At 38.7% G+C, this 72089-nt stretch overlaps 4 protein-coding genes across 5 annotated transcripts; 2 read left to right on the forward strand and 2 right to left on the reverse strand.

Moving 5' to 3' along the window:
* The first annotated feature begins 11960 nt into the window (after window positions 1-11960).
* LOC140165741 (YEATS domain-containing protein 2-like) lies at window positions 11961-37084 on the forward strand. Its single transcript, XM_072189059.1, has 16 exons — window positions 11961-12028; window positions 16877-17040; window positions 18596-18693; window positions 19579-19680; window positions 19941-20294; window positions 22296-22414; window positions 23613-23774; window positions 24669-24780; window positions 25208-25252; window positions 26844-29961; window positions 31289-31507; window positions 32063-32179; window positions 33052-33293; window positions 33737-33811; window positions 35255-35328; window positions 36265-37084. The coding sequence occupies exons 2-16, from the start codon at window positions 16926-16928 to the stop codon at window positions 36392-36394; spliced, it is 5082 nt and encodes a 1693-aa protein (XP_072045160.1). The 5' UTR covers window positions 11961-12028; window positions 16877-16925; the 3' UTR covers window positions 36395-37084.
* A 3745-nt stretch (window positions 37085-40829) lies between these two features.
* Window positions 40830-47870, reverse strand: LOC140165742 (uncharacterized). The gene is made up of 3 exons (XM_072189060.1): window positions 47727-47870; window positions 45101-45764; window positions 40830-43375 (listed from the first exon to the last, which is right to left on the reverse strand). Exons 2-3 carry the CDS (start codon window positions 45756-45758, stop codon window positions 43068-43070), a joined length of 966 nt encoding a protein of 321 aa, XP_072045161.1. The 5' UTR covers window positions 45759-45764; window positions 47727-47870; the 3' UTR covers window positions 40830-43067.
* A 3917-nt stretch (window positions 47871-51787) lies between these two features.
* LOC140165597 (uncharacterized) lies at window positions 51788-53662 on the reverse strand. The gene has a single exon (XM_072188881.1). It carries the CDS (start codon window positions 53660-53662, stop codon window positions 51788-51790), a length of 1875 nt encoding a protein of 624 aa, XP_072044982.1.
* A 9263-nt stretch (window positions 53663-62925) lies between these two features.
* LOC140165743 (pyrophosphatase PpaX-like) lies at window positions 62926-71791 on the forward strand. Of its 2 annotated transcripts, none has more exons than XM_072189062.1 (4): window positions 62926-63205; window positions 67153-67372; window positions 70159-70512; window positions 71244-71791. In XM_072189062.1, exons 1-4 carry the CDS (start codon window positions 63163-63165, stop codon window positions 71278-71280), a joined length of 654 nt encoding a protein of 217 aa, XP_072045163.1. In that variant the 5' UTR covers window positions 62926-63162; the 3' UTR covers window positions 71281-71791. The 2 variants fall into 2 exon arrangements, with proteins under 2 accessions (XP_072045163.1, XP_072045162.1); XM_072189061.1 differs by having other exon boundaries at window positions 62928-63205; window positions 70159-70694.
* Window positions 71792-72089: the final 298 nt, after the last annotated feature.

Consider the following 72089-nt stretch of genomic DNA (forward strand, 5'->3'; position numbering starts at 1 on the left):
TCTCAACTATTAGCTCGTTGGCTGCAGTTTTAAAATAACCATTTTGTGTGTGTGGCAATGGGGACTTTGCCTTTAAAATTAGATTATATTGATCAAATTTCCCAATCATAGTGCATTGTAGGAATGCCTTTAAGCCTCCTCTGATTCAACTTGTTGTGTTGGGTCCTGGGATGACTTGTCAAATAACTGTGCATTACATGTCATGTTCACATTAAACTTTTCTCAAAAAGTTGAAGCCTGGTTGTCAGAATGTCTGATTTCTTACAGTGTGTAGTACATTATCATGTGACCCGCTACCACTAATTGAGTTGCAAGTTGGTAGTTTTGAGACATCCTGGCTGCTGAGTTGATGTTCTTTGTTTGCCGCGCAACCTGTACAAGCCAATAGTATGTCCTTCATGAATGGCCTGTTGAGCTGCCATTCATGAAGGACATTATTGGCTTGAACATGTGCGTGTGAAACAAAGAACACCAATGCAGCAGCCAGGACATTTCGAAACAACCAAATTTTAACTTTACGCTCATTTTGTGGTAGCAGGTCACATTTAAACAAACCCATACATATCTTATATAAAGTCTGCACAAAAAGTAACTCAGCTGTTATAAATACGCCTATAGATTCAGAACTAATAATTGTTTTCACAATATTTTAACATGAAAAGAAGGATGATTTATTTACGCGCATTTTGATACCCCATTTGTCCACTTTTGTTCATTATTAACAATACAGCAGTGTTTTGAAAGAAAATACCCCAATTTAAAAGTTGCAGTTATTTGTATTGATTTGAAGTAAGCGCGAAGATAATGGCGGGCTTTACGTGTTTACAGTGCTGGCATTATAACCATTGATCGCTGTAAACTGCAACTTTTAAATTCGGGTATTTTTCTGTAAAAGCACTACTCTGTTGTTAATATTGAACGACATTTGACGAATGGGGTATCAAAATGCGTGTAAATAAATCATCCTTCTCGCTATGTTGAAATATTGTGAAAACAATTATTAGTTCTGAATCTATAGGCGTATTTATAACAGCTGAGTTACTTTTTGTGCAGACTTTATATCTCTATCTTGTATTGCAAAAATCAACCACATAAAATGCAATATACAAATTTGAGGAAAACAGGATGCGGTAATCACCAGATTAATATGCCATCGAGGAAAGATAAAATGAGTGTGCCTCTTCCAGACAATATTTGAGCCAATTGTTTGCACCAACACCGAGGTATTTTAGCAACCACTTTACACCGCCCGCTAAGAAAACCAAGCATTTTCAGCCCAAAAGCCCCCTTTTTGTGATTATAAACTCCTCAACAAAAGTTGGAAAGTTTTTTCAGGCATCTGTATCTCAAATTATTTGTGACATATTCATATCGTGTTGCATATCAATGGATAGCTACAATACTCCCCTTTACAATGACACCCCATTTGAAACAATCACCTTTTTCACAGCTGAGTACACGCCTTGTGAAGGTAGTGGGGTCTCAAACAGAATTTGCCAAATTGACCATTATTCTGTGCAGCAAGCTGCAATCCAATATCTTCACAATCTGGGACCTAATGCAATCCTTCAAGATGACACCGCTCGCCCCACAGAGCCACGGTAGTCAACGACTACCTTCAGAATATGGCCTGCCATCAGGCAGACCCGGGGGCCAGACCTCAACCCGGATTGAACACTTGTCACCCTGACTTGTGGGACTAGCTTGATCATGTTGTACGTAGCAGAGAAGCCCATTTGCAACCACATTGAATGACCTGCGACAAATCCTTGTTGAAGAATGGAATGCCATGCCACAGTAACGTGTAACCAGGTCGGTGAGCAGCATGAGGAGAAGGTGCCTGACTATTGTGGCTGTCTGTGGTTTTTCCACCAGTTATTGAGGTTAGTGGCTAGCGTTGATTGAGCACAGAATTGGGCAATTTCTATTTGAGACCCCACTACATTCACAAGGCGTGTACTCAGCCGTGAAAAATGTTATTGTTTCAAATGGGGTGTCATTGCAAAGGGGAGTATTGTACCTATCCATTGATATGCAACACGATATGAATATGTCACAAATAATTTGAGATACAGATGCTTGAAAAAACTTTCCAAACTTTTGTTGAGTTTAATTGCTCAAACTCAAAATAATGTTTTTGTGGAGGGAGTACAGGGTGTATCAAAATGATTGGTACCGGGCTGTGACATTTTCAAAAATATAAAAAAAATATAAAATTGCTAGTTAATATAGTTTTTGTACTATAAATAGAAAGGGGCATATGTTAACTTATTGCTCTATTAATCTGAAGTTGATAGGTTGATGCATCTGGGAGCTATTGTCATTTGTTTGTTTGTTTGTTTGTTTACCCAGGTTGGTCCGTGAGGAACACATGCTAATCCATGGAAAACCATGGACCGCTCCAAGCTCATACAAATGCACAAGCCTGGATAGCCAGTGTAGGCTAATATATGCATGCTGGCCTAGATAGCTTTGATAAACAAAGCAAGAAATGGAAGAAAATAGCTAGGAAAAAGAGAAAAGAGAGAAGGCCACTCCCAAACACAATTGTACAATTTTACTCTTAGCCCTTACTTCGTGAGAAAGGAAACTGGAATTCCAATCTCAGGCCCCGATGCAAAGGCTTGCCATTTAAACGAAGATCGACGTAATCATGGTTTGACATAAGATGAATATGTTCACCGCTTGAACCATCTATTGCATACATACTCTTCAATATCTCACCTCAGTATACATAACATAAAATTGCTTTACACATGCATTTAGAAAGATAGTTCCTGAAGTCCATGCCTTACGACTCTGGCAGTGTGAGGTGAAGCTCTATCTTGAAAGAACTTAACAACTGGGATGGGTCCATTCTGTAACTGCCCATATCAAATTTTGAAGCATTGCAAGTTATAGCATGTTTACATGGGATACGCCTTTCTCTTAGAAACTGTCTCCTAAATCTTCTCTGCACTTCTCCTTATCTTTGTGTGATTCTTAACTATGAATGCACACTGAAGTGTGGAATACTGTAGAGCCATTCTAATAACTTTTACCAGGTCTAAACTAACCTATACTGTCTACAGTATATAGCCATTCTGCCACACCATCTACTTAGTAATCTCAAAACAAAAAAATTTACCGCCCTTGATGGTGTTGATACACAAACTTCTTTCACCCCACCTAAATTATTTAAGTCAATAACATGACTCTCAAGCAATCAATATTGATTATTACATTAATATATATTATGAATGAGGAAATAGGCAGGGAAAATATTTCCATGATTTTCAACATATCATCCTGATCCAGCGTTACGATGAAAAGTGTAAAAACACCTACTTTCCTTTAGAATCATGTAACTTCTGAATAGAATGTGCTATCTCTATGATCTAAAATTCTTAGAGAAGATAACACTACGATAATTACAAATATTTAAACAATTAACCCCAAACTGGCACAAACAATAGTAAAAAAATTCGGCAAAAAATGAGAAGTCTTCGGTACCAATCATTTTGATACACCCTGTACAAGGAGGCGATATTCTCAGTTGCAAAGTAATAGGTGTAGCAAGATTAGCACACACTAGTACGATAGTTGCAGTATTATGCTATCTGAAATTTTAATAAAATTGCACTATTAGCGCAAAATGCTGTTGTGTTCCAAGTAGTTCTAGCGCGATTAGCACACACTAGCACGATAGTCTCTCCCTCTCCTCTCTTTCTTCCTCGCCCCCTCCCACTCTCACTTGTTCAGTCTGTCTGTCTGTTACAGGGCCTCCAAGAATAACAGTGCTCTTACACTGAAGGAGCTACCCTGTATAAAGAAAGTTGAAATAAATAAATAAATAAATCAACCTCAAGTATCCCTCCTCCCCCTTTGCACAATTTTTCAGTATGATCCATGACTGACAAAAATCATTTCTGCAAAAATAAACATTTAAAATAAACTTAAATCTTGCATATAGGCCCAACCAATTATCAGATTAGCTTCCCATTGTTATGAATGTATAGAATAAATTATCTTAGCTTCGCGCCAATGCATTTCTTTTGTATTGCATTTCAATAATAAAACATGATTACCAAATCGCCACTTGCATACGCCTCATTGGGAGATATTTGGCTATTTCAGACGCTCGTTTCATCGCCTACTGTATTATTTGTAATAAACGCCCCGGGGGCGTTGCATTTTTCCAAAAGGGGGGCGTTTATTGGAAGTGAATTGTCAATGAAAAAAAAACTTTAAAATGTAAGTGCATCATCTAGCAAGAACCTGGTGAAATTCTACCATAATTAGGCAATGAAATGGATGAAAGTTTGAGTCATAATAGGTTTTGTCCATGCAATTTAGCGATCGTCACTGCAGGACTGACATGACTCATAAGCTTACTCACACGACATGACATGAAAATGTTTGCATTTTTGTCAATTTTTCACAGAAACATTGGAGGGGGCGTTTATTAGAGGGGGAGTGTTTATTACAAACAATACGGTATATGAAAGACTTGCTTATAACTTGGCAACATGGTTAGAATACATTTCAATGAAGCTATGCATGGATGGGATGCTAGGAATGGTTTGGGACATTAGGTATGGGTGTGATGCTAGGAATGGTTTGGGATAATTGGGAAGCTAGGTATGGATGGGATGCTAGAAATGGTTTGGGTGCTTGGAATGGTGGGAAGCTGGGTATGGATGGAATCCTAGGAATGGTTTGGGATACTAGGTATGGGTGAGATGCTAGGAATTGTTTGGGATAGTTATCACGCTATGGGATGATTGTGATGGTTAAGAAGCTAGGTATGGATGGGATGCTAGGAATAGTTGGGATGGTTTGGAAGCTAGGTATGGATGGGATGCTAGGGATGGTTTGGAAGCTAGGTATGGATGGGCTGCTAGGTATCATTGGGAAAATAGGATGTCAGGATGGTTTGGGACACTAGGTATGGGTGTGATGCTAGAAATGGTTTGTGATGGTTTGGAAGCTAGGTGTGGATGGGATGCTATGTATGGTTTGGGATGCTAGGATTGGTTTGGGTTGTTTGGGATAATTGGGAAGCTAGGTATGGATGAGATGCTAGGCATGGTTTGGGATACTGGGTATGGGTGTGATGCTAGGAATTGTTTGGGATGGTTATCAAGCTCTGTGATGATTGAGATGGTTTGGAAGCTAGGTATGGATGGGATGCTAGGAATGGTTTGTGATACTAGGTATGGATGGGATGCTAGGGATGGTTTGGAAGCTAGGTATGGATGGGATGCTAGGGATGGTTTGGAAGCTAGGTATGGATGGGATGCTAGGGATGGTTTGGAAAAAATGTATGGATGGGATGCTAGGGATGGTTTGGAAGCTAGGTATGGATGGGATGCTAGGTATCGTTGGGAAAAAATGTATGGATGGTATGCCAGGATGGTTTGGGAAGCTTTGGAAGCTAGGTATGGATGGGATGCTATGGATGTTTTGAGATGCTAGCGATGGTTGGAAAGCAAGGTATGAATTTGATGCTAGGAATTATTTGGGATGGTTGGGAAACTAGGTAGTGATGGGATGGTAGGGATTGTTTGGATGCTAGGGATGTTGGGATGGTTTGGAAGCTAGGTATGGAAGGGATGCTAGGAATAGTTTGGGCTGGTTTGGAAGTTATATATGGATGGGATGCTAGGTATCGTTTGGAAAATTGGTATGGATGGTATGCCAGGGTGGTTTGGGAAGCTAGGTATGAAGCTATGCATGGATGGGATGCTAGGAATGGTTTGGGATACTAGGTATGGATGTGATGCTATGAATTGTTTTGAATGGTTCGGAAGCTAGGTGTGGTTTGGGATATTAGGATTAGTTTGGGATGCTTGGGATGGTTAAGAAGCTAGGTATGGAAGGGATGCATGTACTGGTTTGGGATGCTAGGTATGGATGTGATGTTAGAAATGGTTTGGGATGCTTGAATGGTGGGAAGCTATGTATGGATGGCATGCTAGGAATGGTTTGGGTTGTTTGGAATAGTTGGGAAGCTAGGTATGGATGGGATGCTAGGCATGGTTTGGGATACTATGTATCGGTGTGATGCTAGGAATTGTTTGGTATGGTTATCAAGCTATGCATGGATGGGATGCTAGGAATGGTTTGTGATACTAGGTATGGATGTGATGCTAGGAACTGTTTGGGATGGTTTGGAAGCTAGGTATGGATGGGATGGTAGGGATGGTTTGGAAGCTAGCTTTGGATGGGGTGCTAGGAATGGTTTGGGATGGTTTGGAAACTAGGTATGGATGTGATGCTAGGAATTGAGTGGGATGGTTAGGAAGCTAGGTATGGATGGGATGCTAGGGATGGTTTTGGGATGGTTTGGAAGCTAGGTATGAATGGGATGATAGGAATGGTTTGTGATGCTGTTGACATATTTCTTTTTATACAAATCCAATAAAAAAAACTTACATCGGAGAAACCGGCCGTCCATTCGGCGTTCACCTCAAAGAACACCAAAAAGAGGTGGAGAAATTTGAAACTAAGCCTTACACACGAGCCAGCCGCAACTCATCTATTACAGACATTCACAAGTCAGCTATCACCGATCATGGTGCCTCTCTACAAATCATTCCATCAATTGGGGGGACTCAAAAGTCATCGATAGAGAAGCTGACAAGACCACCAGATGTCTGAAAGAAGCCATCTGGATACGCCGAAAAGGAAAAGACACTCTAAACAAGGACGAGGGGGCCCTACTCGCCCAACAACATCTTTGACCAACTCATTGCGCCCTCTAATAATAGTGGTTCGTTCCTGTTGCCTATAAAAAAGAAGCAGTCAGATGTGATGAGTTGCCAGTCTGAAGAAACCACTAGTGTAGTAGTGAAACGTCACTAAAATGTGAGTTTAACATCTTCATCTTTATTGGATTTGTATAAAAAGAAATATGTCAACAGTGAAATCTAACAATCCAAATGATCGAACTTGTTCAAAGATATGGTTTGGGATGGTTTGGAAGCTAGGTATGGATGTGATGCTTGGAATTGGTTGGAATGGTTGGGAAGCTAGGTATGGATGTGATGCTAGGAATTGGTTGGGTTTGGAAGCTAGGTATGGATGGGATGATCCCGATTGTTTGAGATGGTTAGGAAGCTAGGTATGGATGGGATGCTAGGTATCGTTGGGAAAATAGGTATGGATGGTATGCCAGGGTGGTTTGGGAAGCTAGTTATGGATGGGATGCTATGTATGGTTTGGGATGCTAGGGATTGTTGGGATGCTAGGAATGGTTGGAAAGCTAGGTATGAATTGGATGCTAGAAATGGTATGGGATGGTTGGGAAACTAGGTATGGATGGGATGATAGGGATGGTTTGGATGCTAGGGTTGTTGGGATGGTTTTAAAGCTAGGTATGGATGGGATGCTAGCTCCCCAACCATCCCAATCAATTCCAAGTATCACATCCATATAGCGCTTCCAAACCATCCCAAACCATTCCTAGGTATGGATGGTATGCTTGGGGTGGTTTGGAAGCTATGTATGGATGGGATGCTAGGGGGCTGTACAATAATTATGAGCCCTGGGGGAGGGTAAAATTGGGGGGGGGGGGCGGAAATTTTTGGCGAGCTGAAAGGGGGGGGGCAAGCAATTTTTGGCAAGCCGAGGGGGGGGAGCGATTTTTGGCCCACATTCACGGGGCGCCTTTTTAATAAAACGCTCTAAAAAGGCTTAAATATGCAAGTTTTCCTGCTCGCCTGCGCTCGCAACATACATATAGACCATTTAAAGTTTGCAAATTGGGATCCCAATAATTTGGCATGTTCAAAGGGGGGCAAAGATTTTTGGCGGGCCGAGAGGGGAAAGCGATTTTGCCGGGCAGAGAGGGCGGGGGCAAGCGATTTTTGGCGAGCCGTTTGGAAATTTTACCCCCCCGGGGGGGAAAATAATTATTGCACAGCCCCTAGGTATCGTTGGGAAAATAGGTATGGATGGGATGCTATGTATGGTTTGGAATGCTAGGGATGGTTGGGATGGTTGGAAAGCAAGGTATTCATGAATTGGATGCAGTGGCGTAACTAGGGTTGGTAGCGCCCGGGGCAAGAAACAAAATTTGCGCCCCTACACCCCCCAGACGCGGGCAATTCTTGAAAATTTTGGACAAAAAAGGCCTAGCACTAACTAATTTTGGTCACTAGAAGTTGAATATCGGTCTTAAAATGTTCTTTCAATTGATTTTGTGCTGAAATTCGCGCGAAGCGCGCGAAAATTTTACTTTCATCGCTTGGAGGGTCGCAGAATCGATACTGAATTGGTCAATTTGTCGCCCCCCTAAGGGTAGCGCCCGGGGCATGTTGCCCCCCTCTGCCCCCCGGTAGTTACGCCACTGATTGGATGCTAGAAATGGTATGGGTTGGTTGGGAAACTAGGTATGGATGGGATGATAGGGATGGTTTGGGATGGTTTGGATGCCATGTTGGGGTGGTTGGGAAGCTAGGTATGAATGGGGTGCTATGTACATGATGTATGGTTTGGGATGCTAGGGATGGTTGTATAAATGCTTGGGATGGTTGGGAAGCTAGGTGTGGATGTTATGCTAGGAATGGTTTCAGATGCTTGGAATGGTTGGGAAGCTAGGTAGGGATGGGATACTAGATATTATTGGGATGGTTGGGAAGCTAGGTATAGATGGGATACTATTTCTTTTTCATATTGAAACTAAACTGGTGAAATATGGTGCCAAAGTGGAACAAATGTGGATTATGTGCGCGCGAGCGAATACAGGCATCAACATTGAGGGATGACCATCCCCATATCAAAATATTGGGGTTTTATCTAGGCCCTATTTGAAATCGACTGGTTGTAACAAAATATCTCAAAAGGCTCCAAAAAGCCTCAAAACGAGCAGAGAAAATCGACAGTCGGCATTTTAACCCGTTCAATGGGACGATCATGGAGCTATTAAACATGGAGAGGTAATAGATTATGTAACGCATTGTTCACTTGTGCCGATTTGAAGTCTGACTAGCTATTCATTGAAAGGTACATTTTGTTCGGGACAAAGGGCTTCCGCCATTAAATCGGTATTTTAAGCTGACCCGACAGTGTATTAACGCTTTACCAAGCAGGCTACTGTCAATAAGTGATCAAACGAAAGTCGCGTGAAAGCGCTTACTGGAACGAAAAGTACCCTTTGTTACCATTAAACCCAAGGGTGTGATTGAGTAGCCGTAAGCACAAAAGGCACACATTAGCCGCTGATGTACAGTTCGTTGTAACCCAATTTACTTTATAGGTGCTCATGCTTCATTTACATAAATTGAATGCGCTTGCTGAATGATTACACATCAAGGCTGTCATGTCTGCATGTCTATAGTACTGTATAATGGTAATAGCTACGTATACATGTAACATATAATAAGTATACCGATATAGGCCTATATAAAAGTTGTTTCACACATTGACATTTTATTTTATTTTAAGAAGGAGAATGTCATAAACAGTGGCGTACTGTGAGAGGTCTTGGGAGGGGAGGAGGGAGGAAGAGGTGGATGAGGATCATGAGGGGATATGAAGAATGAGAGGGGACTGGAGAAAGAGAGAAAGAGGAAGAAATGAAGAGAAAAAATAAATGGAAGATGGGGATGAAGAAGGGAAGGGAGATAAGAAGAGGGAGTGATACTTTAGCAAGGAAAGAATAAGTACAGAGAAAGGAAAAGAAAGGAATGACAAATAAATGTAGGCCTTATAATAATTATTATAGAAACTAAACACAGCCCCCCCCCCCCCCATAGGCATAACTTGAAGGGAGCACACCTCTAAATCAATGCGCCATTTGTGCAACCCTACTGAGTTCCGGTAAAATACAGAAAGTTTTTGAGGTATTATGGGCTGCTCTTTGGACTAATAATCAGAAAGAGTGGTGAATTATAGCTTAAATAAAAGTGTAAAGCCTGTGCATGAATTTGAATCACTAAAAAAGTCGCATTTTTATAATTATCGAGAAAATAGGTCCGCGTATTAAAAAATGGGCCGAAACAGGTTTACAGTCTAGAGAGCATGTCAAAAACAGTGAGGGCGCTGTTTAGTGGCTCCTACCGCGAAAACGAGGTGGAAGACTACCCATACATTGAAACATATGTTAAACTTTCATCGATTTGCAATCGACTGGTTATCATTAAATTTCTCAGAAAGCGCCGAAAAGGCCTCAAAACGAGCAAAGAAAACCGGTGTTTTTACACGTATTTCAATGGGGCGATTATTTAGTGGTGTGCGCCCACCAACAGCACTAGCCTATAGGCAGCCATTCGATGATGTCAAGGGGGCGCAACACTAAATCACTACGCATTTTATGTAAGAACGAAATTCGGCTAATATAGTCCATAGTGAGTATGAGATTGTAGCGACCATATCTACCGACAGGTTCACTTTAAATCACTCAATATCAGCTCATATGAATTTGACAAGTGTCTTTAATGATAACATGCAGAAAAAACCGGACATTTTATCTCAAAAGCAATTCTCTGTGGCGGATGAAGACAACTTCCGATTTTGAAATGTGAGTGGTGAATCTTAATACTAATTACGGCGTGTCCGTCCGTCCGTCCGTCCGTCCGTCCTCTGTCCGCGCGCTATCGCGATCGCGTCCAGCTGCGTTTAGCGTTCACGCGGTGCACTATCATCGCGTGCTTTCGCGGTGCGCTATCGCGAGTATCAACGGGAGTGTGCGCGGAGTACAGTGCGCTATTCGGAAAAGCATTACAGTGTGACTAACAGGTGCATCTTATCGGACCAATAGGTTAAGCGTAACAGGTGCATCTCATCGGACCAATAGGCCTATTTTCAAGACAGGATTAACATAAAAATCATCAGTTATGGTATAACCCGTTTGCGTTGTATTTCGGGGTATTTTGGGGTCCTCAAAAGTGGTAGCAGGACAGGGTTTGAAAGAAGCGAACGATGGGTTTCAGATTATGGGTAGCCATCATTGCGCGACGCATATCGTAGTAGTTTGAAAGGTTAGGACAAGTATTATGGGTAACGGGTGTTGGGTAATTAGAGATAGGCCTATCACGAGACCCGCCGCGCCCAACCCGAGAACCGCGAAATCTAGTTTAGTATATTTTTAGGCCATATTTTTTGCACCGCTTGAAATAGCGAAAAAAGTCAACGGTCATCGATATCTGCGGACAAACGTTTTGGCATCTACAGAAACAGCCCTTTATTTTTATACCAAATTTATTTTGTCAAGTATTGCAGGGACGCCAGGAATGGCGCTCGAAGTAGGCCAAAATCACACGTTATCCTATGGGCCGCTTATTTAGTGTTGCGCCCCCTCAATGCCTTTATGCGTTACCCACCTTGGTCTGGGGCGGACATTTTAAAAATGAATTTAGGAGAGCAGCAACGACATCACTTGCATTACATTCCAGATGTTAAATCTACATCATATGCAAAATTTGAGGAAATTCGCACGAGTCCGTTTTATTTGAGGGCCAGTTGTCTATAACTGGTCTTTACATGTAGCCCTATGGAGAGAGTGCCCGTTGAGGGCGCTATAACCCCATTTTAGGAACAAAAATGTGATTTAAAAAAAACGGACTCGTGCGAATTTTCTAAAATTTTCAGAGTATGTAGTATGAACATGTAGAAATATAATCAAGTAGTTGCCTTATCTGCTCTCCTCCAAAAAAATAAAAAGTCCTATACCTCAATGATAATGAAACCTAGGTGTATACCGTACGTATTTAAAACGCTCAGTCAGATGTATTTTACACCTGCCAAGCACAAGTCACCCAATTTCGAAAATTGGACGTTGAATGTACACTCTCATGAATATTGATTGGCAACATTTTCCAATATGTCAGCGCTCAAATCGGACACAATAGAACAATAGACCATTCAGTGCGTTGGGGACGATTATTTTAGTGGTGTGCTTCCGTAACGAAACATAGTGCGTCAGCATGACGTCACTTCATTAATATTAATAACCTACTCTATGGTGGTGTCGGAAAGTGCTACTCATAAATTTGGAAAAAACCACATAATGATAATGTAAGGCGAAACAAGTCGAAATTCTACAGTAGGTAAACAAACTATGTTGTTGGTGTTAAAACTAAGCGTGAAGTTATGTATTGTTTTGTATATTTGTTTAATCTAAGGAATCTTTGACCAATGAAATTGGCCTGATTGACGCAGTTTTGTTTACCTTCGATTTCATGACTTCCGAATTCGACAGGCTTTACCATAATTACTTTGGGGCTATTTCATTATAAATGACAACATTGAGTCCCAAAAGGGGTCAAAATTCAAACTCATTTATTTCATGCAAATTCATTATCATTTCAAAGTTCAGATGGTGTGTCAATAATTCTCAAAATATTAGAGCGTCAAACCCTCAGGAACCATTAAAAAATTAAATTGAATTTTTGCTGTGTAAAACATAGCTGCCGTCTGGAGGGACATTTTTTAAACAATTTAATACACAACTTTGAAAGAGTATATGTAACCAACATTGGGTTCATACTTATTCATATTTAGTCTGTAATAATTGTTGTATGTTCCTTTACACTTCAGTGTCTTAAATATGCCAGTTTCAATATAAAACAATTAGTAAATTGATACTAATCCAGATAAATGGTGCAAAATTACTACATATTTTAAGGATAAACTTTATCTTCACATGAAAAATTCATGAAATAGTCATTTTGTCCTGCCCAATAGCTACACTGATGCATAAGTGAGTATTCTCGTCAATCTGTTGTACTAGTCATGGAAAACCTAAAATAAAAGACCCTCCTGTGTCATTTGTTCTGGATAGGACACATTTTTAACACATAATAAAGCATACTTTAACTTTAGAAATAGCTGCATCAATATTATTGCATCAATATTATTGCATAAAAGATCCCCAGCATTTAAAATCCACTACAAACAGGGTTAATATTCTGGTTAAATTAGGAATATTGCAATTTTTAGCTAACCGAAGTTCAATGCAGAATAATATCATATGTGTTCTCAACAACTGGACAATAATTTGAACACTAAAGTGGTTTGTAAGCATAATTTGCAATAAAATGCAAAAATTTCTTGTGGGTTTGGCTCTTTGAAATTTTTATTTTTTAGTTTGTTTACCAATTCATGGAAATGACATAATTGTGCTGGAGAGGACATTTGTTAAATTGCAAACAGAATCGTGGATACAGGCTTGCAAAAATGCAACAAATACCAAATCATGTGCCACCTTGGTAGAAGGAAGACCACTCTTCCTCTACAAATTTCACATTCTATGATATAATCCTTCTTATTTCAACAATTAGTAATTAACTTCAGTTCTGGAGAGGACAAATTTTTAACGCGGAACTGTGGTATCAAGAACAAGTGGTCTACTGTATGTAAAATAAATGAATTCCTCAATCAGTGCCCTGTCCCATCAATTGGTAATATAACACAGATTATACAGGTAGGGTAAGGGTTTATATTTCCTCTTTAATGTTAACAAAAATGGAGGCATGAATTGGAGAGGACACTCATTTTTTTATTTAGCATAAAATGCCAATTTTGCAAGAATCTCTGAATTTTAACATTTTTGCACCAATTTTCACCATTCAACTTGCATGATGTTCCACACATATCATATTTTCATTGCAACAAGCACATTGCCATAGAATGTACCTAATTTTTCAAAGAATTAATTCAGAATACATGGGCAAAATGAAATGGGACTCCAAAATTGGGTTAAAATGTACCTTTTGGCAATTTTTTATACAAAAATAGACAGAATTCTGTAAAATTGCTCATGTAGCTTGTAGTTTGTGGCATACTTAGAATTAAGTTAATAACACTGCATTATCACCCTAATTATATCAACCAGATATGATAAAAGCCATTTTTGTGAACGTGTCATTTATAATGAAATAGCCCTTTGATTGATCTCTTTCCTTGTTGGAAAGGTATAACCTTAGATTATTAATACACAGATTGGAATTTTTCATGCCTGTGCCTTCCTTCCTTCCTTCCTTCCTTAAAAGTGCAATGCTCACATGAGTGAGAACAGGCGCACTGCGTGGTGTGCATGGGCCGGAACAATAAACGTAGCATGAAACTGAAGACAGGTGCAAAATATATACAGATGTGCGAGTTTTCAGCTGACGCCGGTACAGCGTACAGACCTAGTACAAGGAACTTATACGATGTCCTCATTCACAAACTGATACTATCTGTTATTGGCGAGCGGTCCGAATTTTGAGCCATACAAGTTTACGTGGTGAACTAGTACAGACCTGGCGACCGCGACATCGCTTATCTTACTGCGTGAAGTTTCTTTTGTATACGCCGCGCTGTTTGCGCTATTTTGAGTTTGCTCACGCGGTACCTGACTTAGCGTCGATCCCCTGAGGCAACATGCCATGTTTCCGCAGTATGGGTATAACATTGACGAGATAGGAACATGTACCGAACATCCGGGACCTACTCTGCCGTGTTTGGCTGAGTAACGGTACATGAACATGGTCTTTTGTGCCTATGTAAATTAGTCATTGTGTAAAGCTGTGTTTATACCAGGCATAGGTTACTCATCATCAGACTGAATCATTGTCGTTAACTGCACAAGTTATGTGTGCAATTCTAGACTACGTGTCGCTTTTGAAAAACAACGATTCATGCGCATGCTCAGCAGGCAAATATGACGGTGATTTAGTACACTGATCATGCGTGCGATTCAGATTTCTGCAAAAGCGATCGAGTATAAATGCATCTATAGAAATGACTGCCGATAGTGTGTTCTCAAGTGGGTTTTATCATGTTAATTAGTGACCTGACACACATTTGTATTGGTTCGATCAAGCATTGATTTTTTGTACTGGATCGTTCAAGCATCTCCAACAAATTTTTCAATGTAAGTGCCTGCTCTGGCCCTAGTGGAAGTAAAAACGGATACTATGGCCAGAGTTCTAGGGCTATTGAGTACCGTAAACCTGGCCTGACACTGGGACCCGTAATGGGATGACTTTGGACACGCATGGGACAGGGTTGCTCGATTTAAATCACATGTTTTTTTTCAAAAAAATTATTGAAAGTCATGTGATTTTATTAGACTCGCTTGCCAGTCCTATGGCGCATTATAAATGCTTATTTATTAATATACGCCGTACCTATGTTTTAAGTATGCCAGGTGAATTCAAATTTGCCATCATACTGCATCATTTTATATATCAAATTAAAGCCCTTGAGTAAAGAAAGCCAACACTGAAAACCTTTTTGTCATAGCACTTTCCGTAGCAAAGAATACATCTAGTCAAAGATTGACTTTCATCAACATGTCAAAAAGATTCAGCTAGCAAAATTCCCCAAAAAAGCATTTCGGGGGTGTTTCTAGATCTTGGTCTCATGACGATAGCAGCTTTTTTAAATGGAACTGCTATCAAAATCCCTCTGAAATTCCATGTGCGAGTCTCTCATCACCAAAAAAATCATATATTTGGGTCAAGTGAAGTATAGACAACATATTTATGTAGGTTTCCTTGAGCAAGCGGTTCTTTTAAATTTCAATGTAAATTTGTATTGCCGTTTTAGGCCATTTTGGCTGACTAGCAAATGTGTTAACTGACGTTTCCCTCTCATACCTATATGTTTAGGACTGGCTTACGCCATTTTGGATGTCAATGGGAAATACACACTTAACGATTTGTGCCGGTAACTTCAGTAAGAAACTTTTTCTTAAAAATTTCATCAATGTTTATAAAAGTGGTACCAACCTAATATTGTGCTTGCTAATTTAAGACTTGGTTGAAACAAAATTAAGGATCGAATGCATTTTAGTGTCCCAAAAGGCAAAATTATCGTCAAAGTTCTGCCGAAAGTTTTTATAACGCAGAATGTGTCGTTGACATAGCGAACCCACATGCGTGGTGGATGAGGAGCGGATGACAAAGCTCGCTTTTCAAAATACTCCATATATACGCGTTGGCCATCAGGGGACTACAAGGACTGCCCATTGCGCATCCATCCTTCTGTTGGTAGTATTTCTCTCTAAACACAAAGCAAAAGTTCAAGAGATTAATGATGTCATTCACCTCTAGATTTTCCGCTGTCCCAGTAGTTCATGCTTTTTTATTTATTTCGCCTCTTGTGCAAATAAATTTCTTTATTTTTGTTTTAAGTTTATAGATCATTGTAGCACCCTGTATATTTTGGTATATTTTTACTGGTATCGGGGTGAAATGTCTCAAATCCATCCCGATTTCATTTCTTGGCTACCACAATACTCAGCTGTGTGAAATTGCTAACCACAAATTGACTATTTTTTTAACAATTTCTTCAGAAATTCATCGATTTGGAGTGTCAAAATTCAGGATAGTAATGAGAAAATTATGATCTATTATATGATACCAAAATAATATCAACAATGATAAAAGTTGGGAGGGATGAAGCTGTAGATCAGCTACGGATAAATACATAAGCTTGTAAACATCATTTTATTCTGGCAGGATACCATTTCGAGCTGTTGACACTCTGGTTAGCCATACTCTTACATAGTGCCGTACTATTACGCTGACTTTAGTATTCGGCGAGGAGGACGATTTCGACCTCCTGGTTTGTTTACAAACAGAGAGGTTAGACAAAAGACCGTTCCGCTTGTCCAAACACTCAAGTATCAGAAGGATGGTCCACAATAGCGTGATTCATGTAACATGAATAGGGATTAAAAAGCTGTCAAGTAGAACCATGTGCTTCTTTTGTCCTATTTGCCATCAAGATTTCATATGGAAACAGTTCAGACCCAGAACAGGATCATGTCAGAAATTAATATTTTGTTCTGGGTCTGATTATTCGGACTAACTCTTACAGAAAAAGTGATTTGCTGTATTTTATGATAACACAAAACTACAACCGGTACTCTTGTTTTTCAGTTTTATTTTGTCTTGAAAAGGTAAACATTATCATTGGAAAACCAGGGAGTATTTTAGTACTCTTTCACCATGGCAACCAAGCGAAGTGCTGATGAGATGTCTAAAGCTAATGATCAGGATCCTGATTATGAAATGGTGGCGCCAGTCACATCCAGTAAACGTGTGAGACTTCTAGAAAAAGATGGTAAGCTCTCAAATCACACAATGTCTGTCAACCCCAAATTTGATATAATTATATTGAATATGTGTATAGAAAGCAGTCAACATGTTTTCCTGTATACCATCCTCAATTAACGCCCCTGGGGGTATTAATTAATTTGTACAATTATCATTAGGCCAAAAAACACTAGTTGTGTAATTAGGTAACAAAAAAAACAAGGACCTACTTAAAAGTAAAGTAGGCTTGGCCGGTTGGGCAGGTATTTTTTTTGCAAACAGTGGCATAATTAGGGGTTGTGGTGCTCAGGAGCAAAGATGCATGGTGGTGACCCCCTCCTTGAAACAATTGCATGCAAAAATTTACACAAGTACCATTAATTTGGTTATAATCAAGTTGAATTTTGGTCCTAATTAGATTTTTCAAATTGATATTGTGCGCACAAATTTTGACTTTTACCGCTTGGAGGGGGCGCAGAATCTATGCTGATTAGATTAATTTGGTGCCCCCTTAAGATGGCACCCAGGGCTCGTACCCTCCCTTGTCCTCCCCTAGCTATGCCACTGTAGCAATTTTTTCCTCACTTTGCTCACATTTTTTTCAGTCAAAATAAATCTACTTTTTGTCCAAAACAGCTGATTTTACTTGCATAGAACAATTTTCATTGATTGTTTTGATGAATCCAAGTGTGTGAAAATATTGGATCCAAAACACAATCATGATAAAATAGGAATGCTTTACACCCAATACTTATTGGTCTTCCTATGAGTTTTCATAGGGAAAACTGTGTCTCATCAAATATTTGAAAATCATAGCTCAATCAATAAATACTAGTATGGGCTCAAAAGTCAGTCTACTTTTAGCCAAAAAAGGTGAGCAGGCAGGTTTTTGTTGTGGTCGGGCCAGATTGGGTTTGGTGATGTTTGAGAGGGAATGCATAACAATTTGCATCCTCTCTCACACATGTGTTAGCAGAGTCTTAGCCAGAAATCAGAAACCACCCGTCCAAGCAGATACCAAAATTTGACCTTCAAATATAAAACAACTTGTTTATACCCATGGAAGAGTCACTGGGGTCAAATATGTCCTGATTTGGCCTTTACATTTCACTCTGAATTAGTCTCATGTTCATATAACCTTAAAATCATCTATTTTAGAGCTATCACATCTGTAAAATCCATTAAATCCACCTGTCTAAAATTAGATTAGCCCGTCTTAAAGACGGGTGGACGCATGGCTGGCTAAGACCTTGTGTGTTAGGCTATACTAGGGAGACAGCATGTGATTCAAGAAATGACCCAAGTATGTGTGTTTCCAGAAATGACCCAAGTCCCGAAACTTTAAAGAAACCCTGTGAATTAACGCAAACCCAGGTGATCATGCAAAGTACTGTTTTGCATTTAGTATTTGCAAATAACTTGTCCCAAAAACCAAAAGCTCATCAAAGAAAATATGAAATTTTGGGGTTTTTTTCCTGTCAAAAACAATGTATGATGGACTTGGGTCGTTTCTTTATTCAGGTATTCAAATATCACCTGTAGGCTCTGTAATGACAATGTTCTTGTGTTTTTGTACCCTGCAGCTAAAGATGCCACAGTAAAAAGAATTGAGATGATTATTAGGAAACAGTTTGATATTGAGATGAGACATAAAGAAAAAGAAGTTATATTGATTGATGAGGTAAGTAAGAGAATTAATATTTATGTCGCATTTAAACTCAATATTATTGTCCAGTGGACAATGTCCACCTGCTTCTCACCTGATTAGTTTTTCAGCAAAAAGTATGTAAATTTGTAAGTAATTAGCATAATTTATGCTGACTCTATGCAAAAGTCCTCAAAAATATGATACTCAAATCATCAAAAAATATTTGAACAAAATGTGATATCCTTGCATCCTTTTGAGTCCTGGTCCCAGAAACCCCTTGCCGCTTATCGTAAATGTGGTATAAACTATGCTTAGGCAAAAATTAAAGCTAACAGCATGAGCTTCCAGCTATATTTTCAATAAGGTATGTCAGTATATTTAAAGCCATGATTTTTCTGTGTTACAAAATTTTAATTCCGTGTTGCAAATTGGACGATTCCATGATTTTCCGTTTTACATTATAAAGCACTGAAAAGTGAATACAAGCATGTTTTTAAAAGTATAATTTGTCTTATATAATTATATCTTTTTACTGTAGTCTCCCCTCAACATCCCCATTAAAATTAAGCATCATCAATTGTCTTGTGTCACGTTTGTGTGTACTTCCGATAGCTGTAGCGGCCAGAATCTTGCATCATAGGCCTAGAATAAATGGATTGTTTAATGGTTGATTACTGCTAAATTATCACTTTTCTTTGTTTTCTTTTACAAATCAACACAAAAGTTAGAGATTTTACACAGTTTTTCACTATAGTATTTTGTGGCATTTTCAAATTTCCGTGAGCAAACCCCGAATTCCGTGAATTTTTCTGTTTTTCCGTATCACAGAGAAATCATGGCTTTAAGTATATTTATTAAATGTTCAATATAGATGTAGGATATAACACAATTCATTTGATTATATCATTCTGCTTGTAGAGAATTCATCAAGCTAGAGCCGTATTAGACAAGTTACGTGCTTGCATAGTGGCCAGTTACTATGGAAACGTGTCCAGTTATCCAGCTATATCAAGAGGGGAGGTAAGTCAGGTCTGATGTATGTGTTAATTATATTTTAGGTGAAATGCAATTTAGAAAGCTTCTCAACAAATATTGCAATAAAAAGCCCACTTCTCATGAAACTTTATCAGATGGTGATTGCAAAAAAATGTAGCCCTATGACTATTGCATATTTTGTTTACCATTGATTGATTGATTGATTGATTGATTGATTGATTGATTGATTGATTGATTCAAATTCTCCATACAGCTATGGTATTAATTTGCTTGTTTTTTCCCAGCATTCAAAACGAGGTAAAATAGATGTGAATCATCCTGCCATCCAAAGAGTGATTAAACAAACCCAACCACCACCATCTTCTAGCCCTTCCATTACCAGCAACAATGAAGGTGACATGACCTCTGGTATAGCTGATGCAGCAGACTTAGCTGCATTGATTGATGAATCTAATGGAGACATGATAATGGATGATGGCAATCGCCCACAGACACCGCACACCCCCATGTTGAATGGAGATATCGCAGAGTTGCTAAGTGGATGTTCAACACCAGATTCTGAAAAATTGAGTCTTACCGATAGTCAGGATTTGGCGCTTTCCATGCCAGGTACTAAAGGGCCACGAAACACTGGACAGGTATGCAAATGAAGCATTGTATAATACAGGCCTTGCATGTTCTGAAAGTGACATATCTTTTTGAGATTACTGAAACTCTGTTCAAGACTTTCAAAAGAACAATGCAAGTGAACTAGTTCAAAAGATTCAAATGGGAGTCATAAATCAAATCAATTTCAATGACGCTTAGCCAGTGAAGTGTTATGTGTAAGACAATTATCACTATGTTAACTGGATTACTTGGGTCCTGAACCACAGTCAAAATGATCGCCACACAAAGTGTACGGCATGTACCATCATTCCAAAAAGTGTGTCATCCAGTTATCAAGTAATTATGTAACCACTTCACTGGTGAATTAGTAGGATTACATACCTGCCAACTATCCCATTTTATGAGGATTTGTCCTGTTTTCTGTGTGTCTGAACAGTAAAAAACGGGACATGTCTTGTTTTTTTTATTCCAGGGTAAAAAATGGTGCTCCTGTGAGAAAAAAAACCCGGGATTTCCACATGATTTCCATTGACGATCGTCACAATCTCATGGTAGCCCGCATGTTCAATACATGCAAAATCAAACATTGAAACTCCACAGAAACCAAATAAATGCTTGATGACTTCTAAAGAGACTATAAAGTGCAGTTCTTATCCATTTCTGAATCTAGTAAGGGGAATAACTGTATTTTGTAGAGTGTAGCAGACCTGCCAACCGTTCTGATTTAATCGGATTCATTCCGATATTTGAGGTCAAAGGTCACAAAAATCAGAAAAATCCAATTTTTGAAAATGCAATTTTTTTTCCCGGCAACTTTGGCGAACCACTGGACCCATTCTGAAGTGCTAGGATCATAAGGATCATTCACAGTAAATTTTTTTTTAATTGGAAAAAAATTACAGTTTGTTATTCTTAATATGCAAACCATTAACCAATATTTACCTCTTCATGTAGCACATATAAATGGATGGAAAACCAATGCATCTATAATATGTGATACATGAAGAGGTAAACATTAGTTAATGGTTTACATAGTAAGGATAACAAACTAGTTTTTTCGTAATTTTTTTTCAAATTACCTGTGAATGATCCTAGCACTTCAGAATAGGTCCAGTGGTTCTCTAAAGTTGCCAAAAACTTTTATTTTTAAAAATTAAAAGAAAAAAATTTAATTTTTTTTAAATTAAAAAAAAAACTTTATATTTTTTGTTAGTAGCAGTATTTCCCTGGTTTCCAACCTTGAATAACAAGTAATTTAACTTCTTTTTTCCAAAGTTTTGTTTCGCTTCACTCTAATTAGACACACGACCTTAGTTCCAAAGGTTGGCAAGTATGTGGCATTACGGGTGAGCGCATGCTTCGCGCGCACCCTGTACAGATTTTTATTTTTACAATGTTGGCAGGTATGGTGTAGAGAGCAGAAAAATAAAATTTGAGGCTGGAGGTGTCCCGTTTTATAAGTTTCAAGTGTTGGCAGTTATATGTGATTATAATATTTTGCAGTAAACATTTGACAAGCTCGTACTACCGTGATGTTGCAAAGTCAGAGCTAACAACGCATATGGCACAAAGTTCTTTCATAAATTTCCACTCAGCAACAGCAGATCGCCTCCGCAACCAATCAGAGAGAAATGCATTTCAACGCAGTAAATATTCAATTTACAAAACTTTCAAAACTTATATTCTTATACTTATAATAAAACATTTTTGATAATTTAAAGTGTTAATCACACAATTCTTCCAACAAACTGTTTTCAACATTTATTTACCAATATTTATGTATTTAAAAAACAAATGTGAAGAAAAATGAATGGGTTAATTTCTGCAAGACAAATGTACACCGCAAAATGAACACACACAGCAGCTTTGAAACATACTTCTTTTTTGCCTTTCAATCCATGATGCATTGTTGAAATGTTATCAGTAGTAGGTCAAACAATTAGAAGTAACCCCGCTGAATCAACATCTTGATTTGATTGAAAAACATTGATATAACTCTTCATCAATTTTAAATTGCTTTTGAAATGTAGAACACATTTGGAGTTGGCCCACCATTACCAACACCGAAACCAATAATACCACAGACTTGTGAAGAAGATGGCTCAAGGTTTCATGTCAAAAAGAGGATTATTGTTGGCAACGTATCCAAGTAAGAATTCCTCTCCACATGTGTACATGTTTGTTTTTACTATGTTGATTGTATAGGTAAAATGAAAGACAAAGAATTTATCGCGTCTGACGTCACCTGTCAATCAAACTCGAGCACGGTTTGTATCGTGATGACGACTTGCTGAACGCGGATTTATAACCGGGCGCCTTATTGTTAATTTTGCACCTTTCGACATGCAAACCATCTCAAAAGTTAGGTCTTTATCGTAGGAAACTTTCTTTGGTGAAGGCACCATGTCCACAATGCCTAGAAAAGCTGCTTTTTGCCTTGTAAAAGTAATGTAATTTTTCGCCATTTGCTGCTATTCCTTTTCTCCGATCAGCACCAGATAGATCGGTCTTCCTTTCTGCAGCTGATTAACCTGTGTAAACCAATCAGGGATCGTAATTGACAGTGACATCAGACGCGATAAATTGTTTTTATCTCTGTCTTTAATTATAGAATTATAATTTAATTGTACTCAGTAGGGAGGCCACATAGCCAAAAGTGCTCTGTCCAACGATACAGAAATTTCAGGGGGCTGGCCCCCATACTGACTTGAATTCTTGCTTTTGGCACTTTCATCACCTGTGGGTCATCAGAAGTATGATGCATGTTTGTTTGTGGGTAGGGAAAACAATTATTTCTGTTTCATTTCTCCCACTAGAATACAAATTTATTATACGATAAGAATGTTTTATTTTACCTGTTTAATCTTTGTCACCTTCTCTGTGTCATTATCCATGAACAGATAGATTTCTTAAGTTATATGAAAGCATTATACTGTTATCCCATGTTCCCTTCTAATAAGGCTTCATAGGCAGTGATTTAGAGACTAATCCTCTCCTTTTGTCAATGGCTTTGGGAGATTGTTTTCAGTGGTGTATTGTAGCAAGGGGGGGGGGCACTTAAATGGCGATGATTAAAAAAATGGGGTCAACAATAGAACTGAACAAAAAAATAAAATTGCCACTGTTGCAGTATTGTATGGTGTCAACATATTGGCTAGCTATGTTTAAATGTTGTTTTAAAAAAAAATTTCGATCACCCCTCCCCACTTTTTAGATTCTTGAGCGGTCTAGGCAAAATACAGATTGGGTCAACAATTAATCATTTCTGTTCGGGTGCTGCTTTTTTGTATCCTTGCCTTGTGCGCCACAACCCCTAGTTACGCCACTGATTGTTTTGATTTTGTCAGATACATCAGCCCAGAGAATCGTGAAGACAGTGATCCATCAACCCACAAGTGGATGGTGTATGTGCGAGGTCCTCACAATGAGCCACGTATTGATCACTTTGTCAAGAAGATCTGGTTCTTTCTGCATCCCAGCTACAGACCCAATGATTTGGTGGAAGTCAAGTAAGTAGAAATATTGCCTCTTCTCTGGGACATGGATTATTGATGTGAAACCGGGAAATGCATATTATAGAAAATGTGTTAGATCATTAATCATTTTCTTTTCATTTCATTTCATTTCATTAAGCACTCAAACATTTGTTGCCTATGTTAGATATAATTATAAGCTGCATTGAGCTGATAAATCTCCCAATTTGTGCTCATGTTACATTGAATACATGACCCCCATCTAGCTGAAGATCAGTTTGGGTAAAACCTTTTACACATTGGTACCGACAAGTGATATCATGTCATGTTGATTTTCCTGCCAATTTGAACAGCAACTTTTTCATGTAATTAATATGGTTTCTGTTTGATACACACACCCCACATACAACCACATTTATAACCACAGGCAAACGAGAATGTGGAAAACACAATCATATTTTTACTATCCAACCATGGCCATAGTTAAGTTTTTACTATCCAAGTGCAGACTTGCCCTACCAGCAACTGATGTAATTAGCTGCAATGCTCTCTTATGGCATTTTACATCTAGAAACACCATGGAATCATGCATATACTGCTGTGCAGATATTTCTCATGTGTGTGACCTCATTTGCCTTTGTATTCACCTTTTGCATGGATCTGCCATCTTGCTACCAAAACGAGGTTCTCCCTGCAAACGCATGCGCAAAAGTGTTCTTTTTTCCTCACACTTTTCTGGCAACGTGCCAGAAGGCTTGTGCAAAGTGTATGTGGTAATTAAAGCGCACGTTTGATAGGCGTATGCACACACAGCACTCACTTCGAGGGTAGAACCTCATTTTGAGATGACCGTGCAAAGGTTAATACAAACACACATCTACACATGCAATGTATTTGATTGAACTTTGATTTGACAATTGATGTTTCTAGGGAGCCACCATTCCATTTGACTCGCAGAGGATGGGGAGAGTTTCCTATTAGAGTTCAGCTACATTTTGTGGATCCACGCAACAAGAAAGTGGACATTATCCATCACCTAAAGGTAAGAGAATATGAAGGGCACTGGTCCTTACCTATTACTGTTGTATTATTTTCTTTTATATTCAGAGTTAATATTTTTTCATTCTCGACTTAAAAATACTGTTTCTACAATTCACATTGTTTTAAAATTTTGGGAAAGGTCATCACAATTTGGTCATATTTGTGACATCAGATACACAAATGTTATCATGCCCATTTCAGAAATCTGTACTTTTATCAAAATTTTGAAGGAGTTTACAACAATTAAAGTGGCCTATGAAGCCTTTGTGTACTGTAATACACCTAATCATACAAACACAAAATTGGAATCAACTGAAATGTTGGGAATAAGTTATTTGGTGGATATCTATTGGAACGTATCATAAAAAGAGGATGCTAGAATGGCAAAATACTCCTTTAATCTATGATTTGATTCCATTCTGTTACAGTTGGACAGAACATACACAGGTTTGCAAACACTGGGCGCTGAAACAGTGAGTATTTACATAATATGTAAGATGGGTGCATGCGTGTGTGGGGGTGGGGTATTTGTGTGTGAGGGTGTGTTTATTTGTTTTTGATTTGATAATGGAAAAGCAAATCTAGGCTCAAATTGGTTCATGCACAGTAGATGTCGGTCATGTGATTGCGCAATAGCAGAGAACCAAAAAGCAAATCTAGGCTCAAATTGGTTCATGCACAGTAGATGTCGGTCATGTGATTGCGCAATAGCAGAGAACCAAAAAGCAAATCTAGGCTCAAATTGGTTCATGCACAGTAGATGTCGGTCATGTGATTGCGCAATAGCAGAGAACCAAAAACGAACCAAAAACTTTTTCGAAAATGTTATGCAGATTGACCTAATTTTAATTATAGGTTAATAATCGTGTATCACTTATTGGGAGTGAAATTGTACAAAATAATGCATGCGTACTGAGATGTTGATACGTGTAATGCACAAGCCCCAAAGGGGGGAAAGCATTAAGATGCATCAACATCTCAGTACAATTTCTCGATCAACAAGTGATACGCATTTATTAACCTATTTTAAACACAAGAAAAAAATGTGATTTTTGCTGTTTATAGAACAAAATTATCACTAAAAATGTTGGAAAATAGAACCAAATATAAATGCGTCAACTTGCCCAAAAATGAGTCAATCCTATGAGACGCGAATGTCCATCGACTGCACATAGTACACGGAGTGCCATCATACACAATCAATGCACTCCGCATACTTTTCTAACCGCTTTTCTGATTGGCTGCTTTGAATACCATATAGTCGTTGGAATATATCTTAGTCATAATAGATAAACTTTTCAAGTCTATCACTCTCTACATTTTTTTCATGGGATTTGAAAAAGACCAAAAATATGTGAAATTTTAAAAGCTTAAATTGAAAAAAGTTATTTTTTTTTTTTTGGTTTTGGAGTGTCCCTGGACCTAGACCTAAATGCTAGGATCATTCATGGTTGACCTAAAAAAAATTGCATGATGTTTTGTGTTTTTAATATGAAAATTGATAATTTGTACTCATGTCATACTCTATTAATGATTTCAAAATGCATTGAATTTGAATGATCCTAGCATTTAGGTCTAGGTCCAGGGACACTCCAAAACCAAAAAACAAATAACTTATTTCTGGAATTTTTCGAAAAATGGGGGGTGGGACTATACTCGGACGAATACGGTAGTAGATATATTGGTGCAAAGCTTATTTTTTGTCTGAAACTGCAATATTTTGAGTAACTTGTCTCACATGAAATGGACTCATACTGTTGAATTAAAAAGCAATGATCATTACCTGATGCAAAATATACTGTAAAGGCTCATATTACTGTATATTGTTGGGTCTGTGGGTATACAAAGTTGAATGGTGAAAATATTTGTCACCCGAAAATGGCCTTTCAGAAAAATTGGTCATAAATCTATATTTTGTGGCCTAATTGTGCAAGGTATTAGATTTTGAAACCAGGGTCAAATCTCGAACCCTGTATTATGTACACTTACACGGCCCTTTGTTATTTTGATTTTTTAAACTGAGTTGTAGACCAAATGTTTCTTTTACAAATCTGATCTTTGCAGATTGTAGATGTTGAGTTGGATCGATACCTGTTTGATGAAGCTGGGCAGCCTGTGTCACGCCCTTCAACTCCAACAATAACAAATGTCAAATACAAGGAAGGATGTAAACCAGAACCAACATCACCTGGTGCTAATGTTGTTATGCCAACAACACCTAGTCCGCTGCTACCAGACAACAGAGCAAAGACACCATCTACACCAATGGAGCAATCTCCTGCTGCAAGTCCTTCCTTGCAAGGCAGTCGTAAAGGAACACCAACACCCACTTCTGATGTCATGCTGCCACCCAGTAGTAAGGCCCAAGTTGTACAATCTGCAGTGGGAACCACTCTTGGTACAATGTCTATCAAAGAACAAGGTGGGGCTGTTAGTGGAGTTTTTGGAACTGGTGGTGTTGGAGCAACATGTAAAACACAGCTTAAGCCAACAGTGGGTGCGCAGCTTGCTGTTCAACAGCAGCAGGGAGGTAGATTTGTGCGTGTAATGCCTCCACTGGGACCTATAAGAAGCCAAGCAAAGATTGCATTGGCTTCACAGGGTATTACAACAACTATTGCCAAGACATCATCATCTGTTGTGACTCAACCATCTGATGCAGGTGTGCCTTCATCAAAGGTTGCCTTGCCAGACAGTGATAAGACACCAGTATCCACAGATAGTCCACCAAGTATATCTTCTCCACCTGCCACAGCAGTCAATGTGGCAGACGTAGCTGCCTCCACATCACCTGGCAAGACAGGGGCTCTCAACGTTAGGATTCAAGAAGGAAAGTTGGTTGCAGATGTGTCACCAACAGCTCAGCTCACAAGCAGTACACTGAAGTCTCCACAACCAATCATTGCTGGAGGAGTATCTAGTACAGCTGCAGCAGCAGCAGCTCCTCTGCCAACAGTGACTCAAATTATGAGTCCAGTGGGTCAAATGCAAACTGTGACAAAGGTTTCTCCACAACAAAGCTTATCTGCAGCCTTGCAACTGACAGGTGCTGTAAGCCCTGGCAAGATACCTGCTCCAGTCAGTGCACCAACTCAACCCAAACCTGGATCAGCAGGTGGTATCAAAGTTATTCCAACTCGTACTACCCCTTTAGGGTCACCAACTCAAGGCCCACCAACATCATTTCCTCTCATTCCAAATCCGCCACCAGGCACACAATACTATATCACTGCAAAATCTACTGACCCAAACTTGCAAGGCAAAGTTATTCTCATACCACAGCAAGTGTTTGCACAAGCATCTGGACAAAGTGTGCTGGTAGGAAGCAAAGGTGGAAGACCTGGACCTAGTCAAATTCAGGGCAAGGGTGGTGCAGCTTTAAAACCAACACCAGCCACCAAAAGTTCTTTTTTATCACCAAGCAATGTTCTAATTCTGCCACAAGGTTCAATAGTTCCTCCTCTTCCTCCTGGAAGCATTGTTCAAATCCAACAGGTGCCATCACCAAGCAGGTCTGTTCAACCACAACCTAAACCAAGACTTGCTGTACCGCAGAAATCTGTCAGTGCACCTGCTCTAGTTGGAGCTAGAAGTCAAGCACCAAGAGTTGCTGGAATACCATCAGGTGGTATCATACAAATACAAAGGACCACTGGGCCTTCTGCAGCAAAAGTACTCTCATCTCAGCTAGGAAGTACTTCATCACCTGCTGTACCTACTAGTGGTATATCCATCCTTCCTGAGAAAGGAACTCTGGCAAAGACACCATCTGGAGGTGTTGTATTCGTTCAACGAAGTCCATCAACAGGCAAACTGAATGCTCAGCCTGTAACAGGAATATCTGTGGCAGGTCAATCAGGGATACCACAAAAGGTAGCTTTAGCAGCTCAGCTTGGATCTAGCACATTGAAACCACCAAGTACTGTTAGTATCATTCAAGGAGGATCAGGAAAGTCAATACCAGCAGCAACCTGTCAAACTGTTGTATTACAGTCCCCTACAACAAGTTTACCCAAACTACAACAGGTAAAGACAATTCAACAAGCAGTATCCCGGGCCACTCAGCCAATTATTCTTGGACAGACATCACAAACTGCACCGCAAGCTATAATATCACCACAAGGCAAAGTGCAACTTGTCAGTGTTGTACCTGAAAAAGATGCAGAGAAACAGCCAGCCAGTCTGCCTGTAGAACTGCCAGGTCAGACACCGATGCCATTGTCACATGAAGTTACAATTACAACATCAGACAATCAAGGTTCACCTCCTGAAGGTATGCCACAGAGTAGCCAAGAAGTGAAAAGAGAACCAATGGAAGATGAACCAAGTGATATTCCCAAACCACCTGAGACTGTCAAACAAAAGGTAGGACAAGTTGGACTCCCATCAACATCAGAGCAAGGACCAGTAACTGGTAACCAGTCGCAACTTGCCTCTGTAAGTAGCATTATTCCAACGGAATCGGTGTCACATCCAACAACAGCAGTTGTAACAAGTCATGGACTAGTCCAAGTACAAACCCCTGGAGAACTTGTGTCACCAGTGGCTACCACACAGCCAAAGACATCACCATCTGGGCAAGTTGTTGCTGCGGCAGGATCATTGTCAGCTACACTACCACTGGCAGTGACTACATCACCACTTGAAAATATTCAGATCAAGCAAGAAGTGATATCACCTGTCAAAGCTACTAGTAGTAGCATGGCATCTTGTGTAACTGTTGCACCAAGAACCTTTGTAGTACCAAGTGCACCTACTACACTACTAGCACCCAGTGCATCAGCCACAATATTGACACCTACCATCACTGGTACATTGTTAAGACCTGTGGCACCTGGTACTTTTCCCGGGTCCATCATATCCACTAAGTTGTTTGGAACTAGCCCTTCAAGTACAATATTAAAACCTATTACTTCAAGTACAATTCTAGGGTCCAGTTTACCCAGCACCCTGATAGCACCTGCTACAATTGGACATCAAACAATCATATTAACATCAGCTTTACCGCCAGTTATTAGTGTTCAAAGTGATAAGGACAAAGGTCAAGAGCCTGAGGATCCTTTGTTGGTTGAGCTACGAAAGAGGAGCAGGGAGGGGCCAGTTAGTGTGTATGGATTAGAAACCATGGATGACTTAGTGAAGACAGTTGCAGAAAAGATACCATTGGTGCACAAAAATAGAGGTGAGTTAACATGTTATATAGTGTGTCTTGTCTTAAGTTCAGAGTAACACCATTTTGGATTTCGTGGCAGGTTTGCATCAGGGCATTTACGAGGTTGCGTCAAAAGCATACGGACAACTTACCCTTCTATGCATGTGTATACGGCCCATGTTACACTCAACTTGAGACAAGACGGGAATAAACATGGTTGGTTGGTTGGTTGCTTACCAGGCAGACAGACATGTTATACAAACAAAAAGATTGCTATCTTATCAATAGTGCCATGCTATTTCATTGAGTGTGCATAATGTGTCTGTCTGCCTGCCAGACACACATGAACTTTGTATACCATGTAATTCAATGGAAGCGTATATACACATTTTCAAATGGGTACTAGGCATAAGTGAAATAAGCTTGAGAGTTCAAATGAAGACATGCTGTTATTTATTAATAACTTTGATTTGATAATAAGAAATGATGACATTTCAGTAAGGATACATACAGCTTTTAGGCTGAACAGCACCCTCGCCTCCTAAATTAGCACTTAAACTAGCAGGAAAACAGGCAATTCTCGTAAAAACTGCATAAATATATCCAGGGATCCCAAAACCATGTAAATAATCATTAGAATCTAACAGACAACAAAGAAAATGCCCATAATGGTCAAAATAGTGAAAAAGGGGTCACAACTAAATACTGACTGAGCTTTCAGGGCATTGATATATAATTGAAGACCGAATTAAAAAGACTAGTTTGCGTATGACGTCCTGTCAACCAGACCAAAAATGCCATACTGCTCATGTCCCCAACCAATCACACCATGCCTTTGCCCTGACATCAGACTTTTTAAATTAGCCTTCAATAATTATTATAGAATGCACAACATTTCTATAGAATGAGAACAAAATTAAAGTAGCATCTATGGTGGAATTCAAATGGCTGGCTCTAACAAAAGGGAGTGTATGTCAGAGTCTTAGCTAGAAATTGAGGGTTGCCCGTCATTTGAATAAAATTGCCTGTCCTAATTTGACCTTTAAAACATTTACCAGACGTCTAAAGCCTATTGGAGGTTCAAAGAGTGAAAATATGTGCTGATATGGCCTTGTTCTACAAATTGGGTTTACTAAAAAGGTCAATTAGCTTCTTATAATATAGCATCTGTCAAAGGCATTAATTTTGCCCGTCCCAGGAGCAAACTGGCCGTCTAAAATGACGGCCAGGCGGGTGGCTAGCTAAGACCCTGGTGTATGTTGTGGCTGACAAAAGGTACTTTTAACTGTAACAGGTCACAAACACGGAATGATTTAGCTTGATATTATTACATTTCATTCATTACCTTTCTGTGCAGTTCAAAATGAGCATCCATTCATGGCAACATCAGATGAGCACTATTATTCATGGAATATTGGTAAGAGACGAGCAGCAGAGTGGCAGAGGGCGCTTGCCATCAAACATGTCACCAGAGAAGCAGCTAAAAGGTCCAAGAAACTGAGAGATGCTGATGAATGGAGCACAAAGAAGATAATGTGGTGGTGCAGAAGGCACGGTTATACACCTCCTGATCTTGGTAAGCTTCAAATAGAAGTTGTGCATATGACATATACCGCAAATATAGGGCGGACTACTCAAATGCATTCAACAAAAGCATGATTGCAATCTACCACGACAGTTCGTCTCACACACATAACAAATGCACTACAATCAAATAGGTTGATGACAACATTTGATTGAATGACTGCACTGCGCCATGATTACGGTGAATGACACCGGTTCACATCCTTTGTTTGGAGCCAATCAATAATTTCACACACAACCTTTATACTTTAGTGTCCCCGCAACCAAGTTCAAGAGGGGATTATGAAATGAGCTCCATGTGTATGTGTGTCTTTAAAGTTGTTTTTCACTTTTCAATTACAGTAGTACTTCATTTTTGTATCAGTTTTGTAATATATCATCTGCACCATGAGGATAACAAATTATAATACAATTGGTTACAGGCTTTGTTAAATGAACCCCAGTTGTGTATGTTAGTACAGGACCTCCTGCTATCGTTAGATCCTTGATGCATTATAGTTTGCAACATATAGGTTTACTGATTAGAATTATAACATTTCTTTAACAGGGAATAATGAGGCCAAACCAAGAGAGTGGTGTAACATCTGTGGTGAAATTGAATCGCCTCAAGAAGGAGAAGATATGACACCACATTGTTGTACAACAAAGTGGCTATCAACAGCAGGTAAGGAGGCAATAAGTTGCTATGGTTACAATCACGTTTATTTATAGTTAAAGACAAATTAGGCCATGTCCCATATAAGTCCATTTTTTAGTTCTTCTTTCTTCCCTTCTTTTTTGGTCTTTCCTTCTTCTTTCCTTTGTTCTTTTTCTTTCTTTCTTCCTCCCTTCCTTTAAGTAAGTTATTTCATTCATTTCTTCTTTTAAGTAAGTTATTTTGTATTACCGTATTCAATCTCATAAGCACCCTCTATGGAATAGGGGACGTGACAACTATCTAAGCGCCCCTTTTCAATGTACCTGTGCAACTAAACTCCTTCAAATGTTTAAATCAAATTACAATTAGGATTTGACTTTAGATACCAAAAATGTTTATGTTTAGACTGTATTGTGTAAATCCCTAATGTTGACTTTTATTTCATTGTTTTAAGTATCCCCCAAAAGTGACTGACTTAAGCAGCTGGGGGAATTAAGTTGAGTTCTCTGTTTGGCGCATGTTTATTACTATATTTGTTGGGAATTTGAGCCTACATGTATTTGTTCAGTTGTAATAATTACCACTTTTTGCCCATGTTAGTAACGGTACAGGCTCAGACTCATAATTGGAAGGTTCAAGGTTGCGGGTTCAAACCCCGGCAGTGTGCTATTGTGTTGTGCCTTTAATAGACAAGGCTCTTAACCTCTATTGTCCCTCTCCACCCAGGTGTACCAGAATACTGTAATATATTGTTGTGAAGGTAAAACAGACTTGTTGTGCGGGAGGTGTAGCGAACCCCCACAACAAGTTAATTCCAAAGGAGTTTGGTCCCAAAACCAAGTCAAAAGAGGTGGGCATTGCTCCCGCATGACTTTACCTTTTCACCTTTACCTTTGCAGGTCTTATACAAAACACTTCCTACACAACCTCACATGAATTTGTCAAGAAAGTGCAAGAAAAACAGCAAGACCTCGGCAGGGCTGATGATGATGACAGCGACATTGAAATAGATGTTATTAACATCAGTACGGAATCTAAACAGGTGCGGGGGAAGAAGGAAATCAAGGAGGAGAATAACAGGATCAAATGCTACCTGCCACCAAGCAATGGGGCAAGATTAGTCACTGATACTGCTCATCAGGTAGGTGCCACAATTGAAATGTAGGCTGCTTGCGTATTTAAACTCTGCACCTCTAATAAAGCCCCTCCCCCGATTTTCCAATAAAAATTTGACAAAAATGCAAATGCACTTTTGTTTATAGGGCGTTATCAAACTTTCGATTTGTTCCCCAAGATGTTTGTTCATAGAAGTGTAGGCATAACTACAGAATACCCACCTCACCTCCCAACACAGCGTTAGGCTTAGGCTTAGGATTAGGGTTAGGGTTAGGCACCCTGAGCGGGGTATTCTGTAGTTACTCCGAAGTGTATAATATGTGCTGTGGTGTTGTTTGGTCAATATTGGGGATGGTCACTGCTGGGGTGATTTGAGTGGAAGGTAATAAGGGTGTGGGATTGCTAGATTATGCGGAGGAGTGTTCTAAAGCTTAATAAAGCCCTTTGTTATGTTTCTTCTTTCTTTAGATTGGTGTTCAGTTCAAGCCTGTGGAAATAGCTGAGGACACATACTCAAATGTTGCTCAAGAAATGATCTTTACAGTAAGTTGATGTCTTCCTTATTAGTGTTGTAGAGTTAACATTTCCAGTGCTCTGTGGTGTTCAATCAATGCCCTTTAGTGGTGGGTGTCAAAGGTGGATTACCAGGGTTGTCACTATACCGGTTGACAGTAACCGCCACTAGCAGTTGCCAAGCGGCACTCAATCAAAATAAACTTCTTCAGACTGGCACAAAATTGAGCAAATAGTGTATGATTATGTACAGAATTTAGTAAATATCACAAATCTTGGCCAAAATCTACAATTTTAAACGTCAACATGCATATCAAACTAAAAATTACAGTGACATACACCGCTGCCATAACATTCACTTTATTGTTCATGGCACACTATTGTTGTAGTTAACACATGTTTTGTCAATATTGGCACACATGTCCCAGACAGGTGTTTTCTTGTATGAAGTAAACTGGCTGGCACTCAACTTTGGGTGGTGACAACCCTGTGTGGTTGGTGCCCTTATTTATATGATTCAACCAGTATTTTGATTATGAATGTTAGGTGCCAACATTGAATTTGCCCTTTAGTGGAATACAGTCCAGGCGAGTATTGGCTGTCACCATGCTATACCTGTGTAATGCACCAAAAACATGTCTGTTTTTTATGTTGGTATCTTAAGGTGGGACAGGTGTAATTGACACTTTTTTGTGTGGAAAGATCATAGAAAGATCATAGAAACTCTTTACATGATTCATTGTAACAGGTATAGAATTAAATGTAGAAAAACAGGTTCAATTCAAATTGTATGCATATTAATTAGCTAATTTGCATATTTAATTAGCGAATATTAGCAGTTTTTCAAAAATATGTAGCTCCACTATACAATGTCCTATTGAGACACTTGAGGTGTCAAAATAAAGCTCTTGCAAAGATCTAGTGCATGAGTCTATTTCCAGAAACATCAGGTGGGGTTGGAGGTGTAACACCTATGATTTTGGGAAAAAATGATATCTTGTGTGTACCAATATGGGCATATTTGGTCATCTGATTTTATCAATATCCAAGAAACATTTCGAAGTAGGTTCTTGCACTAGATAATGGTGTAAAGAACATAACTGCCAACTTTCAGGTCTATAGGGTGTATACTTTAGGAGCTGCATTTTTTCAAATGTCGACTTTTGGTGAAAAAATGAAATGTGTGAAAAACACAAGGCAACAGGTTCGTAAACAAAGAAAATAATAGATTCTTGATGTAATTAGCACGTTTTTTATACAAATTGCATAAATTTTCCGGGTTTTTTTTTATGTTATGAAAACTACATACATTAATGTGTCTAAAAATGACAAAAACCAATTTTTGATGAAATGATGATTTTGGTCTATCTAATTACACCTGTCCCACCTTAAACATTTCATTTGACTTTAAATGACCACTTTATTTAATTTTGTTCTTCTTGGCCTTTCTAATTTTCTTTTTTCTCATTGCAGGCCACTAAGCACTTCCTGAGTGATTTGATGCGGGGTTCATTTGCCAATGCCTATGGTGATCGTAAAGACCATAGGTGAGTCTAGCTGATATTAGGTTTAATGTTAATGCCATGTGGTTAAGTGGCAATCGGACACATAAAGATATTCAGAGTGAAAACGGACTACAGTACAGGCAGGGGGTGATGTTGTTCAATGCAATTCTCTTTTGGTCACTCCCTGTGGTCTGTGAATGGCATTAGGAATTCTACTTGTTATATCGCTATAAACACAGGAGAGTGACAAATGCACAAAATTGCTGTTTGGAATAAAACGCATTTGACAATTTTGGGTACCTACCATGCCATCGGTCCTTCTTGAAATTAAGAATAATTATGAGCACTCATTTGAAATGTATATTATAGAATGTGCACCAATTACATGCAATACTTATACACTACAAGATTCCAGTTGTGGCTGTCTGCACAGGTACACTGTGGCCAAGGTACTTGGCTGGTACTGTGCAGTACTAGTGTAGTACCAGTACAGTACCACTGCTGGTGAGTCATGTGCAGTAGCAGCATTGATACTATGTAGGAACTTGGTGTGCACCAGTCACATACCTTGGTGACGGTGTACCTGAGCAGGCAGCTGCAGTTAGCCTTTTCCAAGTATGGCGTACACAAAAGGAGGGCGGTCTTCAATCTGGGTAAAACCCAGCAAATTCAAAAGACTTGACCCACTTCATGCAGCGCCATCCTATTGTAGCCATCATATCTCGAAAAGGCTAATAAGAATCTTGGCATTCTACTATTTTGAGAACACTGGTTACCCGTGATTTCAAATGAATACAGTGTGAATTTGCTTAAAATTCTTGATTCATCAATTTGCCAAGTTCATAAAATATAGGGATGGTTTATACCCCTTACACAGTGTTCACAGCGATATGCAGAAACAATCAGTCTTAACACTAATCATGCATAAAAACATCTGAACACTAAATAAATCATGCCAATTTTGTATCCAATTTTCAGGTTTCCGACAGAGATAGTACCAACACATGTATTCAAAGCCATCAACAGAAGCAAGAGTTTTGATTTTCTTACTAACAAGTACCTGGGTATCCCAATGCCGGAATGTGAAGACAAGGATGAACAAACATGAGACAAAATGCAAATTGGTTTGATAACAGTATGCGACAAAATGAAATATAGCTACTAGCCAAACAGAATTTAATATTCTTACCCTTAAATTAAAACAGGCTACAACATGCTGAATGCGCTATTCCATTTAAAATCCACACTACCCTGTGGAAGATTTTGGAAATATGTTCCACAGGGGGAGTATGGATTTTAACTGGAATGAACACATTAGGCAGCTCCATTGAAACTCACCTTCCCTCTGTGAAAAATTCATTATCAGGGTGTATGGAATTCAAATGGAGCTGCCTAATGTGCCCAATAAATCTTGTCATTTTGAGAGAGTAATCATGTTAGCTGAAAACAGAAAGGCAAAAAGAAATTGAGGACCCGGAGTACTGTGAAAGTGGATATTTTTATGCGAATCATTTGTTGGCGGCTTTACGCTATGCCAATTTTGAACTGATTCACTAGGTTATAAATTTGTGATTCTCAGCTTCCTTACATTGACCTATATGTGTGAAAGGAATACATTTGTGTGTTTTACTTCAAAAATAAATGAAGCACAAAAATCTACACTTATACAGCAGTACTCACCACTTACCATTCACATGTCGAGGGTTGACAAACAGAAGGCCTTAAGGGAAGGGGTATGAACGTTTGGACAGTATTTATTGTGGGACATTAGAGCACATCAGACATATCGAATTGCATTCTGAATCTGAAGAATGTCATTCTGATATCAAATAATTTTGATTTTTGAAATTAGCAATGTAATACACATTTTATGGCAAATCATTAAAATTGATATTTTTGATATTTAACAGTACTCAAAGTAAACTTTATAAATCTGATGATTTATACTTAAAGTGTATGTAGGTGGGATGAAAAGCCGACGATCAATTGAAAATTTTGACTTTTCAGTATTGAAGATATGGATTTTTTTCTCAAAACACCAAAAAAATTAGGTCTTTTGGGAAAAAAATCCATATCTTCAATATGAAAGGTCAAAATTTTCAATTGATCGTCAACCTCCCCCAGCTACATACACTTTAAGAATATATCATTAGATTTATAAAATTTACTTCGAGGACTGTTATATATCAAAATTTGAAAAATATCAAATTTTTATAATTTGTCATAAAATTTGTATTATATCGTGATTTTCAAAAATGAAAATTATTTGATATCAGAAAGACATGCTTCAGATTCAGAATGCAATTCGATACGCCTAAGGTGCTCTCATGTTCCATAAAAATACTGTCGAAACGCTCAAAACGCTCATTCCAGATCCCTTAACTCACTTTTGGCCATTTTGAGATTTTGGTACCAAAATAATCTGTAATACCCACAGATTCTTAAAATCATAAAGCCTTACTCAATCAACTTCCTATTGCATCTATAGCACAATAATACTTGGTCACATTTCAATGCAAAATATTATTTTACTCATGTTTCTCAAAAAGGCACTTTTTGAGTTAAGGCCTTCTATTTGTCAACCCTCGATGTGGGATTGTCTTACATTCATTGGGTAAGCTTCAACCACAACAAGCTTGCTTTTGTATTTATCATGTTTATACCAACTTAATATCTCGTAATTAGAACTCCTTATTTTTGACCAGTACTTTTTGTAAAGTTGTACTCAAGTGGATAACTAGCTCCCTTGGTTCTAGCTAATGATTGAGTGTTTGTGTACAGCATCCCAGCAAATAAAATGTGTATGTACAGAAAATGTTTTGTCTGGTTATTATAAAGGATATAAAACATTCTAATAATGTTCCAAAATCATTTTTGAAAGCTAGATGCAAAACATTTTAACATAATGTTATTAAAAAGAGCTGAAAAAACAATTTGCAAAAATGTTTGCCAAAAATATTTTACAATAACATTTTGACAACATTTTTAAAATGTTGTAGTGTTTTTTCAATTACAACGTTTTAAAAACGTTTTTCCTGACATTTAAATTACCGTAAACCGGAGCTACATTGCCACTACCGGGGTAACTTTGCCACCCGACCGGTAAAATGATATATGCCTTTAGTGCAGGGTACACAAATATAACACAAGGATTCCAATTAGCCCATGTGAAATTATATTATGTGCCATATACCTGTACATATGTAGTTCATATATATGGTGGTTAGTAACTTTGGAAAATCATTTTTAAAATTTGGGGTTTTTTTACACATTTTTAAAATTTTGCGAAATATCGACCCCACAGCCGTAAGTACTTTGATACCCCATATCGGGGTAACTTTGCCACCCTAATTCATATGTTAGGCCGACAGTTTCGAATATATATATCAATTAATTCTGGAATACCCTTCAAACCCCTATATGTAACAATTCATGCAAACATGAAAAGAGGGCGCACCACACCATCCAAAAAAAATGTGGGAAAGTAGCCCCGGTTTTTACGGTATATTAAAACACCTAGAATAAAGCCAAAACATGTTTATAACATGGTTATAACATTTGTGACATGATCTGGTCCATGGAAGCCAAAATTGAGATAAAGGCGAAAATAGACATCGCGAAACTTACGACAAAGTATGCTAGACCTTTGTTGTTTTCAGTATATGAAGAGCTTTGTTTCAAAACCCCTTACATCCACTTTTGGATGAAATTGAGTTATTGACATGACATTATAGTGTTGGTAAAAATACACATTTTGGTGCTTGTTTGACCTTCATACCACTTTCCCTTCCGGAGATATGGTATATTTCCGTTTGGGAAATCTTAGGAACTTCGAAATCTGAACTTAAAATGAATATAACATTTTTGGAAAATAATTTCTTAATGTATAATAGTAGCCTTGAATGTTCTTTAACTATTAAAACCAAAAGGAACTATTTTGGGGTCACTATGTTTGAATAAATTCATTGTAATTAAGGAAAGCTGTAGCTTCGGATATGCTCGAAAACTTCATTTTCCCGGATTTAATTAAAAATTCATAATCAAAAAAGTAAATGAGATAATTCATTTTTTCTTTTTGATTTTGAAAGCATTAGTCAAGTTATATAAAGTAGTGCAAACAAATGGGCTCAAATTTGATTGCAAAGGTGGTTTCTAGGAAAGGGGTAAATGTATTTTGTCGCAAAAGCCCTTACATCCACAAAAGACGCGATATTAAAGAAATAATAAAATAAATAGGAAGGCTTAAAAATTGTACCAAAACTATTCTTTTAGTTTCTATTCATCAACACTATATCCGAACCCAAATTGAATTAAATCGAACAAGTAATACTTGCACAATTAAAAAAAGCTGTTTTTCTCAAAAAGTCAAAAGTGGATGTAAGGGGTTTTGAAACAAAGCTCTTCATATGATACCCTAATGTTTGTATGAGGAAATAATTCAGTAACGCAATTGTCAAAAATTCCTCTGGCCTCCATGGACCAGATTGTGTCACATTCAAGAACATTTTTGTGTTTGCTGGGATAGGCAAAAAAAAAGTTTGACTTGGAAACATTTGGGCAGAAAGCTGTGTCCTATGCTTTTTTTTGTAGGGGGAACCTATGCACTATGCAGAATTTCAATTTTTATTGCATTTTTGGCCCACTTTTCTCCTTTCTGTTTGTTGCCACTTCGCAGCCAAATAGGTTTTTCGGGTTTTTTTGCAACTAAAAAAAAAAAAAAGAAGCTCTGGTATAGGGTTGCAACAAATCCAATTTCACTTAACAGGTCTCGATACAAACATTTTGTTTGCCTTATCACATGATACAACTTACTGCATCAAAGTTGCCAAATTTGCTAGCCTGTTTCACAGTGCTACACCTGATCAACACAATACGGAAATTAATTTTAAAAGGCCATTTTAGGCACACTTTTGTTTAAAAGTGTATGATTGTCAATGAATCTTGTCCAAATTTTTTTTATTTTCAAAAATATTCATAATTTATTTTTGTAGCAAAATTGGTTGAAGAAGTCTAGAATTATTATTTTTAGATCAAGCTCAGAAGTCCCTCACAATTACAAAATTGTGATGGCCATTTTTAAGTCCTTGGAAAATAGTTCAAAGTAGTCTATTTCAAATTGGGCTACCAAATTGCAGTTTTGGCAATCAGATGATGCACACAACACTGAACAGAAACAACTCGCAAAGCAAGTAACATCATGCATTGAACTGGAAGAAGTAAAACTTGCCATTTCAAAGAGCATGGTTTTCCTTAATATTGAGAATTTTGTTCTGACTTGGGGTGGGGTGAGCACATGTTGGGTGGGGGAGTGCTGCCACTGCTTGACTGTATCAACACCATGTGAACTTAGTGTAGCACATAGATCCTTTATTTTAGGATACATATGATAAAAACTGCATGATATCATTTTGGTGATGTGTAATGATTTGCTATGTGTAATAAAGAGACAATTGCCCTGTTAATTAATTGTGGTCCTTCAGTATTATTATATGCAGCTAGCTGTACAATACACAAAAACATACCAACAAGTAATTACCCCCCCCCCATTAATGAAAGACCATTACTCCAAAATGGTTTATCTTATGCCAAATTTGGCAAATTTTTTGTAAAATTTGTTTCTGCATATTATGACACCTCATTTATCCCAATATTAAAGTCACAGCATATATATATATTTAAACAAAAGTAACCCAAGATTTGAAAGTTGCCTTTTATTCAGTATCCATTGAAGGAAATCTGTTAAGCTCTCATTGAATTATTCTTTTTGTTTCATACATTTAAAGGAGATCAAAACATGATAATCAATAACATTTGTCATTATTCACATCAGTGGTCATTATTCATTTCATGTCCAATTGAAGCATTAAGATTTCTATATTTTTTTGTGACCAACAAGGTCCTAAATGGCCTACAATTACAAGTTGTCCTTTCAGTGGCAAAGTTAGACTCAACATTTCCTGGTGTCACAGAAAATATTCAACTTGCCATGTTTCAATAATATGATTAAAAAACAAACAATGACCACCCATGCAAATAATGACACTTTTATTGTTTTGACCGCTTCCAAATTCACAAAACAAGAAGAATAATCCAAGGAGAGCCGAAAACATTTTCTTCAATGGATACTGAATACAGGCCAATAGGATTTTACTGCAACTTTCAAATCTTGGGTTACTTTTACTGTCATTTAAATGTACGCTGCGACTTCAATGTTGTAGGCCATTGCAACAAATGAGGTGTCGTAATGCACAGAAATAAATTATGCTTCAAATGCATATCCCAAATATGGCATAAGATAACCGTTTTTGAGTAACAGTCTTTCATTAAGGGGGGTTATTACTGTGTGTTTAGATGTGCAACATTTACTACAATGTCACAATAGTAAAGTTCTGAAATAAAGTAATTTTGCTCATGTGGTTATTTATGAATGGTAGTTAGTGTTTTTAAAGTTGGCATTCCTACCAATGGATTGGCCTCAATAACTTTGAGTTCATATTTCCTGTGAGTTTATACATTTTGCTTGTATTTTCCAACACTTTTAGTGATAATTTTGTTATAGAAATAGCAAATACCGAGGGTTGACAAACGGAAGGCCTTAACTCACATTTGGCCATTTTGAGATTTTGGTACCAAAATAATCTGTAATACCCACAGATTCTTAAAATCATAAGCCGTAAATCAATTCAACTTCCTATTGCATCTATAGCACAATAATACTTGGTCACATTTCAATGCAAAATATTATTTTTACTCATTTTTCTCAAAAAGGCACTTTTTGAGTTAAGGCCTTCTGTTTGTCAACCCTCGATATCATGGATTTTTTTCATAAATAAATGCCCAGGATAAATGCATGTCACTTTGTTGCTTGAGAAATTGTACGAAATAATGCACTTGTACTGAGATGCCTCTAACACAGGGTCTATGCTTCTAATGAGATGCATCAACACATCAGTACAAGTCAAGTGGAAGTTCATTATTTTGTACAATTTTTCGAGCAACAAGTGATATGCATTTATTAACCTATTGAACTAATAATAGGCGGCACTCGTAACATCGAGCTGGGCACAGCACTTAACGCGAACTGCTTGACTGATGCATGCTTTGTGAATTCATGCTGGCATAGGATGGAAATTTATTTATGCATGCAGTAACAACAAAATTCTTGCCTATTACAAGCTGAACATAAATAGTATATGAAGGAATAAGTTTGCACCTCTTGTGAAAATTGAAAATTAAGACACATCTTCTCTTGCTATATAATTTAATAACATCTCTGTCTGCCCCCACTTGACCGCCTGCCTCCATCTCCACTCATGCAAAATTTGCACTGGTTGCCCGTCAGAGAGGATTCAATTTAATATACACATGTATTTCTGCAAATGCATTCACAATAAGGTACCACAGTATCTGAATGAAACGGAAACCCTCCGGACCTACATGTAGGCCTACTATTCAGTCAGCAAATCATGCTTCATTTCTTCTTGTTCAATATGCCAAAAATTGCAATAGGGACAAATCATACACTTTTGCAGGTCCAGTTTTGTAGAACAAACAACATCTACCTGTTGTATTAAATATTTTATTCAAACGGTTTCCCACTACCATCAAACCCAACATCAATCGGCATTGAAAACCAGTGGATGCCAGTCACAGGCCACCAACCTCCACAAAATAAGTCATGAGAACTTTGTTAAATTTTACTTTGTCAATATAAAATATTACAGGTGATTACTTATTTCGACAACATAATGTATCCAAAATAGTGTCACTATAAATGGCCTTCAGCACCCTGCATCTGGGCTGAGTATACCAAAGGCTTTTTGCACAGGAAACCCCGGGTTACCTTTAGTATACATTCTAACAGTTTCTCCAATTTGTTCCATTTTCAAGTCCATTGTCAATATCCTGGTGAAGGAAGGATTTCTTAGTGGTGCATCAATGAATACTTTCTGATTAGGAATGCTGCTCAGTAGAGTCAATAGCAACATCTGAGCAATGCTAACATTTTCTGTGAGTAGTGGAGCGATGCGATGAGTGATTGGGTTGTGAAGTGGATGGATGACTCCGTATCCCATGACTCTCTCATCATCTGTACATAACATAATTATAAACATTGTATCAATGGGTTAGTTTGTAATGTCAAACAATAACAAAATGTATTAACTCGGGTCAAATCTACGGGGGTTCATTTCTGCACATCATACTGGAATTTAAAAAAATGATGGTTTTCAATCACGGTTTCACAAAAATCCAAAAAATAATGTTTCACATTATATATTTACTATGTGTAGTGTTCACTACCCATATCTTCTGATGACCTATCTGGGACCGCCGTCCCTATTTTTAAATGTTGGATTCTGATGCATATTTCGCAAGTGATGTCAAAATTCATGCACCCGCTAATTTTCTGGGACACCCTTTAGACTTTAATTAAACCAACTGGAAGAAGTGCTAAAAGTATCACCACTAGTGAACTCAAACTTGGTAGCAAGTTGGGTGGGGGACTTACAGTGACTCAAAGGACTTGAGGTCAAGAGTCATTGTGGGGTCGAATGAGGTCAATATGCAAAAATACTGAAATCTAATACTGTCACCTGGCCGTAATAGATCATTATCAACGTTGATCGAAATACTTGTGGGAAAATTGATATTTATATTATTATTCATTGACAACCTGGCTCCATAAGAAATTTCGGGCAACTTCGACTGCTCCAAAATGGGCCCACCCTTCCTTAATAGCACTTAATGGAAAGGTTAGTAGGATGTGCAGCATAGCTTTAGCTAGAGACCCGTCTGGCTGTCATTTGGACCAAAAAAGCCTTTTGAGATATTGAATGTTACAAAGCACGGCTAGGAGCCTCTAAATGTCTGTAAAAAGGTTACAAATCACTGTTAATATGTTAGGAGCCTCTAAATATCTATAAAAGGGCACTTTATGATGAGTTTTCGCATTTGTTTAAGCTTGTTTACTTCCTGGTTTGGTGAACAGCCGGATTTCAGCCGTTGGCGGCGCTCTTCCAGAATCCCAGACTGGGTTGTCCTGCTTTCAAATCCTGGCTAATGCCCTGATGTGCAGCATATCCGGGTGGTAAGCAACTGTTCAGCATTCACGCAGGCGGGAATGGAGTTTTGAAGAAAAAATCTGACAAAAAATGTTGTGTTCCCTCTCTCGCATCCGCTAAAATTTTTCGGATTCCCACCTTGTTTTTACAATTTTCCCCATTTAAAACTGAACATTCCCCCTCATGGTTTAACACTAACACCCAACCCTGCTTATTGATATCAGAAGTTAAAGAAGATACGAAAAAGGAGAGAAGATGAACAAAGAAGTCACTTGGCACCCCCGGGATTCGAACCTTAGACCCCCCGGGCCCCCACATGCCAAGCACACAATCACTGACCGGTAGCTACACGGGTAACACTGCCTGGGCAGCAATTCCGTGAGCATTTAATACTTGGGGTGATTGCATCATCGCAGACCCTGGGATTCATGCATGCGCAGTGGTTTTCATTGTGGTATTTTGTGGTTTTTTATGGTGTTGGGGTTAAATAAAATATTCAGGTTCCCCCCTCAAGACCCAAAAAAAAATTCCCCCCTCAAAATGCCCATTCCCCCTTGTAAGTATTGAACTGTGCTCTTTTGCAAAAATGTCAACGGAATGGTTTTGTCACTTTTTCAAAAAAATTCCCAAGCATAACCCCCCCTTTTTTTTTGGTTGGGAGAAATTTCTACCTCTGAGACATTAAAACCCATATACTGATTTGAGTGACAAAGGACGCATCTTGCTCGATTGCATCACATAATAATCCTTACCTTCTAACGCTGCATATCCTGTTGAGGGCGCTTTACACCAACCCAACACCAATGGCACCTTGTGAATTCCACTTGTACTTGTATCATAATCCACCACCTTTCCCATAGCCATTCCTTGCAGAGGTCTTATTGCTTTATTCACAAGAATTTCAGGTGGTAAGTTAACTCCTACACCTTGGAAACGTCCAGTTTTCCATTCTTCCTTGAAACCCAAGTCTTGGCACTTCTGGACATCATCCACAGCAACTTCAATACCAATATTTCTGTCTCCCAGATGCTCAATAGCTTTTTCCCAAAGTTTTTCTTCAAAACCTTTGTTTTGAAACTTCTCAGTCACATGGTAGAAACCAATAAAACCTAGCTCGTCAGTTAAACGAATAGCCCCAATCGTACCTACTATTTCTCCTTGATCATTGACACCCAAGAAATAGCCATCTTTATCCAAACCATGGATTACTTGTAAATCAGCATTTCTAAGTCTGGCACCATCGGCTGTTTGACTGATGGCTAGAGCAGGTGATTCTTTAGCATGCATTTGTCGTATTTTTGGGGCTGGTGTTGCTGTGGAACTGCATCGGATAATATTCTGGTGGAGCAATTTTCCTGAAAACCGCAATCTAGAAATCATGTGCTGCAACATATTGATTGATGAAGTCATCTAGCTCTGAAAATGAAGACAAGCAAACAACAAGAAATTTGTATAGCTTGAAAGATTTTAGCAAGACTACTTTGGGCCTACGTACGTGGGCATTGGTCAGTGTTAGGTTGGGCAAACACACATGGCCAGTTGGTCAATGCTGGTCCAATGTTGGCATTCCTAAAAAATGCAAAATGATTGAATTTTATTCTACATTGATATTAGGCAGAGTATCGACTCTGACGAGTATCGACTCTGACGAGTATCGACTCTGACAAGTATAAATGTAAAGCATTAAAGCAGAAAAATTTAGCTGCAATGAAATCAAATACTTGCTGTTTATGCATAATTAGGGGAGATTGGGGTTAGTTGGAACGCGGGGTAAGTTGAAACATTGTATTTTTTTCTGACACAAAAAATTAATTTGGTAAAATACTGGCACCTAGTAATAGGTATTAGTAAGGGTCATCCACCAAATTAGCAACAGCACTGATGCCCCACCAGTGTTGGCTTGGGAAAGGAATATCTTGTTTTTTGTTTTATTGACTAATTTTTATACCCCTCAGAAAAGATGCATTATCTCCATGTTGTTTGAAGACTCAGGCGATGATTTTTTGAGTATCATAAGCACTAGTAGTAAGTCCCAGAATAATGTTAAATAAAAGTTTTATTGTATTTCTTATTTTGTGTAATGAACTTTGAAATGTAAAAATAGGCATCGGGGTTAGTTGAAACTTTTGAGGTGGGGTTAGTTGACACGTGAAAATCGCATAGAAAAATATGGTTAAAAATTTGACTTTTAAAAAATTTGTAACATGTTTACCATTTCTTCAATATTGCTTATTCATTTTTTCACACTGATTGTATGTTAAAGGGTGCCTTCAAGGGAAGTATAACCCTAACAACACAATAATAATTATTTTGAAATTTTTACAAGCCGTATTTCAACTAACCCCAAACCTCAAATTTTCAAATTGGATTATATGAATAATCATAAGCAGGTCCAATAAAGTTTAAGGCTGTATTTGTAGCATGTATGTATATGTTTATACTGATATGGTTAGTGTTTCTTGAAAGTAATCGGTTTGCGTTAAAAAGACGATTTTGTGACAAATGTTTCAACTATCCCCCATCTCCCCTATAGAAGATATATGAAAAATAATACTCAGCTGCCATATCTTCAACTTTATTTCCATATAAATCAAAACAGACAAATACTTATTAAAAATATTTGACTGCAAAGAAACATTTATGGACGGAATGATTGAAAGGTCAAGCAGGTCTGCATTGACCACCCCCTTGTCCTTGATAAGACAGAAAAGACTTTTTCATCCAGACCCATGTCTGGAAATAAAATGATCTCCCATCGCTTTTTACCGAAGCCCGAAGTTAGATCATTCAAAAGTCAATAGTCTGCTCATCCACCTCTTCCAAGCTGAGCGTTGTTCAATTAGGAGCAGATCAGCATTTTATATCAAAATCAAGAGATCAAGATGTACTATTCTGTTGGTCGGACATCCGGGGATGAACCGGCTGACAATAGCGCTAGTCCTGCCAGCAAGACTTCAGTCTTTATCATAATGACATCTACGGACCTAGGCTACGGTATGCCGAGTTACAGTTACTGGAACTAACAATAGCACTGGAGTGAAAACAGCATTCGCATTCATTCACTGAACTCTGCTGGAGTGTATCACAAGCTATCAAACTATTGTGCCAGGTTCGACTCTCTGCAAATAAAAATATGCGATAAGTTGTTTTCACTCCAATGTATGAATGGATGTGACGTGGCCCCGACCAAGAGAATAGCCAAAATTCTATAGCTTGTGACATGCAGCGTCAAAGAATTGAGTGTGACAGGGCTGCTGAATTTTGATATTGAGATTACGAACTGAGTTTATTTCATCTATTAAACCACTGATTGGCTTCAAACATGTTTTAATTTTAAGAAATATATTTCATTCAATCACGATTAAGTTTATTCCTTACCAAAATTATGATAAACGTTGTTTAAAAATCATATAAATCACACATTCCGTGGGCTAGAAATCTATGTTCGTCCGTTTCTATCACGCATGCGCTTAATCCTGGGATGCGACAGCCTGTGGGACAATTAGTCATTCGGGGCGCTCACCACTATACACGTCCAAGAACAGTATAAAGTAAAAGTTTTTTTCCCCATAGCTCCCATGTGATATGAAGTATTTAATGTAAATTTTGGGTTTTTGAAACAAATTGAGACTTAAAGGTGGATTTCGTGATCCTAGCATGGCATCCTCTTTTTATGACATTTCTCAGTAGATATCCACGAAAAAAGCTTATTCCCAAAATTTCAGTTGATTCCGATTTTGCGTTTGCGAATTAGGCCACTGTTGTAATTTCGTTCTGGTATACATTTTAGAACGAAATTCAAATTTGACGATATTTTTCCTAAACGAACTAATCTGCAATTAATTTTTGGTATATAAACATTATGTAGCCAAAGGTTTCCAGTGGTATAAAAATCTCAATTTTTTTTAGAATGGGCAAATATCGGGGCAGCCACCATCCCACAGAGGGGGCAAGACTTTTCACGAGGGGGGGGGGGGGCAGCTACGCCACTGTAAATTATTACATTTTCTATACTTAAACATAAAGAGAAATGAAATATGTTTGCAAAATCCACGTAATCAGCTGTATCAAAAACCGAAAGAAAAGCACACAGATCATGCAAGTATATATGCCTACATAAATAGAGAACTATAGGCCTAGATCAAAATTTAAAAGGCGAATAGGGGGGCCTACGTATCGACTTTTAATTTTAACGGGAAAGCATAATGTGCGATTTTTTTTGTGGGAAGGTCCCGACTCGTTGTTATTATTATTTAATATTAGGGAGTGTTCATAAATACTTTGGTGGGGGGTTGGAAAAGTTGGAACCAAAATTTTTGATCCCCCTAAAAAGGGTGGATTTTTTATCCCCCTTTTATGGTCTAAAAATTTTGATCCCCCCTTCATGTCCTAAAAAAGAAACCAAAAATATACATCATTAACAGTGGCATAGATTTCTTTTTGACATTGGGGTTGGAGAAAATTTCTTGAAGTCCAGTGAATGCAGCACCTTTTGCCGACAAAATAAGTTTATGTACAAATGCGTGCGAAGCGCGCAAAAAAATTTGCCATGTTGAAGCTAAACTGGTGAAATATAGTTCAAAACTGGAATTAATTTGCGCGAAGCGCAAAAACATTGGCACTTTTTATTTTAAAATGACCAAACATGGGGTTAATTTTGGTTAGAAACCCATATACAGGCATTAACATTGGGGGATGATTGTATGGACCATCCCCTATCAAAATATTGGGGAGATTATCCCCCCAGGATCTACCCATATGGTCATTATCTCATTAGCTAAAAATACCGTTTGGAGTTATTACTCATTGGAGTCATAGTGTTACACCCAAATTGTAAAGTTGTAAAATTGTAAAAAATTTGGAATGTACATGCCTTCTCGTACATTTTACCCCGGAATTTTACCCTCAAATTTTTTTTGATCCCCCCTGTTAAGGGGGTACTACACCCCTGCCCAATTTTGTGCCTATTTTTGAATTTTTCTCAAAAATTATTGCGCTTTAGACAAGTAAGATATGTATATTATAGGGGCAGGACTACAACTACTGCACTGGAAATTTTATTTCAGCACAGACAACAGTTGTGGAGTTACAGTCAAAAATGAGGGAAACCAATATTTGATCAATAAATCAATAACTGCTTGCTTTGAGTTGCTGAATTTTCAGTACAGTAGTTGTAGTCCTTGCCCCTATAATATACATATCTTACTTGTCACTAATGTGCTATAAATTTTGAGAAAAATGCAAAAGTAGGCCAAAAATTTTGCCAGGGGTGTAGTACCCCCTTAAGGACTGAATTTAACAATAACAACAGTAGATACGAATACGATTGCATTGGTTAATAGCAAATTTAATTCCGTATCATTCAGTTTTCATAAGTTACCGTACAATATATAACCATATTGATACGGCCTCAAACCAATGATTTTTTTCGTATTGCATGAACATGTGTTGTTGTTTGCTTTGAATTGTTTCTATTGCTCTTGTTCTATTCGTCGTTATAATGTTGTACAACTTGCAAACCAGTGTCCCGAAGTAATAACTAAATTGTATACAATACTGATGACTGAGTAAATAGACAAATCCCACTCATCTCGTATAAAAATGTATTAATTTTGCTCATACCGTTCAAAATGTATTATATCATGATTACAGTGACTTTAGCCGTGTGATAGTTTTTACTATCACGTGGCATGAAAAGAAACCATGTGATATCATGATATAAAACAAATATTACATGCCAATATTCGTGTAATAGTAAAAGTATATCATTTGTTTGGTCAAATTTTGACTGATCTATTTCACTCGGCTACGCCTCGTGAAATAGAAAAGTCAAAATTTGACCTCATGATATATTTTGTACTATCACACTCATAGGCATGTAATATTTGTATACTAATATACAATAGAGGCCTTGCATGCGACGTATCATCCCGTAAATATGGCGGACTACTCAAATGCATTCAACAAAAGCATGATTGCAATCTACCGTGACAGTTCGTCTCACACACATAATCCTGCACTACGATCAAATAGGTTGATGACAACATTTGATTGAATGGACTGCACTCCGCCATAACTACGGTGAAGGACACCGGTTGAAAACCTTTGTTTGGAGCCAATCAATAATTTCATGCAGGGCCTCTATATGCCGGACTATTTCATTTGACCTACCTTGACCTATGCCGTTCACTCCAACATGGGGTTGAGTGGTGGCATCTGTTTCACGATGGTCCTCCATTTCTGTCTGTTTATGGATTGGTGACTAGCCTCCACCACAGACTTCAGGTTTAATTTGGTGCAGTCAGCCTTGATGCAATCTAGCCATCGTTTTGGTGGTCTACCTCTGGGTCTGTCCCCATGGATGTGAGCATCGATCAGAAGTTTGGGGTAACGTGATGGTGCCATTCTTTGGATGTGACCAAAGTAACAGAGTCTTTTTTGAGTTACCCTATCAACAACAGATTGCTCGATACCTAGGCGCTTCCTGATTATTGTGTTACGGATTTTGTCCAGTCTTGTGACACCCAGTATCTTTCGTAAACACATCATCTCAAAGACGAGTAGCCTGTCCTCATCGACTTTCTTCAGTGTCCAGGTCTCGGCTCCGTAGAGCAATATTGAGAGGACAAGGACTTTGTAAAGCTCTGTCTTGGTATGTGTTTGGATGTCCTTGGAATTCCATATGTTTTGAAGTTTCTGAACGGCCCCTATTGCTTTCCCTATTCTGAGTTTTATGTCATCTGTGCAGGATCCCTGTTGGCTGATTGTTCCTCCCAGGTAGGTGAACTTTTCAACCTGGACAAGTTGTTTCTCATCTATATTGATGTTGATTTGCTTTGGTACTCTGCTAATGACCTGGACTTCAGTTTTGGCTATGTTGATTTTTAATCCGAATATTGAACTGCTGTCGTGAACAAGATTGACAAGTGTTTGGAGGTCTTCTTCGTTCTCCGCAATAAGTGCAATGTCATCAGCAAATCGTAGGTTGGTGATGATCTGGCCTTGGACAGTAACCCCTTTGTTGCTTTCGTGAAGGGCGTATTGCATTACTAGTTCTAGCAAGATGTTAAATAGTTGTGGAGATATTACGCAGCCTTGACGCACTCCTACCAGTGTCTTGAACCAATCTGTTAGATCACCATTTACTCTTACCGCACTTGTTGATTTCTGATATAGGGCCTTCAAGAGTCTTATGATTTTGCTGGAGAAGCCGAAGAAGCCGAGGGCCTTCCAAAGCCCTTCTTGCCACACAGAGTCGAAGGCTTTCTCAAAATCGATGTAGCAGCAGTAAAGGTCTTTCTTCTTCTCAAGGTACTTTTCCATTATCTGTCGAAGTGTGAAGAGCTGGTCGATGGTTGATCTCCCAGGTCTGAATCCTGCTTGTGATTCAGAAAGAATTTGCTCTGTTTTATTCATGATACGCCTTTGGATGATGAGGGTTAAGACTTTACATGCGTGACTGAGAAGGCTGATCCTCTGTAGTTGCCGCAATCCAGCTTATCTTTTTCTTGAAAATTGGTGTAATTATTGCCTCCCCAGTCATCTGGGAAGGTTTCAGTGACCCAGATCTTCTTGCAGAGTTGGTGGAAAGTTTCAATTCCTATGTCGCCTGCTGCTTTTATTTCCTCAGCAGTGATGCTGTCATACCCTGGTGCCTTTCCTTCCGAGAGTTTCTTTATGGCGCTTGCTACTTCGTCCCTTAGTATCTCTGGTTCAGTGTCATTATTTGGCATTTGGGGAACACTGCTTGCAATGTTCTCATTGATTGGATTCATTTTGTTGTAAAGTTCTTGGTAGTTTTCCTTCCATCTTTCTTTGACTTCCTCCATTTCAGTCAGGATTTTCCCCTCCTTACTTTTGACAGTTTGCATCTTGACTGATGCCTTCTTTGTGATCTTCTTTATTGTTGAATACACTTCCTTGGACTTTGCTGCCTGGTGTGCATTGTCAACTTTGCTACACAGATCCTGTAGCCATCTGTCATGGCATCCTTTCGTTTTCCTTTTAATTTCTCTACTAAGGAAGTTATATCTTCCTTTCAGACTTGGATCGTTGATCTTCTGCACCTTTACTTTGCTGCGTTCGTTTGCAAGTTCAATAACCTCATCGCTGATCCATGGTTTTTCTTGCTTTGGTTTCTTGTATCCCAGGACTTTCTTGGAAGTTTCACTGAAAGCTGATTTGACTTCCTCCCACATTGTATCTGTATCCATGTCCTGCTGGTTTATCAGTGGCGCAAATCTTCCACCAATTTCAATCTCATAGTTTGTCTTGATGCCCGGGCTTCTGAGTCTAAACACGTCATACTGTTTAGGGTATTTTGGTCTCCTCTTGATCTTAAACTTGAGCCTTACATTTGCCATAACGAGCTGGTGGTCTGATCCGATATCCGCGCTTGGGAAACTTCTAGCATTGGTTACGCAGTTTTTCCACTTATTATTTATCATTATGTAATCAATCTTGTTGTGAGTTTTCTGGTCTGGGGACTCCCAAGTCCACTGTCGGCTGTCCTTACTCTGTTTGAACTTGGTGTTGCTGATGAATAAATCGTTCATTGCGCAGAAGTTGAGTAATTTTTCCCCTCGATGATTTGATTCGCCATATCCATGCTTCCCCATTACATTTTCATATTGTGTCCAGTCTGTACCAACTTTTGCGTTAAGATCACCCATGACTATTTGAATGTCACTTTTGGGGATCTTGTCTATGGTTGTTTGAAGAAGGTCATAGAATTCATCTACCTTTTCCTCAGGATCTGCAGTGTTTGGTGCATAAACTTGCACTACAGTAATGGCTCCTGTTTGCATTTGAAATCTTGCAGTTATAAGCCTTGGTGAGATAGGGTTATATCCCATGAGTGCGTTTTGTGCCTTCTTGTTTAGTATGAGGGCTACTCCGGCACGATGAGTTGTGGCATTCCCAGAGCATAAAATTTTGTATCCTTCTGAGGTTAATTCTCCAGAGTCTAACCAGTGGGTTTCGGAGATTCCTAAAATTTGCCAATTAAATTTCTCCATTTGGTTTAGCAATATCTCAAGATTGCCAGATTGGTGTAAAGTTCGAACATTCCATGTTCCTATACCAATCGTTGCTTTTGTAGTTAATAAAGCCATCCTGTTCAGTGGTTTGTCAGCTTCAGCTCCGCTAATTGGGGCTCGACTTGGTGTTAGTCCTGCTCTGGGAGAACCATCAAATCTTCCGATTAGATTTAGAGTTGCAGCGTCATGCTGCACTACTGTAGGTAGGCCCATTGGTTGGACTGGCTGATTTGTTAGTGCAGGGGCTGGAACCCTGGTGCTGTAATTTCCTTTCATCATGAAACAGTTTCGCTCATAACTAGCTAGGCGGGTGAGACAATCCTCTCCTAGCCACCCTGGTCTGTCCGTCACCTACTGAACAAGTCAGTCGGCTCACAACCCCCGCCATCGTGAAGGTAGACCAGGACGCTTACCCATTAACTCACAAGTCGGTCGTCCCCTCACACTACATGCTACACTATGTGCTACTCTATATATTCTACACTACATGCTACATGCAAGATGCTACCAGGGACGGTCTCCTCCTTGTTGTCCATCATAACAAGTATGATAAGAGAAAAAAGGTTTTGTAGGGGGTCATTTCATTTGATCTAGCCATTTCATTTTCTATAGACGAATCCAAATCCACGCATTCCTACACCTGACTAGCAGCCTTTAGTTGGGTAGCCGTCGGCTACAATACACCCAAAATGTGAAGTGATTCGGCCTTGGCGGAAATTGTAAACTGCATTCCATCACCCGTTTTACATCTTCCGCGAAAACACAGGTAGACAAAAGAATGATTAAAGTTTACAACACAATAGGCCCTACAGTTCCCTTCGGCAAAACACACAGCTTCTACATGGTCTATTCGCTGTTGAAGTGACATAATAATCGGATTAACTACACCATATCAAACGCTACAAATGGATGTACTTGCGAATAAAAGGACTATGTATGAATAGATGCGACGGAATTATCTCTATTGTATATATTATAAAATTAACGATTAACCCTCCTCGTCCTTTTGTTTGTTTGTTTATTTCTTCTTTATACTGGGTCCATATTCAGGGGAAAATTTAAGTATTCCCCTGTTCTTCCATATTGCATCGTCTTTAGGTGTTAGGCGGCTTTTATTTGCACAATGGGGCGCTCAATACATCAGGTTGGTGCTAGCGGCTACCCAAAGATGGCCGACCAAATCCTGACTATGACTTGGCTCGTTGGATTCGTCTATACCTGTAATAGCTAATTTGAATTAATGCTGTACATGCCTAAAATACTATAATCATGATAATCATGTACATTATACCAAGCCAAGCCAATTCTCTATAATGAGGCACTTTACTTATCCTAAAACCATTTTACCCAAATTAAATGGTCGAATAGCTTTTAAACAATTACTATACGTATATGGTATTTAATGCGTTTATGAAACTAGTCAATTGCCGATTTGCCGGGACCAATAACTCTTTTAATTACCGCACTTCATTTTCTCATCCTCATCATGCCTTCGAGGAAATAATCACTGTATATTAATTACGCTTTTATAAAAAGAGCTTATTTTTGTCCACTGATACTGGTTCGGAGCTATTTCCATTTCCATTTGATAGTGACATCTATAACGTCTTCACATCAATATATCCAGTTTTCAAAATGAGATTTGTAAATCACTTGATATGTTTCATTGTTTGGTTTCAACTTCAATCAGGATACGTAACACTGCTTTCTATTGATACCATTCACATTACTGATTCTTATCCGCAACTTGGGAGTCAGGTAACACTATACTGCAACGTTTCCAGGACAACTGAAAATGATACCTTTGCAAATATAATCTGGAGTAAAGACGGTGGAAACTTGACATGGAATGATCGCACCATAGGTGCCAATCTGCTCAACAGAAGCTCTGTTGTTTTCTACGATGGGTCAACAGAGTTCACCTTCAGTCGACTTACCATTAATTCAGTTAGTATCAACGACAGTGGCGACTACATCTGTTCTGCCTGGTCATCGACAAGTGTCATGACGTCGTCATCTGTTCCTCTTGATGTTTTATTTTATCCAGATGAACGTTATCCAATATGTCTCCCTGGCCGTGATATCCGCGTCAGAATTGGCCAACCGTTGACGTTATCCTGTCTGTCTCAGAATGGTAATCCTGCTGTGATATTATCTTGGTCGCGACAACTGGAATCCTCTAACAACATTTTACAATCAAGTACTCGACAGAGACCAGATAACCTGATTGAAGCGAGTTTTGAATTGATACCATCGGCAACGGATCAACATGCTATTTTTACATGTCAAATGATTTTATTTAAGCCACAATCTCCATATCCTGTTGATATCCGACATTGCATGATCAGAACCACAGTAATCTTCCCCGCATCTCCAGTTGTTTCTGTATACCCTCAAGACGCTATTGTCCAATGGAGCCAATCAGTGGAATACACCTGCGTGTCACCAATAGCCTCATCAGATCACATTGAATGGCAGTATGACTCTAGCATTGAGCAATCAAAGGTGGTCGTAACTGGAAAGACATTGCTCATCTCCAATGTATCTCACATTGAAAACATGACGTCCGTGTCATGCATAGCTTTCATCGATGGGAGACTATTTGAAGCCATAGGAACTTTGACAGTCATCAAACCAGAAAATGATGTGATTGTGGTGACTGAGAAGATGCTTTCATCTACTGTACACATGATGAACACATCTACTGTACACATGATGAACACATCTACTATGAACTTGATGAACGCTAGTTCATCAGTAGAACCTTTTACCACATTAAGAGAACAAAAACTATCCACCAAGACAAGTGTATCAGTGAAGTCTGAACAAAGTGCTCAAACACAAGCAGAAAGCCCGTCACTAGCACGCAATATCTTTCTTTCGGCATTTTTGGCTATGAGTGGATTTGCTGTTACTGTTTTATTACTGCTTGTCGTCTTGATATATCATTCAAGACGCAGAAATCCTTCGATAGAAACGATGAACGAGATTGTAACGTCTGAACCGTCAGATATGATGCAATTGAATAGACGACACACAGAGGGAACACAAACAGAACACGTCTATGTCTCATTGGATGTGCCAACAACAGACATGACAGATGGATATCAACACCTTGCTAGTAATGGAAACATGCCAAATGGAATTTGCCCTTCAAATGGCGTCTTCGTCGGCAATATACCTGAAGAGCGAATGGTAGAAATCGGAGTAGACAACGAAGGATATTCCTCAAGTGATGGAGATGATGTGGATGCGATATCGCGCAATGAGGACTCTAGTCATGGGTTTAAGAAGGGAACGCGAGCGGGATAAAGTGATCAAACGCGTTCGGTTTGCAGATCAAATTGACACCACAAGTGAAGACTCGATTTATGCGGAAATTAACGAATTTATAGGGCCAGAAGTACTTGAAGAGAACTAAACACTACGCTGCTTGAGCCTGCTTCACCTAAGTTTTAAAATTCTTTTTTCTGTCCTTTGTTTTGACAGTTGTTCGTTGACCAATCTGATGAAAAAAAATTGTCTTGTCTCCATTTTGAGAAAATTGCGTTTAAGGAATTCCGACCTCATCATACTCATGGATATGTTAGGTCTTACTTTATCGGAGTTGAAAATGGACACACGTATGAGTCCAGTTGCAAAGTAACCAAGTATTTTGCTAAAGACATATCAAAACAACTTTGGTGGCAAAAATGCATCTTGCACCATTTTGATGAAAATCGGCAGTAGCGTAACTAGGGTTGGTAGCGCCCGGGCCAAGAAACAAAATTGTCGCCCTATCCCCCCACCCGAGATATAATAAGACATTATGAAATTGCCAAGTTCAATATTCTTTTGAGTGAGGCCGATTTTGCGCCCCTAGTGGTAGCGCCCGGGGCACGTTACCCCCCCAAGTTATACGCCTAGTTATACCTGAGACTATAATAGTCTCAGGTTATGTTATACGCCACTGAAAATCGGAGCGTTTTTGGCGACCCAGTTCAGACGACACGGTGAAATGCTTTGGGTGGACTTAGGAATGTGAAAGAATATACATTCCATGGTGCCAACACAGCCAAAGTCTATCCCAGAGTCAGTCTGTCTATAGTCAGAAAGTGCTCATCTGCACAGGAGCGTAATAACAACATTTTACTCATAGTTAGACTATCTTTTGAATAAAGTGCTCAATCCCAAAAGGGAGAGCGTATAAAAATCGCGGCTGTGTGGCTACACAATACAGATGATTCGGCATACTGACGTATAAGTTTAATGACTAATAGCTTCGAATTACAATTAATTGGTGACAACAATGTATTTTATATATCTTAGATGTAACTTAAATATTTAAACAAGTATAGAGGCTTATGCATCATACACTGGAACATGGAACACTGATTCAAAAATTACAAACTAGCGCACGATATCAAATTAATGATGCTTAGTCGTTAGCAACTATTTTAAACTGTTGTGATTTGGTAGTTCACATCTTGCGAGCAGTGGCGGCGCCACGGGGGGGGCATGGGGGGGGGGCAAATGCCCCCAGTCAGAACTCTTGCCCCCCCTGTTGCCCCCCCCAGAAAAACCCAAAATTAAGAACATTTCCACTTTTTACGGTAATTTTGCGCAAACTTTGTTGATTTTGCCCCCCCCTGAAATTCACTTTGCCCCCCTAATGCCCCCCCGAAAAAAAAATTCCAGCGCCGCCACTGCTTGCGAGTGGTAATGAGCTTTGGCAAAAATGGCATCGATCTTCATAGTGAGTGTGTAAATATTTAAATATCAGATATCAGATATACTTTTGTCCTGTGGTTCTTGAGTTATGTTTGAAGAGGGCTGAAACAACAACACTTTTGTAAAACGTACGTAACTCATTAACAACAACAAAAAATAAATCAAGCACGTTTTCAAAGTATATGATTTGTAGAATGAGCTTTTGCAAAACATCAAAATGTTATTTTTCAATAATATATTGATTGAAATAATGAAAATCTTAACTTAGCCAAATAGCGTTTGGCTAAGGTCCTCTTTCTGTCAGATTCTTTCTTCTATCAATCGTATAATGAGCCATCGTAACCATATGCCTTTGTCAATTTTGACCAAATTTGGTTACTAGGACCATTGGAGCGCTGGCGCAAAGGTCATGTCAAGGTCATTGTGACCAAAAACGTGTTTTTCACTAAAAATGCTTCTCCTTCCTCATATTAAATCATGAAATAGCAGCGTGACGTCACTTGCACACATGCATCGTCTATAGCCAGTGTCTAAAAGTTGTCAGAATTGGGGTCAAAGGTCATTTAGGGTACAGATAAAAGTTAGGATTCCCACGTAACATCGCATGGTAAAAGTAAAAAGTAGATTGAACATTTCCGGTATGTAACCAAGTACCTTAAATCGGCCATCGTAGCCACACAGTGTCATCGCCCCGATATCTTCATGGCAGAAATCGCCATGGTAGATTGATTCCACAGCCACGCATGGCCATTTTGTTTCGACCTTTGAGACGCATAATGAGCCGAGGGACATATGACTAAGGCTACTGACAATAATCTGGTAATTGACCTCTCTGTGTGTGAATATGTATACGCCATTATGAGGTCAATGGCCATATGTTTTTAGACTGCTTGCACGAGTGAGTGCAGCTAGCCTACGCTGCACTATAGTTCGGCACATATAAAATCAGAATATTTTTGTAAGTTTTTGAGTTCAAGACGCATGCTTCTTTCTCAAGACGCTAGCTAACGACTATCATATCCATTGAACACGTATATTCAAGTGCAAGGAACCAAATCTGGCTTCTTTAGACTAAATCAATTACGGGAGATATTCATAATTTTTTACCCCTGTATCCAAAGATTTATCGTCTAATATCAAATAGTGCATAGCACATCCACGTGTCTCAATCCCGGGTATTCATTTCAGTGTCTCTGCTGTATAATGTAATTATTAACCGGGCGATGTCGGTGTGAGCCATATACTTTCTGCCGTGTTGGTCATAGTTGGTCACTAGGACCATTCCATTATAGGTGGTGCCACAAAATGTCACATGATCATTTGCGGTCAAAGATCATCCACTTACGGTCAATGGCCAAAAACGTAAATTTCACTAAAATTGACTATGACCCCCCCCCTGGTAGATTTGCACACAAATATGTCATCCATACATCCATATAGAATCCCTATTATGGTTCAATGAGCCATGTATAATTGGGCTGATCAGTCACACTATGTGTATACATTATAGTAAGAATAGGTAAACAATCTTCACAAAGCCTTCCAAGGACAAATATGTGTATTATTTTACCTAGCTGGGCTAGGTCCTGTTTTTCTATCCGATTCTTCTTTCTTTCTTTAATTCTTACTTTCTTTCTTTCTTTCTTTCTTTCTTTCTTTCTTTCTTTCTTTCTTTCTTTCTTTCTTTCTTTCTTTCTTTCTTTCTTTCTTTCTTTCTTTCTTTCTTTCTTTCTTTCTTTCTTTCTTTCTTTCTTTCTTTCTTTCTTTCTTTCTTTCTTTCTTTCTTTCTTTCTTTCTTTCTTTCTTTCTTTCTTTCTTTCTTTCTTTCTTTCTTTCTTTCTTTCTTTCTTTCTTACTTACTTACTTACTTACTTACTTACTTACTTACTTACTTACTTACTTACTTACTTACTTCTTTCTTTCTTTCTTTCTTTCTTTCTTTCTTTCTACCAAATACTTTCATGAACAACTCTAGGTCAAGGGTCATAAAAAGATCAACATCACTGGTTAAGGGCCGTGCTCTGTGAGCACAATGTCTAGTTTTGGCTGTTTCCACCAACAATACATCGTGTACCCTTAATACCCAGATAACATGGCGATATTGGTCCGATGGTGGCCCGATAGGCCTATATGTTCAATAATGGCCTAATATCATTAGCTTATGGGCCCAAGATTGGTCCCAGACTGGGCATGGGCCAAATATTGGGCCTATATTGGACCAATTTAGGCTGCCACTGTGATGCCAATATGAAGATTACCGTTGGTCAGCCAAGATTGGCCCAATATGGGCAGCAAAAGAATGCCGATGCCAAGATTGGCGTTCGAAAACCAACGTTGGGCCAATATATGCATATTATCTGGGTATATCAATATACAGGGAAAAGAAAAATTTTAAACATGAATTTACAAATGGAAACATGGCATGCATAAGTAGATATAGCAGAGTAAAAACTCCGGACATACCTGTCTGTGCGGGCAGGGCCGGATTTACCATAGGGCCAGATGGGCCCGGGCCCAGGGACTCCAAATTTTGGGGGCCCCCAAAATTTCCCTGTGCAGTGTGCATATTCCATTTTAGCCGTAAAACACGATGTTTTGGACCAAAATAGGGTACAAAAATTACAAAATTGTTCTCGCTTCGCGCGCACTGGCCTGTTTATAACAAAATCCAGCTTCAATTTGGGCTCAAAATGTGTCTAAAATTGAATTTTTCACGCGCTTCAAACCGGCCCTGTGTGCGCGGACTTGAACCTCTCGCTTTATTTTTTCCTCAAGAAAAGGGACATTTTAATCGAGTTAATGTATGACAAACTGGTAAAAGTTGCAAAAAGTTCAAATGCGATTACTTCGTACCTCAAAATGGCTATATTCGCGAATCCAAGCTTCGTAAACTTTCGCTGGGATCGTCACTGAAAGGGCCTTAATAATGGCAATTACTCCTGAACTGTTGATCGTATGCCGAATTTGTTCGATTTGTATTTTACATACCCTGAAGAAAATACAAAAATGTGCACAAGGGGCACGTTCGCCCTTTTGAGGATGGGGCATGTACGCCCTATATCTTCCCCGGGCGGACTTACCCCAAACTGGAGGGCGGACCTGCCCCATCAGCATATTATGCACAATATTTATAATTATACCAATAAACAATGTAAAACTACTGAAAAGCATGTTTTTTTAAAGTTATGTGGTATCAGTATTACTCATACCACCGTTTATGTCCTAATCCATAATCACGCCGAAGTTGTAAACATGATACGTTTAAGCTCACTTTGGACCCCTACAGTTTACCCTGACCCGACCCCTGCAACAAATTTAGTGACTCCCCAGAAGAGAATGAATGCCCTGTATACGCTTGCTAACTGTTATGCAATGTTTAAACCTTTCTTGTGATTAGGGTGAACTTACCCCACCATATGGGCGAACCTTCGCGACTTTGCAAAACTTTTTTGTTTGTTCTATCCTGTTGCTATTGTAAGGCTTATGGTTCTGGGATTGTGGCCGTATATAGCTATAAGACATGGACATAGGGCTTTCACATGGGCTAATCAGGTCATCTCTCTAACCTTAAAATTGACAGGCGCTCTGCTGGTCAGAAAAATATAGGGCGAACACTCCCCGGCTCTCCCAAAGCCATGGGCGTAGCAAGCGGGGGACATGGTGGACGAAGTCCATGTGGGCCCCGGGGGTTCAGGGGCCCCGAGCACAAAAGTGAAAATTAAATAAGAGCTGATAATGGAGGCCAGATGGGCCCGGGTCCAGGGCCCCCAAAATGAGATGCATCTTTCTTTTAACCCCAATAACAGCCGATATTTGGCCACAATAGGGTAAAATTTTCCGCGCTTCGCGCGCATTCAGACAGTGAAATTCATGTTGATCTGAGGCGCAAATGTCCTAGTAACATCGGAACAAAATATGTTAGTCCCCCTCTATATTATACGTAAATCAAAACTTGGCCACTGACTTGAGTACACATGCCTTACTCGGCACGTGAATTAGGGCCCCTGACCCAGTGTCCCATAAGGTAAATCCCGTCCTGGTTAGGCCCGTACTACTCATGGGCCCCTGGTGCTCTTGCTACGCCCCTGACATAAGCTGACATCCACGGGAGATGTTAGCATGCAGTCGATCGATGAACTCTGAATAAAACCGGGTCGACCCGGTTTTAAGTGAAATTTTACTGTTATTAAAGCACCTCAGGCTTAGTCTTTCACATGGTATTTTAGTACACCACTGGGCATAATCTAATTATGCAAAAAGTAGAAATGCGAGTAAAATTGAGGGCGTCGCTGTGAAGCAAATCACACTTATTATTATTATTATTATTATTATTATTATTATTATTATTATTATTATTATTATTATTATTATTATTATTATTATTATTATTATTATTATTATTATTATTATTATTATTATTATTATTATTATTATTATTATTATTTATTTATTTATTTATTTATTTATTTTTTACATATATGTAATTAGTTGTCCGTCAAGTTTTCCGCATAGTTGTCAATAGTGTACACCGAATACCTTGAGTGAGTTCACAGACAGTTCGCACCAAAATAGAAATATATTTTTGAGATTAAAAAAAAAAATATAGCCTATATATATAGGCCTATGCCTACCCATTATACAATGTATATAGCCATATGGCTAGAATTGAAACATCAGTATAACCATGGAAATAGTAGAGTCAACTATTTCCATGGTATTTTTGTGCATGTGATAGTCATGCAAGTTGAGCATGCACATTTGAACATGTTGAATGCTTTTATCAGGCACCGAGCAACATCACACCACTCTTTGCTGTAAACAGAGAAGTCTGCTGTAAAGAAAGAATCGATATTTACAAACATCATGTTTTGTTAAACTTCCACTTGGTTTTTCATTGAATCACAATCACATGACATCACGTCTTCAAAGGTGCAATCCCAGGGTGTAGGCTGGTGTAAAGCATTTTAGCTCTTAATCAAAGCTAGGCCTACCTACACATTAATAATATTTATTGTGTGCATACCAGTTTTATAGATCTCATAATATCGTGACGGTCGGTGGCTAAAATGAATAAAGTACAACGACTGATCAATCCTCTGCATTTGGAAGGTAAGTTTTCATATACTTCATAATTAATATTTGTGGTAAATTGCTTACGTTATAGGGCCTAGTACTCGGTAGCCAGTGACCACTGACCCGAGAAAGCACTGGTCAAAAATCAAAATGAATAAAGTACAGCAACTGATCAATCCTCTGCATTTGGAAGGTAAGTTTTCATATCGGTGCATGCACTGACCAAGGCAGCTGACCAGTGAAAGCACTGGTCAAAATGAATAAAGTAGGGGAGACCGGGGAGTGTTCGCCCTATTTTCTTCAATCTCGTCTAGAGATGGCAATTCTCATGTTAGAAGGCTATAGTTTTTACACTTTGAAGCCATATGCTGTAGCTAAATACTACCATATTTGTAAGAACATTGAGCTTTCAGTAACGGCAGGAGAAGGGAAAATAAAAATCACGATGCAAGGGCGGACTTGCCCCGTGCTGGGGCAAGTCCGCCCATATGGTGGGGTAAATTCGCCCTGATAAAAAGAAAATGTTATAATATTGCATAACAATGATAGATTTAATGCAAACGTTTAGTAAAGGGTATATTGGGCACTCATTCTCTTCCAAAGAGTATACTAAATATATTGGAGGAGTATAATGTAAGCTAATCAATGTAGGGGGTCCAAAATGAGCAAAACCTTTATTTACAACTTCGGGGATTATGGTTTTAGGACATAAACGGTGGTATGAGTAATACTGATACCACTCAACTTTAAAAAATATGCTTGCCTGTAGTTTTACCCTGTGTAAAGGTATTATTATCAATATTTTGCATAAAACGCCGATGGGGCGAATCCGCCCCGGGAGTCACGGTCCGCCTAGGGAAAACACAGGGCGAACTTGCCCCTTCACATACAGGGCGGACTTGCCCCAACGGTACTTTTTTTTCTTTACCTCGTGTTATGCCTACTAAACACAAAATGTCGATCTTTTAATTGCATAATATATTGTGCAAAACGTCCACCTTCCGAATAAATATAAGAACGAAAACCGTCTCTGCAAGGTCTTGAGATTATTACAATATTACTAATTCAAAAAACGTCAACTTCCTTGACTCGGAAAGGTTTTTTGACGATAATTTCTGTGGCTAGATGTCTAGGACTGTCTTGTTTTCTTGGGTACTTAGCTGTGACGTTTGCCATCTAATTACATCATCAAGGTATTTTCCCAGCAGTCACGAGATCAGAAACACGTGGTGGGCGGACTTACCCCGAGGGCGGACATTCCCCGGTCTCCCCTACAGCGACTCAATCCTGCATTTGGAAGGTAAGTAAGTTTTCAACTTCAGAATCGATGTCTTTGGTAAATATCGTGACGGTGACGTAAAGCACTGGTCAAGTACAGCGACTGATCAATCCTCTGCATTAGGAAGGTAAGTTTTCGTATCAAAATTACTTCAGAATCAATATCTTTGGTAAATTGCTTAACTAAAGTAATATTAAAAGTCCATAACAAGAACATTCTCAACTCAGTCTGAGCTACGCCTGGGTACGCTGCAGAATTGTGTTTGCTCCTGGCGCATTGCATTTTGTATATATGTGACACTAAATCCCGCACTATGCTAAATGTTGAAATAGAGTGCCCCCCTGACAAAAAAAATGAAAGACAAAGTGCCCCTCTGACAAAAAACGCACATTGTAACAATAAAGCCCTTTTTAGCCGGATAATGGGCGAAAATAGTGTAAAATACCATTTTTTTGGCGCTACGCGCGCACATCATCCCAATAAGGCCCTTTTCGGGAAGCTCGAAGACATACAGTCTCTATGTATTGTATGATGCAACTGCAATTTTTTTCGTCTGTGCCCCCAAAATTTTATTTTGCCCCCCCCTGACCAAGAAAGCTGGCTACGCCCCTGAGTAGGACTTTTTTTTCTTATTTACCAGACTATGTTACTGTTCAGCCACAGATCCTGAAAATTTCCAGGATCTGTGTGGTTCAGCTCAGACTATGATCTCATACGGCGCAAGAAAGACGAATCACAAAAGTCCAGTGACCGCGCCGCCCGATACCAGACTAAATGATGTTCAGCTCGAATGATCACTATCTCATAAAGTCCAGTGACCGCGCCGCCCGAAAGTCCAGTGACCGTGCAGCAAAAACTATGACAATCGAATTCGAAAAACCTGGTTTTTCGATTGAAAAACCAGGTTTATCAAAAAAACTATGACAAGTTTATCAGCGAAAACCTGGTTTCTCGGTCGATAAACTTGGTTTATCAAAAACTATGACAATCAAATTCGAAAAACCTGGTTTTCGATTCAAAAACCAGGTTCATAAAAAAAACACTATGAAAACCGAATTGAAAAACCAAGTTTATCGGCGAAAAACCAGGTTTCTCGGTCGATAAACCTGATTTATCAAAAACTATGACAAATCGAAAAACCAAGTTTATCGATTTGATTGTCATAGTTTTTGATAACCTGGTTTATCAGCCGAAAAACCCAAGTTTATCAAAAAAACTCTGACAATCGAATTGATAAACCTGGTTTTTCGATTTGAAAAACCTAGTTTTTCATTGAAAAACCAGGTTTATCGACGAAAAACCAGGTTTTTCTGTTCTATTGTGCAATATATACTTGCCATATGCGGCTCCAGGATTCTTTTCGGGGAAGGGGAGGGGGGGGGCAAACTGAATGTCAAAGTGGGGGCAGGAGTGTCTCTAGAGGAGGGGTATGGGGTGTGACACCCCCCCTCTCATACACAATTTTGGTCGGCAAAAATTGACTATTGTCGTCAAAACCACGCGCGCGATTGTCGACAAATGTAGTGAAAGCTATGTGATTGTCTAGTTAGGGGAAAAAGTTCACTTTGGTGACCACTCTCTGGCTAGTAAGGTTTGACGATTGGTTCGACTTCTATGGACCATTTAGAAAAAAATAGCCACCATGTCCCTCGCGAAAATCCCGGCATTTTTCGCTAGAGGCCAAAATCCAAAATGGCGGCCACCACCATTTTGAAAATTTAAGTTTTGAACCAGAGCACCTATAATAATCATGCACAAAGACACTTTTTTTGGATATGTTGAGTACAAGGATTCCGATTCTGACATTAGTTTGACATTACGGCATCATTTTCACCCAGAAATCCAAGATGGTGGCCGGCACCATCTTGAAAAATTTAGTTTTGAACAAGAGGACCTTAAATCGTGTACAAAGACACTTTTTGGATAAGTCGACCACAAGGATTTCAAAATTGACATTACTTTGACATTACGAACTCATATTTACCCAGAAATCCAAGATGGTGGCCGTCGGCGCCATCTTGAAAAAAATAAGTTTTGAACCAGATTACCCAAAATCGTGTACAAAGACACTTTTTCTGGTAAGTCGACCCCATGAAATCCGAATCTGACATTAATTTGACGTTACAAAATAATTTTTGCCCAGAAATCCAAGATGGCCCCCATTTGGTAGAGCGTAAATGTGATTTTTGAATGAAAGCAGAAGCATAAATGTGTCATTTCCGCCTTATCTGGGGTTCATGTCCCTTATATGGGGTTTAAACTGCCTTATCTTGGGTTTACATTCCTTATCTAGGGATAAGGCGCCTTACCTGTGGTTTAGACGGCCTTATCCTGGGTTTACGTTCCTTACCTGTGGCTAAGATGCCTTAACCTTAGCATATCGCAGTCGTAACCCAGATAAGGCATCTAAACCCCAGATAATGCGCCGTAACCCCAGATAAGAATTGTGTATGGGGGGGTGTCACACCCCATACCCCCCTCTAGCTACGGCCCTGTCTGCACATGCCTTTATACAGGACTCATTTCCTCAAATCCGCGCCTCTGGGTGTCTCTTGATCGCCTACTGCCTTCTTTTGTTCAAGCAAAATAAATTGTGGGCTTATAGGCCTATATTATTAGCTGCTGTTGAATACTGCGGACTCAGATAACGTGTAAACGTGTATTACAATTATTGTAAATTTCACGGTGGTTAATTTGATTGTAGGTTTGCATCATGAGGCTGATATGATGAGGAATGTTGACGTTCATCGTGTATTGTACCAGACGTGTGGTCATCAGGCATCCGTCTTGGCCAAGTCCAGATCTTGTCAGCAACACAAAGATGAGTCGGATAGAAATCAACGGTTGGTCATATTTGACAAAGATGGTACTCTTGTTTGTATTCATGCTATGTGGGCCCCATGGATACGAGGAATAGCAGCCAGGTATGAATGCACTGTGTTTGTTTGTTTGCATGTTTGTGTTTTTTTAGTCACAATAAATAGAGAGATGTTACCATTTACTGCCACCCATTCTGTGTTGGTAACAGTCAAATATCATGCGCCATGATTTGGGCTGAAAACGGGTTACATGCTCAAAATTACAAAAATAAACATGCTTTTGCACAGAAGTGATTGTAATCCAGCTAAGACTAAGAAATAGACAATTTTAACATCATCATGAAGCTGATTGTGTAAGCAGGGCCGGCCGGATAAACCTTTTTTGGGGCCCTGGGCCAGGCCAAAATTTGGAGGACCCAAGTACAAACGTCCGTGTGAGGAAGGCCTAAGCACTCAAGTGTTGATTTTAAAATAAGGGGCCTACTATATAATCGACAGTGTAATGACAATGTGCAAATTTTACTAGCGAATTTGCGCGCAAAAAATTTCAATATCAGACTATTTTAGCCCCAAATGAATTTTGCGTGTGGAGTTCAATATTATTGCAATATTAGCATATTTTGTTCCAAAACATATTGTTTTGGGGCTAAAAAGGAACATGCACAGGGCAATATTGGGCCTCCAAATTATAATTATGTGTACCCCCGGGTGATGAATTCTTAAAATGGTCTGCCAAAAAAAAAATCGCCCCCTCTTTGGCAGTGCCACAAAATATTTGCTCCCCCTTTGACGTGCCAAAAAACCGCCCCCCTTTTTGACGTGCCAAAAAATCTTTGCCCCCCATCCCACCCTTTACACATGCAAGGTTTTGGGGAGCCTGAATTTAAAACCTTAAATTGTCTTATTATTTTGAGCGTGTTCCTAACGTATTTGAGCGTTGTTCCTAACGTTTTCCTACACCTTTTTATTCACGCGGAATCACGCCAGTGAACATTAAAACCATTTGAACCCACATCTTATATGCACAGTTTATCCCTTACAATAGCTATTCAAGACACATGGTATGTAACATACCAAATCTATGGTAAAGAGGCTAGGAAATAATTCCTTATATCTCATACCCTCGTTTGTATGCCTTTATCTAATCCTGCTCCCCATGACAAGGACAATTTAATCTTCAGAGAGACTGCTCAGAGTAGGAAATTTTTAGCCTTTTTTATTAAACATGTTTACAATTGGCTTATAGCAATCACATGCTGACAATACACATAACTGATTGGTTAAGGATACGATACATGATTTACCGACAAGTGACTCATTTCGGAATGCGATCATGAATTTTGAAGAAAAAAAGTTTCCACAGGCTTCGTTGGGATTCGAACCAGCGATTCGAAACTTCCTTCGATTACGCGTCTATAGCGCTTTACCGTTCGGCCACGGTGGCAGTTGAGTGGAGGAGTGTAATGATAAATGATAAATCTCATAATGCCATCTTTAGCCTTTTGTTTACTAAAAAAGACGCGTTTTGTAAAGATAGATTAGCCGTTTTATGCATAAAGAGCACGAACGTTTGGGAAAGGTTTCAAACAAATAATAAAGACACTGATGTGATGATGAAATTGCGTAAGTCGGGAAATATCTGCGTCGCAATGTTTTGTTTTGGTTTTAGGAATTTGACCTTAAAATTTACGACTTCATGACATCATTCGAAATCAACAAAAGATATTTCAACAGTATATGGCATCATTCTTTCTCTAGAATGTTTTATACATGTATGTGAAATAGCTTCAACAATGGTTCGCTGCATAATGGTAAAAACAGCCTTGACCTAAAAAAGGGCGAGAGGTACCATATTTACGGATTCAGGCTAAATTTAAAATTGATATAAAACGTTTGTTTTTGATCGATTACAAAAATTAATTTTTGTCATATAAAGAAATTGTGTCTGGCGTGAATTACACTACAGTTTTTATTCTTAGGGCTCTTTGACTCCTTCAAATGATTTTTTTAATGATAGAGTGAATCCCCTGGCCCTCTATAATTACGCACAAAAGATCGAGTCCCCTTAAGCAGGTCACCATGATCAGTATAATTAGCTATACTTTTATTTATTTAGTGATAAGGCATAGAAACCTGCAATAGGCGATTTACTTCAGAATATAACTACAGCGCACAAAATTAAGTCCATTCTCTATAGTTAATTGAACACTGTTAGTTAATTGATTGTTTATTGACTCTTGTAATAACTAAGCAATGTATGTATAAACACATCCAATGTTATATTTTCTGTTACAAAATAATAATTGGTGTTCATAAAAGCTCATATGCTAAAACTCTCCCCCCCCCCATAATAGGGGTACACATAATTATTGCACCACCCCTTAGAATGACCAATTCTCTTTAAGGGTAGACAAGGTACTATTGGTCGAAGCAGCCAAAAAATATTGATTTTCATTAAAAAAATATGTAAATCAATATATTATTGAAAAATAACACTTCGATGTTTTGCAAAAGTTCATTCTACAAACCATATACTTTCAAACCTTGCTTGATTCATCGTTGTTAATGAGTTATGTACGTTTATGTAAGTGTTGCAGGTGTTTCAGTCCTCCTACAACATAACTCAAGAACCACAGGACCTACAAAAGTATGATCTGTGATATTTGAATTTTTCTACACACTAGCTATGAAATGAGCAATGCGATTTTGCCAAAGCTGACTACCATTCGCAAGATGCTGTGAACTAACAAATCGCAACACTTTAAAATAGTGTCAAACCTTAAATTGCAAATCTTGTGCAAAAAGTTACTATTTTTCGCCTGTTTTGTCATACGGTTGTAAATTCAATGAACTATGACTTGATATAACTTCTTATTTTACCATGTGTACAGGTTAGAGAATGCGACTGATTTAGACTTAGCCAACAAGATATTCAACCTGGTGTCATTTGACAACAATACAGGCAAAATCAAACCAGGACTGCTTGGTGAAGGGACCATGTCCCAACTTCGTGACACCATCACCCAATTGTTATCAGAGGAAGGTGTCCCCCGAGAAAAAGCTGAACGCATTGTGCAAGCTTGCTGGCAAGTTCGCGAAATGGCAAATTACGGTGACGTCCGTGCTGTAGGTGATGTGGGTCATCTTTTTGGAGTTTTAAAATCAAATGGGTACCTTATTGCTGTGAACACATCAGATAGCCGAGGCGTAACTGAACAGACATTAGATCATCTGGATTTAAGACGGTATGTGGACATCATAGTGTGTGGTGATGATGAAGATGTTTTGCCCAAACCACACCCAAGTAGGCCTACAGCACAGAAGATATGCAGCGAGTTAGGGGTCCACCCCAGTGACGTCATTATGATCGGAGATTCAACTTCTGATATGATGTTGGGATGCAATGCAGGTTTCCGATATTCAATAGGTAGACCTATATTAAAAGGACATTTCGTGATCCACATCCCCCCACTTTTCTCCAAAAAAAATTGAGATTTTATACCACTGGAAACCTGTGGCTACATCCCGGGGCTACATAATGTTTATGTACCCAAAATTTCTTGCAGATTAATTCGTTTAGCAAAAATATCGTCAAATTTGAATTTCGTTATACAACAGTGGTCTATGGAGCAATGTAATACACATAATCATGCATAACTCGCAAATTTGGGAATAAGCTTTTTTCGTGGATATCTGCTGAAAAATGTCATAAAAAGAGGATGCTATAGGATCACGAAATCCTCCTTTAAATACTATTAATAATATTAAATACTAGACCTATATCTGATTTGTTAAATACAGGGTCAGGCCGTCAGGGTGTATCAAAATAAAGTAGGCCTATGCAGTTTTCTTCAATTTAAAATTTGTCCTATAAACATGATAAAACACACAATAGGATTGAAAGAGGGAGAGAGAGGGGGGATTAGGTTATACAATTAACAATTAGGAGTAATTTATGTGTCATTGTATTTTTCAGGAGTTCTGACTGGTATTGCACCTCGAGAGGTTCTTGAACGGGATGCAACATATGTCGTAGATGATATCCACCAAGCACTGCATCTAATTTTACAAGATTCCAGTTAATATGACTGATATGGGATTCGGTGCAATATATTTTTTCAGTTTTTTATAAACTTAGCACTATGGGACTGTATAATGCGTGTCATGGATGCCATTGGTAACATTTTGTTTTGATTGCCGTTTATGACATGATTTTACATTTTCCTAAGATTTTTTAATATCTTTTTTAATCATGTTCAGAACAATTTAAGGGGGTACGTACTACCCCTCGATAAATTTGTGTCTGTTTTTGCATTTTTCTCAAAAACTAAGAAAACAGTGGTAACAAAAGTTATGTATATTATAGGGGCAAGGAATCCAATTACTACCCTGGAATTTCAGTGACCCAAGACAAGCGGTTCGTTATTTATGATAAGAAATTAGGTACCGCTAGGATGTACCTAATTTCCTATCATACTGAACCGCTTGTCTTGAGCATGTTGAGTCACTGAAATTTCAGTGTAGTAATTGTAGCAATAATATACATAACTTTTGTTACCAGTGTGTTATTATTTTTAAAAAAAAAAAAAAAAATAGTCACAAATTTACCACAGGGTGTAGTACCCCCCTTAATTGTTGAACTTTAAAAAATCGCCTTGAAGGCATACACCAGATAATAGCATGTTTTATTCGTCACATATCACGGGAGGGAATATTTTATGTAGTATTTTAATAGAAGATTGCGATTTTGCCAATACGTAGGAATTTCGCTTGAAATACGGACACGACAGCGTGATTTTTAACAGATTAATCTGTCTCAAAC

Source organism: Amphiura filiformis, chromosome 12 (genome assembly GCF_039555335.1).
Source record: "Amphiura filiformis chromosome 12, Afil_fr2py, whole genome shotgun sequence".
Taxonomy (NCBI): Eukaryota; Metazoa; Echinodermata; class Ophiuroidea; order Amphilepidida; family Amphiuridae; genus Amphiura; species Amphiura filiformis.

Bases quoted from the DNA above. Each gene is read 5' to 3' on its own strand.
- LOC140165742 (XM_072189060.1), bottom strand. From the start codon at position 45,758: ATGACTTCATCAATCAATATGTTGCAGCACATGATTTCTAGATTGCGG. The intron at 43,376-45,100 runs GTAAGGATTATT...TGTTATGTACAG, and splicing joins AGGATATGCAGCGTTAGAAG to ATGATGAGAGAGTCATGGGA.
- LOC140165597 (XM_072188881.1), bottom strand. From the start codon at position 53,662: ATGAAAGGAAATTACAGCACCAGGGTTCCAGCCCCTGCACTAACAAAT.
- LOC140165743 (XM_072189061.1), top strand. From the start codon at position 63,163: ATGAATAAAGTACAACGACTGATCAATCCTCTGCATTTGGAAG. The intron at 63,206-67,152 runs GTAAGTTTTCAT...ATTTGATTGTAG, and splicing joins CAATCCTCTGCATTTGGAAG to GTTTGCATCATGAGGCTGAT. The intron at 70,695-71,243 runs GTAGACCTATAT...TGTATTTTTCAG, and splicing joins AGGTTTCCGATATTCAATAG to GAGTTCTGACTGGTATTGCA.
- LOC140165741 (XM_072189059.1), top strand. From the start codon at position 16,926: ATGGCAACCAAGCGAAGTGCTGATGAGATGTCTAAAGCTAATGATCAG. The intron at 24,781-25,207 runs GTAAGAGAATAT...ATTCTGTTACAG, and splicing joins ACATTATCCATCACCTAAAG to TTGGACAGAACATACACAGG. The intron at 32,180-33,051 runs GTAAGGAGGCAA...TTACCTTTGCAG, and splicing joins AAAGTGGCTATCAACAGCAG to GTCTTATACAAAACACTTCC.